General features: G+C 46.2%; 2 protein-coding genes across 2 annotated transcripts; one reads left to right on the forward strand and one right to left on the reverse strand.

The window, feature by feature from the left end:
• On the reverse strand, window positions 20,178-22,314 carry LOC8063405 (protein FAF-like, chloroplastic). The gene is made up of 2 exons (XM_002466553.2): window positions 22,093-22,314; window positions 20,178-21,994 (listed from the first exon to the last, which is right to left on the reverse strand). Exon 2 carries the CDS (start codon window positions 21,942-21,944, stop codon window positions 20,628-20,630), a length of 1,317 nt encoding a protein of 438 aa, XP_002466598.1. The 5' UTR covers window positions 21,945-21,994; window positions 22,093-22,314; the 3' UTR covers window positions 20,178-20,627.
• Window positions 29,667-32,713, forward strand: LOC110431932. Its single transcript, XM_021451763.1, has 2 exons — window positions 29,667-30,022; window positions 32,093-32,713. The coding sequence occupies exons 1-2, from the start codon at window positions 29,754-29,756 to the stop codon at window positions 32,217-32,219; spliced, it is 396 nt and encodes a 131-aa protein (XP_021307438.1). The 5' UTR covers window positions 29,667-29,753; the 3' UTR covers window positions 32,220-32,713.

Here is a 72,089-nt window from a genome sequence, read left to right on the forward strand (position 1 = left end):
AACTTAGTTTGGACGACGTATAAGATGATGGGATGATGGCAGGTATAAGAATTGATGGAGCCGATTGAGTAAAAGCCTTTGGCCTTTGTTTAGTTGTGAAAGTTTTTGGATTTTAACACTATAGCACTTTCGTTTATATTTGGCAATTATTGTCCAACTATAGACTAATTAGGTTCAAAAAATTTGTCTCGTAAATTACAGATAAACTGTGTAATTAGTTTTTGTTTTCGTTTATATTTAGTGCTCCATGCATGTGCCACAAGATTTGATGTGACGGAGAATCTTGAAAAGTTTTTGAATTTTGGGGTAAACTAAACAAGGCCTTTATTGCTTTCTTGCGAAACTACGAGTCTGTTTCCTTGTCTGAAAATTCATGGCTTAAAGTACTATTTATTAATTTATTGTGAGAAAAAATACTGTTGACGACAAAAAAAATGCAGTTTATAAGACACGCGAACGCAATTCTACACTGATTAGGCCCAAACTCAATTCAGTGCTCGTTTGACCATTCTAACCAGCATAAATCTTTTGTATTGACTGCTAATCCACCAAAGTTCCACATATTGACCCATTGTTGGACTGCTAATTACTCATTATTATGGTTACAAACCCACGACACTATATTTTTAGAGTTGTTTTTTCACAATATTTTTACATGCAAACTAACCTAAAAAGCATCGTGACCACACAAAAAGAAGTAGTTCCACCCACTCGCGCCACTCGTAACAATACTCTTTAAAAAAAAGCTAGGTGACGTCAATGGACCAGTGATGAGTTCTATTTCATAACACCAGCTTAATTAGAAGTGTTGCTAAAAACCGTCTGATCCGCGAATAAGGAAACAACCCATAAAGAGCAAATATCATTTCTATTTGTTGATTTGATGCATGAAAAGATGATTTTCCTGATGTCTTGTAGAGCGACTAGAAAACATAGATGATATGCATTTGTTTCGACCCTTTGACGATACTAATGTCTTGTATACTATACCTTGCATCAAAATGCATATTGAGTGCAATCTTGAGTGTTGTATTGATATGCAAAAACTATTCCTTCATACATGACAAAAAATTAATTACTAATGCAATTGTGACTATTTTCATTTAGGCATCGTTTGGTTCTTCAGGAACTATGCACTGGAACAATTCCTACGGCCAAGGAATGCTTGACTAGTTTACATAACCTTTGATGATGAGCTGGAATAATTACTAGGTAGATTCCAGGGAGGAGGGTTCCAAATGAGAGGAGTGCTAGGACTCTCCGCAATATCTATTGAATCTATTATTCTGCAATAACAAACAACCTATCCTCATATGTGCTATGAGTCAAGTTTTTAATAATTGTTTTTCCTATATCATAGTTGAGAACTTCGCACACACGTAGGTGCATTGTAAAAACCGTGTACTCAAAAAAGCTAAAACTAGTTATAATTTAGAACGAATGGAGCAGTATTTAGCACTTTGTTACAGCTACGTGAAAATCAGGAGCCGATTTTGCAATAACCGTGGATCGCTGAAATCAGACCTTTCTTCAGTTGTCTAATAAAAAAGCTGTCGACGATGAACTTAAATGGACACTGGTCTGAAAGCCGGTTCTGTGCTGTTCGTCCTACATTAACGGATCAAGGCCCGGTGGCTGGTGACCGTAGTAGTCCGAGCACCGATTGCTCGGCCCGTGGAGGAAACTTGTTGGGTGATTGTGCCGAGCAACAATTGAGCAGGCTGGATCTTGACTAGGGCCGCATGTTCGTGCAAAACCCTCGCTGCGTCTCGCCGTGCGCGCAGAGGAATTGGCCCGCAGGACGCGGGCTTTGTGTGGCCTTTTCTCGTGGAACACGGGGCCGTTCCTTCCTTCGGTCTGCTGCCCTCGCGTGAGCCAGAGCAGGCCATCGATTTCGGCCTCGCGAAACGCGTGCGCGAGGCCTGCGACGCGAGCTGAACAAAGTGGTGTCCGCGAAAGGCCGGATTTCTTCTTTCAATAATTTAGGCCCCTGGGCCGCGCATGGTCCGGCTCCGGTCCGGTGATCGTGACCGCTTCAGTGAACTTCGCTGTCACTAGGGACTAGGGAGTGAGGCTTATCTATGCCACAGTTTTCTTTCCGGGCTGGCTGGCTCCTAGAATCTGCTTGCTCCAACTCCAAATAAAGATCATTGGCAAATGCCAAGACAGATTCCGTCACACCATCACCACCGGGCTAACGTTAATGTTCCTACTTCCTAGAGATTCTGAATTGCATCTGCAGTTCCAGTTGAAAACTTTCTCTGAAACCGGCCGGTCAGAATCTCCCTAGCTGCTGTTCGGTGCTTGGTTGCTCGGACCGCACGCACGCCCAGCCATCAGTGCCTGTAACAGTTCTTGTTCGCACCACATAACCTTACTGTAACACTACAGCTAGCCGCCCATATGTAATTGGTCCTCGGCACAAAAGGTGGCCAACGTATATGCATATATGCATATATGGTTGGATGGGGCAGGGGAACCGCGCATGCATATTGGCCACGAGCTCCAGTTGCCGCTCGCAGGTAGGTCGCGCTCCTTCATGGCTTCATCACCACATAACCTGTCGATCCTATCTGCCTACGGGGCCGGCACCACAAGGCCGCCGGGGAATAAAAAAGGGAGCTCGAACTCCTGGGTTTCGTTCTGGCCACATAGTAGAATGTTCCTCGCAATGCTGCAACAAGTACTCGATGCCCAATCGGTGATAGTACATATGCGTGGCCTTCTCAAGGTTAACTGCTGATGATGAGATGCGAAGAAACACACACACACACACACACATATTCTGATAAGGAAGTTGTGTGCAGCGACAAGGCTAGTGTCTTCTTCACGCGGTCTACATCACGGGCGCAGCACAAATTCCTTGGCAGACTGGACTAAACGAGGCCGGGCGTCACCATTCACCGATCCATAGGATTCACTCCGGGCAAAATGCATGAGACGCTTTTCCTGCCCTCTCTCTGAGGTCTTGAGCAACATGCATGCAGCTCCTCGCTACTCACTCGCGAGAGCCGGCTTTAGGCGATACCAAGAATCCCCCGGCGCCACTAGCTGTCTCTCTCGCGTCTTACATTCGCAACTGCAGCGTCCATTTCACATACAGCTAGTACAGGCATGCATGTAAGTGGAAGGAGCGAGGGGCTTTTCATATACAGGCGGCGCAGGGCAGTGGAATTTTGGCGACGATGCGATGCGAGGTGTTGGCCAGTATGTCTGCTTCCCCCGGCCGGCCGGTGCTTAACGTGAGCCATGCGATGTCGTGAGGGCGCAATAGTTTTATGTTATGTCCCGCTGAAAGGGTGAAGCCGGCCGGAGAAAGGTGAAAGGGGGAATGTTGGCTGCGGCGGATGGAGATAAGATCGCATCTCGAGAGAAGGGAATTAGAACGAATTGAAGCCCCCGGCGGCCCCGAGTGTGTGCCGATCGAACATCCGCCGCCTGCAAGGACGATGCATTTGTGACTTCAGTCGATCGTATATTCTATATTCGTATATGATTAATGGATGCCAACCTTCTTATTTTTTCAGTCTATATCTTGGGTGAGGGACAGCATTTTCTTTTTCGTCGCAGACAGCAGGTTCGATTTATGAACATTATTCGGACTGAATGGCTGATTTATTTCTTTAGTTTCAACGGGTGCGAATTTTATTTTCAACTTTCAAGGGGAAGCCAAAGAGAGTAGCCAACGCTGCCATTATTAGGTTACACATAGGTGAACTTTTTTCCATATTCTGGTCGGTATTGTTTAATTAGTTTCTTGGTCGACTTGCGATTATAAAGATGCAATGAGACTATACTAATGGTAAAACCTAAAGTGACTTTAGCCAAGAAGAGGGAAAGTATTAGGTTCTTTTTCCACGTCGTGATGCACCACCACGCTCTCATTATTTTCCGTAAACTAACTCTAGCTTTAATTTGTTTGGGTTAATTTGATCTATATATACCCTTATTACATAATTGGCACACAACTAACATCCATCTCTACAATTCAACTATTCGAAACCATGTCATCACATTCTTTCATTATTGTACCTAAAATATGTCACTGTATATACAGTTAGATACATTCTCAAATTGATCAAAATGTCCCTTCTACCCCCCCCCCCCCCCCCCACCACTTACTAACATGTGTGCCCATACATCTCCTTCTTCTACTAGGTTCTTCTCCTTCCTCAACTTAACCCCCTCACATGTTGTCATTGCCGTATTACTACATAAATGATTTCCAGAGGTGTCATATTTTTGGGCCAACAGAACGGTTATTAACACTGACCACCCCTATAAATCTTTTTAGGGCCGGTTGATGTTTTCGACTACCCCTAAAAATATCCTCGATTGTTAATATGACCGACCCTCTAGAAATAGGCGCCAAACAAAAGGCATATAGTTTTGAAACATAATTAGATAAAATAAACTTTATATCAAAGTTGTAGAGTTCGAGGAGATCTAATAATTTGTAGTGGAAACTTATTTATTTAAATCTATTAGGAGCCCAAGGTACATTTTAAGTTCAAAAATCCCCTAGCATTCTTTTTCACAAAAAAAATCAAACAATCTCTGATGGTGAAACGCCTTGTACCAAAGTTGTGCTCAGTAACTGTCGACGAAAGCTGGTCGGCAGTCTACCTTGGGGTATACCCACGGTAGTAGTTTATCGGTAGACGGTGCGCAAACTACGAACTCGATGGTGACGCAAGACACAGGCAAGCTTTTTATCCAGGTTCGGCCGCCGAGTTGGCGTAATACCTACGTCCTGCGTCTGATTGTATTGATTTGTGTTGAGAGAATAATGTGTCCTAGGGGGGTCCCTTGCCCCTCCTTATATAGTCCGGAGGGCAGGGTTACAGATCTGGAAACTAATCCTAGTCGATTACAATTGCCATAGATAGTTCGATATCAATTCCTATTCTAACCGACTAGAATCCCGCTTGATCTCCACATCTTGTTTCCTTGCGCGAAACTCCAAACTGTCGGATCAAGCCTTGAACTTGTCTCGTAATGGGCCAAGCCTCCTGGCCCAAGTCTAGCCGTAAGGGTATAGGGGTTTATACCCCCACAGCTAGTCCCCGAGCACCATGTATTGTGAAGTAACACACCGTCTTGAGCTTCTTCGACCAATGAAACTTTGACATCTTCAATCAGCATGAAAATTGCCCAGGCAATTGCGACGGTATTTTGACCAAATGTAAATATATCTGATCAACATCATCATCGAAGAAGCCAATTGTTCGAAGAATGCATGGTGCTCTTGAGAAAAAATATTTCTTCTCTGGTGAAGTGTGCCCACTTTACTTTTTTGAAAAGTACGGTTCCTCAAAAAAGCAAGCATATTCACCGCAAGGTGAAGTGTGCCCACTTAGTCCCCGAGCCTGGTAGTAGGTGACGTAGGCACGTGGTGCCAGGGTCAAAAGAAAATTCCTCAAAGTATTTTTGAATCTGAAATGCATCGCCAGATGCATCGTACCAATATAGTCCCCGAGCTTGCTGGAAGACGAAGTATGAGCCTTGTAGCAAGGTCTAAAAAATTAAAATTATCCAGTCCTCTGGTGTACAATGCTCGGAGATCGATACAGCCCGCAGATTCCCGAACTAATAGACTAGGCGACCAGTTCCCGAGCATCAAGCGCTCGGTGGTCGGTGCAATCTCAACAGATTTGACGACCAGTCCCCGAGCATCAAGTGCTCGGTTGTCTGTGCATTCCTTGAAATTCCGGATTGATAGACTGGGCGACCAGTCCCCGAGCGTCAAGTGCTCGGTGGTCGGTGCAGTCCTTGAAGTTCCGAATTGATAGACTGGGCGACCAGTCCCCGAGCATCAAGTGCTCAGTGGTCGGTGCAGTTCCATCATATTTGACGACCAGTCCCCGAGCATCAAGCGCTCGGTGGTCGGTGCAGTTCCAATATATTTGACGACCAGTCCCCGAGCATCAAGCGCTCGGTGGTCGGTGTATTCCTTGAAATTTCGGATTGATAGACTGGGCGACCAGTCTCCGAGCATCAAGTGCTCGGTGGTTGGTGCAGTCCCCGGATTGTTGACTCTCTACCATTTTTGTCTGCTTGTTTGGAAAAAATTTTACCACATAAAAGTTGACGTGACGAGACCTCCTGACGGGATGTCAGATGGCTGCATGAAAAGTTCCGCCTAGCAACTGTACAGCCGCCCTTTGCGTGGTTTGAGAAAAGGAAACCATCAATTTGTACGAAAACTCCGCCACATTAATTGTCGATAATCATTGAAAACCGAAGCGCCGCGCCCGCCGTATGGCCCGCCCACTTCCCTAGAATGCGGGAAGTGGGAGGGGTGGAGTTGCGGTTTATAAAATCGTGACATTAACCCCTCATTGCTTACCCTGCCATTGCCTTCAAGCTTGCCGCTCTCGCCTTCTTTCAATAACCTGCGCCCTCCTAGTTCAAAGCCACTCCCGCATCTCCAATGGCGAAGAGCGACTCCAAGAAGAGGGCCGAGCTGATGGCCAAAGAATGGAAGAAATCCCGCAGCACCACAAAATCTCTGGGTGACCTCGTCGATATGGGGCTACTGCACAGCCCGGAGCTCGGCGGCTGGAGGGCGCCGGAGGGGGAGAGCTACCCCGACCCCCGCGCCGGTGAGATCATAGTGTTCGAGGATTTCCTTAAGAGGGGTTTTGGGGTGCCTGTTCATCCTTTTCTTCAGGGTCTTCTTTTGTATTATGAGATCGGGATTTGCAATCTGCACCGGAACTCAATCCTTCTTATTTCCACTTTTATCCATTTGTCCGAGGCCTATGTCGGCATAGAACCGCACTTCGATCTCTTTCGCTATCTTTTTTGTTTAAGAAAGAAGGGAGCGGTTGGAGGCTCCAAGGTTGCAGGTGGAGTATACCTCAACCTTCGCGACGGGATGAAGAACCGTTACCTGCACTGTCCATGGAACACTTCCCTAACCGAATGGTACAGGAAGTGGTCTACATCAGGGAAGAACCGGGCAGCTCCACGTTCTGCGACGTGGGGTACATCCCCGAGAAGAGGGTAAGCTGGACCGATCGCCCAGAGTTCGACGGTCAAGTGGCGGACCTGATGAAGCTGATCGACTGGTCGCGCTTGGACGGGCTAGGCGTGGTCGGCAACTTTGTGTGTCGTCGGGTGATGCCCTGCCAGAAGAGGGTGCACTCGGCGTACGAGTAGGCCGGAAGCGTGGACCCGACTAGGATGCGTCCTGAGGTCTTGGAGAAGTCAGAGGTGCAGCAGCTGTTGAACGAGCTGTTCAACTTTGCGGACGGAGGCTTCGTCTGTGGTACTGATCGGGTGCAAGCCTTCAGGTTAGGGCGACCAGCACCTAAGGTATCTTACTAATTATTTCGCTTTAGCATTCGTTATTGTCTGCTGCTGACTTATCTTTGTTACTTTTGCAGATCGGAGATGTTGACCGGTGCACGGTATATGTGTCTCTGGCACCTGGAATGGAGAATCCTGCGGGGGAAGATCCGCCGGAGGAAGACGCTGCTCGGTGTACTCATTACACCAGTAGTGAGGAGGACCAGGCCCGCCCCGTCCCGACCACCGAGGAGAGAGTGGCGGGGAAAAGGCCAATGGCAGCGGATCCTTCGCCTGCGTCGACGCTGCCAGCAGAGAGCAGCCAAGCGCCAAAGCGCCGTCAGCTCGTCCGGATCACCGACGACGACGAGGAGGAGGAGGAGGCCGCACCGTCGCTGGTCCGAGGGCCTCGAAGCCGTCCGGATAGTGCACCGGCCACTAGTGATCGGGTGGCCAGCGACCCTCCTGCGCCACGCGTTGCCGAGACGGGAGCGCAGGTGCCGACCAGTAGAGCTAGGAGGAGGTTCACCGCGACCCACCGTCGATCAGACCTGTAAGTGTTCAACTTACGTACCTTGGCGATTTTTTTTTTGAAGATGATACTTTGTTCTTTAGCGCGGCGTCGGATGTCAACCCCGACCACGTCGCCGGCCAGGGGGTGGCCGAGCCTGCTTGTGCCGCTGAGGACGCGGCGCCGCAAACCACGGAGCAGCCTGCGGCTGCAGCCGTGCCTGAGAGTGCCGAGGAGCTCCCGGCCTCGGCACAGACTGCGGCGAGCAGCCCGACAAATGGATAAAATCAGCGCAGTTTGTCTATGTGCCAAGAGTTGCTAAGAGCTTCCGTCGCAGAAGACTTTCCGAGCTCTGCGTGTAAACAAAGTATAGCCAAAAAGAAAAACTTTTATTATTGACAGCTATAAGGGATTTACAAGCAAAAGTTACTAGAACTTATGGATAAAATCAGCGCAGTTTGTCTATGTGCCAAGAGTTAGGCACACGTGTTCCGTCTGGATATGCCAATCTGTAGGATGTGGGTCGTGTGACTTCGGCGACCACGAAGGGTCCTTCCCAGGGAGTGGATAGCTTGTGCATGCCCTCCTGGCTTGTTTTCCACCTGAGCACCAGATCGCCGACCATGAAAGAACGGTCCTTGATGTTTCTGTTATGGTATCGCCTGACTGCCGCAAGGTACTTTGCTGTTCGGAGACAAGAATTTAGACGCTTTTCCTCCATGCAATTGATTTCGAGATCCCTGGCGTTGTCGGCTGTTTACTGGTCGAAGTTTTCAACTCTGGGGAACCGAAGGTTATATCAGACGGCAGGACGGCCTCGGTGCCGTAAACCATGAAGTAGGGTGACACTTCCGTGTTCCGACTAGTCTGAGTTCGGAGACCCCAGACCACAGCTGGCAACTTTTTCATCCATCGACCAGGTGCTCTGTCGTTCTCGGTGTACAACCTTTTCTTTAGGGCATCAATGATCATTCCGTTCACGCGCTCGACCTGACCATTTGCCCGTGGGTGAGCTACTGACACGTATTTTATGACTATGCCCCTGTCATCGCAGAAGTCCCAAAATGTGGTGCCAGTGAACTGAGTACCCAGGTCGGTTATTATACTGTGTGGGATCCCGAATCTGTGTATGATTTGATTGAGGAACTCCACAGCCTTCTCGGATGTTGCTTTAACCAATGGCATGTATTCGATCCATTTTGAGAACTTGTCGATTAACACGAAAACGAACTTGAAGTTGTCAGGGGCCGGTTTAAATGGCCCGATCATGTCGAGCCCCCAGCAGGCGAAAGGCCAGGATGACGGGATGGTTTGAATCTCGTGGGCAGGTACGTGGGTCCTTTTAGCAAAGAACTAACATCCCTCACAATGTCGGACCAGTTTTTCTGCATCGTTGACCGCGGTTGGCCAATAAAACCTACTCGGAAAGCTTTCCCGACCAGCGTTCTGGATGCAGCATGATTGCCGCAGGATCCGGCATGTATGTCCTCTAGGAGCTTGATGCCATCATCTTGGGATATGCATTTGAGCAGCACTTCAGAACTTACATTTTTTCGCATAAGTTTGCCGTCCACCACTATGTAATTCTTTGATCGTCGAATGAGGCGCTCGTTCTCTGTTTTGTCCTGAAAGCCTGACCCGTCCGATATATATCTGATGAACGGGGTGCGCCAATCACGACCACTGGTTGCCGGGGTGGCATCGTCTATGAGCATTGTTTCCGTAGGTTGCTTTTCGACCAGACCGGAGCCCACACTTGGCTCATGGATATCTTGGACGAAAACACCCCGTGGGATCTGGGCCCGAGATGACCCTAGCTTTGACAGCGCATCTGCTGCTTGGTTCTTATCCCGGACCACGTGGATGTATTCTATGCCGTAGAAGTTGGTCTCCCACTTGCGAATTTCATTGCAGTAGAGATCCATCTTTTCGTGGGTCGCGTCCCATTCTTTGTTGAGCTGGTTGATAACCAACGCGAAGTCGCCATAGACATACAGGCGTTTGATTCCCAACTCAACGGCTAGTCGGATGCCATGCAGGCATGCTTCATATTCAGCGACATTGTTTGATGCCGGAAAAAGGATCCTAAGGATGTAACGCAGTTTATCCTTGTTAGGCGACACGAAAAGAATCCCCGCGCCGGCGCCGTTGATGTTCAAGGACCCGTCGAAGAACATCGACCAGTGGTCGGAGACATCGGGAACGGGAGGCTCGTTGAGATCCGTCCACTCTGCAATGAAATCGACCAGGGCCTGAGACTTGACTGTGGTGCGGCTCTGGAATTCTAGGTAGAATGGGCATAATTCCATTGCCCATTTTACTATTCTGCCGTTGGCGTCTTTTATTGCACAGAATGTCCCCAAGAGAGAAACTGGTGGTTACCAAGACTCGATGGCCGTCGAAGTAGTGCTTTAGCTTTCTCGACGTTATTAGAATGGCGTATATGAGCTTCTGTATTTGTGGATATCTGGCCTTGGACTCGTTTAGGACTTCGCTTATGAAGTAAACGGGTCGCTGGACCTTGTAGACATGGCCTGGCTCGTCTCGCTCGACCACTATTGCCGTGGAAACAACCCTATCGGTTGCAGCAATGTAAAGGAGTAGGTCTTCATTGGGCTGAGGCGCTTTGAGAACAGGCGGGGAAGTGAGGAAGGTCTTAAGCTGGGTAAACGCAGCGTCGGCTTCCTCTGTCCAAGAGAACTTTTCCGACGCCTTCAAGAGTTTGAAGAAAGGGAGGCATTTTTCTCCTAGTCTTGAGATGAAGCGGCTGAGTGCGGCCATACATTCGGTGAGCTTCTGAATATCCTTGACATTTTTGGGTGGTCGCATGTCGAGTACTACCTTTACTTTTGAAGGATTCGGCCGTATGCCGTCGCGGCTGACGACGTTGCCGAGTAGTAGACCGGAAGGGACGCCAAAGATGCACTTTTTGGGGTTAAGCTTCCACTTGTACCTGTTTAGCGCCTTAAAGGTTCGGTCTAAGTTGTCGATTAGGGTGCTTGCATCCCTTGTTTTGACGACTACGTCGTCTACATAGGCCTCGACGAGGTCATCACGAATCTCGTCGTGGAGGCACTGCTGGATGGCCCGTTGATAGGTGGCTCCGGCATTTTTGAGTCCGAATGACATGGTCGTGTAGCAATATACGCCGAAAGGAGTAATGAAAGATGTTTTTATCTGATCGTCTTCCTTTAGCGAGATCTGGTGATAACCAGAGTAGCAGTCGAGAAAAGAGAGGAGTTCGCATCCGGCCGTTGAGTCGACCACCTCGTCGATGCGAGGGAGACCAAAAGGATCTTTAGGACAGTGTTTATTGAGATCGGTGTAATCAACGCACATTCTCCATTCATTATTCTTTTTGTGTACAAGAACCGGATTGGCAAGCCAATCGGGGTGATACACTTCTTTTATGAATCCGGCTGCTAGAAGTCGTGTTATTTCTGTCCTAATAGCCTCCTTTTTGTCACGAGCGAACCGTCGCAGCTTTTGCTTGATTGGTCTTGCGGTCTTCGAGACGTTTAAGGAGTGCTCGATCAGGTTTCGTGGGACGCCGGGCATGTCTGCGGGTTTCCATGCGAAAACGCTCACGTTGTCCCTTAGAAACCTGACGAGCGCGTCTTCCTATTTGGGGTCCAGATTGGCCCCGATGAGGGCCGTCTTCTCGGGGCTGCCGTCGACCAGTTGTACTTCTTTATGCTCCTTGGATTTTGAATTCTTCCTGGCGGTCTCCTGCTCAGGTAGTTGGAGCTGTTCTGGAGGTAGCTGTGCGGCTTGGGTTGTTGTTTCCGCCATCCGGATTGAGAGATCAATTGCTTCGGTGACCTTGAAGCTCTCTTCCTCGCAAGTATATGCAGTGTAGACATTGCCTCTGACGGTCAAGACGCCCTTCTCCGTAGGCATTTTGAGGACCAGGTATGAGTAATGCGGGACCGCCATAAATTTTGTCAGCGATGGTCGGCCTAGTATGGCGTGGTAGGTCCCATCGAAGTCGGCGACCACGAAGTTGACGAACTCTGTCCAAAAGTGGTCGGGCGTGCCGAATTGGACAGGCAATGTTATCTGTCCGAGGGGCACTGAACTCTGTCCTGGCAAGACTCCCCAGAATTGAGCATCGTAGGGTTTTAGTTGTGTCGGAGATATCTTGAGAGCGGGCAGGCTGTTGCGGAAGAGAATGTCAATGGAGCTTCCTCCATCCATGAGCACGCGCTCGAATCTGATGCTGTTGATGCAAGGGTCCAGGATTAGAGGGAAACGACCTGGCTCTGGGATAGCGGCCCACTGATCCTTCCTGCTGAAGGAGATCTCCCTGTGCGACCACGGGGGAAATTTCGGGTCTGCGATCAGACCGTCCGTGCTGTCTATGTTGAGGCAGGCTCTTTTTAATAGCTTTCTTTCTCGCTTAGATTCGATGGAGACCTTGCCCCCGAAGATGGAGTGGACCACGTCGGTGGGACTGACATATTGGTGTCGTGGGTCCCTATCTTGGTCCTCGTCCTCGTCTTCGTGGTCGTGCCCGTCTCGTTTTCCATTTTTCTTGGCGGAGTCGTCTTGGGCGGCCCGCCGCGTATAGATGTTTTTGAGGACGCGGCACTCTTCCATGGTATGATTGGACTTTGGGTGCGGTTGACACGGTCCCTTCAACGTTTTGTTGTAGTCTTCTTGGTAGTCCCGCCGCCCGTTGGGACGCTTGACCGTATTCACTTCGTGGTCGTGGTCACAGGGGCGCTTTCCTCTGAAATCGTCGCGATTGTCGCGCCGCCTATCCCAGCCTTCTCTTTGATCACGGTTGTCGGGGCGGCGGTGGTTCCTGTTGTCGAAACGACCGCGACTGTCATCTCGCCGAGGAGGCTGGTCGGGACCTCTCGCATCGTCCCGGATTAGTTTTTCTGCGTCGTCGGCATCGGCGTAATTTTTAGCCGTGGCAAGGAGCTCGGCCATTGTTGTTGGACTTTTGCGCAGCAGCTTGTTCCTCAGTGCTTCATGGAAACACAGGCCTTTGATGAAGGCAGAGATGGCCTCGTCGTGGGAAATCTTCGGGATCTTAAGGCGCATATCCGAGAATCGTCGGATGTAATCGCGCAGAGGTTCATTTTTCCTGTCTCTTATCCTTTCAAGGTCGTACTTGTTTCCAGGCTGCTCGCATGTGGCGATGAAGTTGTCGATGAAAGCCTGGCGTAGCTCTTCCCAAGAATCGAAGGAGTCCTAAGGTAGGCCAAGGAGCCACTGATGACCAGCCTGGTCGAGGACTACTGGGAAGTAGTTGGCCATGACGTGCTCGTCTCCTGCTGCTGATCTGACGGCGATTTCGTAGAGAGTGATCCAGTTCTCTGGATTTTCCTTGCCGTCGTATTTTTTGAGTTTCTCGAGCTTGAAATTGCGGGGCCACACGACCTGGCGTAGGTGTGAGGAGAACTGTCTCAGGCCCGGGGGGCCGTGCGTTGCATCATACTCGATACGGCGCACGTTTTCGTGGACTGCTCTCTCCGTGGCGCGCCTGTTGATGCGGTCCCGGGCGTCTTTGGGAGGGATGTTATACCGAAGATCCCTGTGCTGGTTTACTTCTTGACCACGCCCGCGATTCTGCTCGCGGTGACCGCCAGCATCCCGACCGCCGTCGTCACGCCGTGAATCTTTTCGATGGTTGTCGGGGGAACGGCTGCGGTGGTGCCTGCTGGGCTGCGGTGAGGTCCGGCTACGGTGAGTCTGGTCGGAGGTGGCTTCTATATAGGAGACGGCCTGGACTCTTTTGAGCAGAGTGGCTGTCTGTCCCATCGCGGCGATTAGGTGTGCCCGGACACTGGTTCGGACCCCCTGGCACTCTGGAGTATCAGGGAGCCGGTCTAGATTAGCCATAGCGACAGCCACGTTGGCGCTTGGCGTCTTGTAAACTGGCTGGTCCCCGACCATGTCAAAAGCGTCGCTGAGATTATGCGGCGGAATTTGTCGTTCAAAGTCCGCATGTCGTCGGGCGCGATCGGCGTTACGCTGCTCGCGGAGCTGCCTCTGCTCGTCTGTTTCTCCATCAACGACTGGCTCGTCGGTGCTGACATTGAAAACAATGTCTCCTCGCCGGGGGGGAATACCGGGAAACGAGAGAAACCCGGAGGATGTGGAGGCAAATCCAGGTCGTAGTCCTCGTCTTCGGAGTTTATAACTTCGGTGGGGACGGAGCCAGTGCTGGAATTTGTGCTGGAAGCCTGGCCATCCCGTAGTTCTCGGATCGTCACCATGTTGACGTAGTGACGAGCAGGTCGACCGTTCCGCTTTGGCAGCCAACCCACCTTGTTGAAAAGGGATTGGATGTGCCATAAGTAGAGATAGGCCGAGTTGTTCAGACCGCAAGGATAATCTTCCTCCGGGTTAGCCTTGAACTTGACGGATCGTCCTGAGGGAGTTGAGGTTATCGCCAGAGACGTTCCCAGCCGTTCGTGTGTAACGACACGAGTTGGCCAATGGGATTTGAAAAAATCCGTTGGGGCGACTTGATCAGGCTGGCGCAAGATTCCATCTACTAGTTGGGAAGCTTCAAGTAGCTTGGAATCGGCGCGGTCAAGTGTTTGGAGAAGGTCCGAGCAGTCGATCTTCTTTCCCTTCTAGAGCGGGAGCGGTGGTCGGGTGCTCGGTGCCGTCACCCGAGTGGTCGGAGCCGACGTGATCCCAGATTGGATCTGGGTTCCTTCCGAAACCGTGGTCGTGAGACCACCGCCGCGCGTCGTCCACGTGATCTGGCCGACGGTGAACGTGAGGCCTTCTGGCACGGCCGCGGAAGCTGGGATTGTGACCATCTTGTTCGCCGGAGAAGTTGCACGCACACCCCGTACCTGGCGCGCCACTGTCGACGAAAGCTGGTCGGCAGTCTACCTTGGGGTATACCCACGGTAGTAGTTTATCGGTAGACGGTGCGCAAACTACGAATTCGATGGTGACGCAAGACACAGGCAAGATTTTTATCCAGGTTCGGCCGCCGAGTTGGCGTAATACCTACGTCCTGCGTCTGATTGTATTGATTTGTGTTGAGAGAATAATGTGTCCTAGGGGGGTCCCTTGCCCCTCCTTATATAGTCCGGAGGGCAGGGTTACAGATCTGGAAACTAATCCTAGTCAATTACAATTGCCATAGATAGTTCGATATCAATTCCTATTCTAACCGACTAGAATCCCGCTTGATCTCCACATCTTGTTTCCTTGCGCGAAACTCCAAACTGTCGGATCAAGCCTTGAACTTGTCTCGTAATGGGCCAAGCCTCCTGGCCCAAGTCTAGCCGTAAGGGTATAGGGGTTTATACCCCCACAGTAACATCTAAAAACTTTGTATAGAACCTTTTAGTTTGAAATCAGTAACAAGTGAATTTTGTGGTGTGGTGGTAGGGGGCCTCCTCTTGAGGCAAGAGATCACGGCTTTGAATCCTAAGAACCACGCGCGCTAATAAAAATCACATGAATCATAACGTGCAGCCACGATGCTTCACTAGTGAGTTTGTCTTGGGATTAATAAAACATGAATTTTTGTGGCCTGTTTATAATCTAGATGAAAAACTATCTTATCGATGGCCTTAGGAAATTGATTCTAGAGACAATTGGAAACATGGTCTATCACTAGAAGTTGATTCCTAGGGGGTTGCATACTTGACCCTAGATAGAGACCCTTCATAGATGCGGTTGTCAAAAAACACCTCTAAAAATTATTTTTTACTACCTATACAATTGTTTGGTGTAATAGTGTTAGGTCATCGCGAAAGGGCCTATAGCGTAGTGGTTAGAGCACCTAAGTAGCATCCAGCAGGCCTGGGTTCGACTATCCGTGGGAGTGAATTTAAACAGGTCTGCACTAAAAAATTAAAAAAAATAGGCTGGGGTTTCCCCTGCTGACTTCGGTCAAAAAATAGTGTTAGGTCATCTTTTCGCAGTTAGATGAATAAGGGGAGTTCGAGATTGGAGCTATGCTAGAGTCGCTGCCAGTGCCACCATAGATGACTTCGACTTCACATCTGATGCTACCCTTCCCTCAACTAGCATTCAAAAATTTGACAAATATAATGCATTTTAGATGACAAAAAACGGTTTTGTATTAAATACTTTCTATTTGTCAACCAATCATTATTAATCACGTAGATGATAGTGTCTGATTAGGAAATAGAATAAGGTATATATGTTTTTTATGTTTTCTCTTAATTTGTGTTAAAATTCCTGTAATGTACTATATTACAGGACAGGGGAGTAGCAGCTAATGGATCCAAACCCAAACAAGGCTTATCAATAGTAATAGTAGGTAGGTCTTAGAAATCAAATAATTAATGTGTTCAGTGGGCTAACCTTTCCATGCGTTACTAAATTCTGTTAATCTTGCATAGTGCATACCAGTGGGATCGACTTGCATGGTCCCCTTGAAGAAGTATCCATACGTCATTCACCCGTATAATACATTTATACTGCTTTCCAATATGGGTAGGTCAACATGACAACATCATCATGAACCCAGCATATCGTTTATCTTTGTTTTTTACACTGCATTAGGGAAGAAATTCTCTTGCTAAGTGAGCCGATAAGAGGCGTTACCTTAATTCCTACGCAATTGTGCCTATTGGCCATGCACGCATATCCCTTCCGGTCACTTGTTTATGCAGTTGACTTTTGAAAAGAAACCTCTCTCCTCCATGACTTTCGTTATTTTTCTTCTTGTGCTGCTGCTACTTTTTTATTGGCACAATGTTTATGTTGTAGGCTACCCTATATAAAAGAGAAAGGGGAGACAGAGTGGAGTCCCTTGGTCGGGGAGGAGTATCTTGCGAGTTATCCATACATAGACTCTGTCTAGCTAGTGTCTACAGGCATAGGTAAAAGAACCAAACACCTCCACTGAATGGCGTAGATATAAAAAAAAAATCATATATAGTGACATGCATGGAGAATTAAGTTTGACCTCATGATCATGAGAGGGTTCGTCCTTTTGGGCTGTGAGAGAGCTGAGGCTAAATATTGAGCACTACCACGAGGAATTTAGCCTACTATATAACGTTCGGTCAGCTCATGATTGCTATACTTGTCTTTGGACCATCAGCTCCGTTAGTGTGTGGGCGGCAATTGTATATCACTAAACTACAACAGCCCAATGACTGAATTCGCTTTCAACAGATTATCATATCTCGGCATTGTAAAGTTCCGAGTTCCATGTTAAAATCATTTATTTATGAATTGAAACATCTGCATTTTGAAGTTTCTAACTGCAGGTTTTACTACCAACAACCAAAAAAAAAAGGTGTCTATATATACTGTCTAGTGGTACGGTGGTGGTCTGGCAAAATGTATGCCATTGCGACAAGTGCAGTACGTCCGTGTCCTCGTCAACCACGGACAAAATCTTCTCAGCTGGATGAGCATCGGTTCGCGCTGCAATAGCCACCTATGCAAAATCTCCGCAAGCGTACCAAGATCTGTTGCCTGTTGGTACCTCCTATTCGCCTTTATCCCTTTTTCAAGCCGTCCTTTATCCCTGTGCCGATCGATTGAACCTTGGAGGAGAACTTGTATAGAGGAATAATAGTGCACGATCAGGCTTCGTCAGGGATGATTTGGTTCCTGCCATGCATTTCTCCGTTTTTTTTTCAGATCAAAGCCTTGTAGACGAAGACGCAGATGTGATGTGAAGGCAGAGATCACGAGAGAGCCCTGCTTTGCCTTGCTATTTTGATGTGAAAAAAGGAGCGCTAGACTGCTAGTTCAGCATTCAGACCGCGCATACCCTAGGCTACACTACGACTGTTTGAACGTAGAGACTAAAGTTTAGAAGGTATCACATAGAATATCATATGGGTGTCACATAGCGTGTTTGGACGCTAACAAAAAATAAATTATAGATTTCATCAGTAATCCGCGAGATAAATTTATTAAGGATAATTAATCTGTTAATATGTTTACTGTAGCAATCATAGAGAGTTAAGCTAAGCTTAGAAAATTCTTCTCATAAATTAGTCTTATTCTATGTATTTAGTTTTATAATTAATTTATATTTAATACTCCGTCCTAACAACCGATAGAACAGCGAGTAAAAACTTTAGTTAGGGCACTCACAATGCAAGACTCTATCACAGAGTCCAAGACAATTAATTACATATTATTTATGATATTTTGCTGATGTGGCAGCATATTTATTGAAGAAAGAGGTAGAAAAAATAAGACTTCAAGTCTTATTTAGACTCTAAGTCCACATTATTCGAGATAATAAATAACTTTAGACTCTATGATAGAGTCTGCATTGTGAGTGCTCTACCAAACGGAGTGCGTTGCCAACCTAGGAGACCTAGCTACTAGGAGGACTGCAACGGCCACCGATCAGAAGAGGATCAAAGGGGGGAAAAAAGTGCAATTTAAACAGACGTCATCAGATTTTCAGGGACGTCATCAGCTGGTTGCGTTCAGTGCAATTTGCTCGTTGTATTTTGCGTTCCAATACAGGGTACCAAGCCAGCGGCCTATCATTGACGACCCCTCAAAACGGCTGGCGGTCGCGGCGGCGGCGGCGGCGGCCAGCCGGTGCCCAATCATATTTTTGCATGCAGCCGGCCAGCCTTGCAGTACAGTCCCTGCAAGTTGCAGTGACAGCAAGCGGGAGTTCACAAAACATGTGACGTGGAGACGAGATCTTCAGTCATTTGATCAACCGGAGGAGCGAGCTGGTTCCTTGGCCTCCCCCCTCCCCCCACCCCCGCGATCCCCTCGAATAATTCAGTACGTGAGCTCCATTTCCGCTGGTCGACAAGGATTCCTTCTCCTTCTTTTTTTTTAAAACAACCTTGTTTATTCTTCCAACTATCACAAGGACCAGAAACTGAGGCGCCTTTTGATAAACCTGCTGCCTAGTATGGATTGAGGATTCCTATTGTTATGGCGTGCAGGCTACGGTTTTGTTTCCTGGTGCTACGGTGGTTTCGCCGGTAGTGCGTTGTTGTGGTAGTTGTCTAGCCATCGTTTACTTTCTTTCGTGGAGTTTTGTTGTTGGGATTGGGTTGTTCTATATAACCAGCAAAATTTAATCGGTTGCTTTTTGAAAAAAAAAGATATGAGCGTGAAATATAGCATCTGTTTATATGACAGCTAACAATCATCAGATTTCCATCCAACGGTACAAATATATTAGCACAAATCACAATACATAAGTTCTATTTTTTTCTAAGAAAATACAACATAGTTTTATTTAATTCTCCATAAAATATATTTTTACGATACTATATATTTATTGAAACTCTGAAATATCTTTAAGGAAAACCCTACAGACAAAATTTCTAGAATTTTTCCATCTCCTAATGTCGAGGAACACTCATAATCATTATATACATCACATTTTCATATTTTGTTAGAATGCACAGTTAAATTCAGATTCTAACAGATCTACTAACTTAAGAATGTAGAAGTACAAACATTATAGAAGAAAATATATACATGAGCGGGAATGGCATTAATACATGGTGTTTTTAACGAGGTACAACCATCTACCTACGTTCTCGGACCTGATCATGGGCACTCCTCTAATTCTCCCTATAAACAACAACTACATGACCTCTGATTGTCCGACTCATGGTTAGAAGTTATTTCATATTTATGACCTCTAGGATATAGAGTCTAACTCAACTATATCTTAACTCCAAATATAACCAAATATATACATATTCGACATAAATATAATAAACTCCACTTGCCCACGAAACTATACAAAACTCAGCTTGACTCTTTTTTTAACCTATTCCTTAATTTTTTTAGGGCAAATTTTAGGTCGTTTACCGGGCCTATGTAGATTAAATACAACCACTTCCCATATATATAATTGAATGTTGATCCAAAGGAATAGGACGGTTGGTCGTAGAATAAAGTTGTTCTGCATGTTTACGTAATTTAGTTTGGATTTTTTCTTTATGTGTGTGTATGCAAGAGAGAGAAAATATTGCCGCTCGTGTAAGAAATTGGTCGCTTGCTCGCTCCGTCTAGAGTGTTGCTACATGCATGATGGCTTCCATTTATCTCCCCAAAGAAAGCACGGTGCGTACGTGCGTTTTGGTATGATGATTAATATAGCAACGTCACGTATTATCCACTCTCCATGATAGATCTAGGGTTACCCAAAGCAGCAAGACACGGTATACTGTATATATAGTAGTACTGCCTTTTTATCTCCATCTTTTTTCCCATTTCGACAATTGTTCGGTACGCACGTACGTCGTCTCCAAAATCTTCTCCAGGATATAACACACGACACGAGTAGTAGAGTAGGCGTAATGCAGGAACCCATCATCACCAGAAGTCTACAAAGATTCTGTGGAAACCAGTAGAAATTGGCAATCTCTCTGATGGACGCCTCATCCAATCCAAATACAGTAGTCGATTAGATTGTAGATTCACGACAGCAAATCTGTTAATTGATTGAAAAATTACTTACTCAAATCACACTACAAATACAGGGGAGACAAACTACTAGAGCAACAACAACTACAGCACGCACGCACGCACGCACGAGGCCACTGCACTGCAAGGGACCAAACGGCGACTGCTAGCCGATGCACGCGCAGCGCAGTCAAAAAGCGAAACACCAAGCAACACATGGGAAAGATGTGTCGCAAAAAAAAAATGGTAATAATGCCCAGCATGCAGCAGCCACTGTGTGTGACGACGACGGACGACTGACAAGGGTTATTATAATCGGCTAATCAGGACCGTGCGTGCTTGATTTGCTAGTGATTAATTTAAGGCTACCAATGGCGACGCGACCGAACGAACTGTCGCATTCATCGCGAGCTGTGTAGTGTGGCTCTGAATGTGACGGATGGTTTTTTGTTCAGGAGGTGGCAATGCAGTAGGGCTCCAGGATGAAGAGCTTCTTCTGCCGCAGCTGCCGGCACCGCCGCACGCTCTGCAGCAGGTCCTGCTTGTCCCCCCTCCGCGACGTGAACGACAGCAGCAGCTGCTTGGTCTCGGCCGCGGCGCCGGCGGAGGCGCCGGGAAGGTGCAGCCCGCCGCACTCGTCGTCGTCCTCCTCCGGAGCCGGCGGGACGTCGTCGGTCCCCGTCGAGGCCACGGCGACCGCGGCCGCCAGCGTCGTCGTGGACGACGGCACCCGCCGCAGGGTCGGGCGTGGTGACTGTGCCTGTGCCTGTGCCGCCGTCTCGTTGCAGGTGTCCGCCTCGGGCAGTGTCGTGTTCGTGTCGGCGTCGCACCGGGGTTGGTCAACTGACAGCGGCGTACTGCCGACGAACTTGTTGATCACGAGCGTCGAGCGGTGCACCTTGGCCGCGGTGTGCGTCTGCGGCTGCGTGCTCACCTTGACCTCGACGACGGTGCCCCTGTCCACCACCTCCACCTCCTCCTCCTCCATCACCTCGTTGTCGTCCTCCATTTCCACGGCCGCCTCTTCTTCCTGCACGTTCCTGGGCTCCACGGTGCGGAAGTACGGCGCCTCTGCTGCGGCCTCGGTGATCTTGCTCGCCGCGCTCTGGTCGCGAGCAGAGCACTCGACGAAGGAGAGGCGGAGGCGTCCGCCCTGGCGCTTCGCGTGGAGGTACCCGCGCGGCCTCACCGCCACGGCCTCGACCACGAGGCGCCCGTCCTGGCGGCGCGCGCGCATCTGCAGACACGGCCCGTCGGTGCGCGACATGGACGGCAGCGGCGGCGGGAACGCGCGGCGCGGTGACCGCTTCCCGGCCCAGCAGTGGTAGTTCACGGCCGCGAGATCCTTGCTTTCCCACTGCTGCTCCTCGTAGCAGCGAGCCGCGTCGTGCTGCCAGAAGGACTCCTCCACTGGTGTGGCAGCCGCCGCCGACGCCGGCAGCGGCGAGTCGAATAGGCTGGCCATGTCCAGGGACGACGTGAAGTCGCCAGAGCCGGTCTCGTTGCCGAGGCTCTCCGTGCAGACCTCGAGGCTCTTCTGGCTCATCAGGCTCGACGACCGGCGCACGAGCGGGTGCACGTACGGCTTGGACGACGCCTTCGGCGCCACCTTGTCGACGTCGGCCTGGATGGCGTTCCATACGTCCACCTGCGCAGGCCGGTCGTCGACGACGACCTCCGCCGGCTGCTTGTACGGCTCGACAGGGCGCAGCCAGCAGGGCGCCTCGAACGCCGGAACAGCTGGGCCACGGCACACCGCCACCGACATCTTCGCCGCCCTGGAGAAAGATGTGAAGTGGCAGTCGTCGCGTTTGCTCCCTGTGAAGAGGCACGATCGTAAAGAGACGTGAGCAACAGATAGATGACTGGCGCTTGTTGCAAAGAGACGTGAACGGGCGTGTCAGGCTTCTTCTTACCTCAGATCAGAGAAGCGGTCAGAGCATGCACACTGCTGCGCCGCAAGGAGAAGCTCGGAATTTGGAGGCACCTGGTCTTCAGGTCTTGGAAGTTGTGTGGTCTTGGGCTCTTGGCTAGTAGTCCTGGCTCTGGAGCTGGAGCTAGTAGATGGCTGTGCTGCTGTTGGTGCACAACACAAGCTTTGTTGCAGTATGCTGTGGTTGCTCAGCTGGGCCTGGGGTGGTCCGGTATTTGTAGGCTGCTGGGCTGCGGAGAGGGGAGAGAGGAGGAGGGTATTGGCCGTTCAGGGACAAAGGCGAGGGCCCCATGCTCTTCCACTACTTTGCATCCACCATGCTCTGTTTTTCCCTCTGCCTTTTTGCAAGTTAATAAAATAATAAATAATAATGCTTTGGCATTTCTTGCCCGGTCATGGTGTCATGGTTTAGTCAGGAAGCATAACATACTGTGGCTGAGGCCTTGTTTAGTTCCCGATGCGAAATATTTCGCGACACTGTAGCACTTTCGTTTGTTTGTAGTAATTATTGTCCAATTATGGACTAACTAGGCTTAAAAGATTCGTCTTGTCAATTTCGACCAAACTGTGTAATTAGTTTTTATTTTCGTCTATATTTAATACTTCATGTATATGTCTAAAGATTCGATGTGACGAGGAATCTTGAAAAATTTTGGGTTTTTGGGTGGAAGTAAACAAGGCCTGAGGCTATCATGGATATATTGGTTATACTTAGAGCTTGTTTGGCACAGCTCAACTTCACTAGTAAAGCTGTTTTTTTAAAAAAATAGCTTCATGAGTGACTTTTTAGATGAAGCTGAGCTGTTTTGGAGAAAGTGTTTGGCAAAATAGCTTTACCAACTACTTCATGCATAGTTGAGAGAGAAATGAGGGAGAAGGTGCAATAAGCTACTTTTTTCCAGCTTCATCCCAACTTATGTCTTTGTGAGAGGAGTGGAAAAACAGCTTCACCCATGAAGCTGTTTTGGAAATAAGTGTTTGGCAAAAAAAAACAGCTCACCTTAACCTACCATACGGATAAAATGGCCTTTTTTCTGAAGCACGCAAAAAAAATGGTTCTCATGGATTGTGCAAACATTGCTTGTGGTGATTGTGTTTAGTAAGAACAGAGGTGAGCATGAACATCATAGCTGCAAGCATGACAGCAAGCCAACACATCAAACTTTTTACATGCACTTGACTTTGTTTCACTACCACATAAATTGTCTTCACCGTCAGCATTATACAATGATGCAATATAGTAGCAACATTTTTTAAGACTTTTAGAATGGTATATTGGATAGTTTATAATAAAAGGCATTTGGTTTCTTTGGGATAGTTTTTCATAATGGTGGATGTGATAATTTACAAGTGGATCTTTGGGATTTTTTATTGTTTTCCTGAAATAAAATGGGTGGGTCCGCTTTTAGACAGATGCATTTAGCATAATTTATGTTAACCTTTTAGATATAGATAATTTGGAAGCCTGTATAAGGAGTATTTTGGGTTAAATTTTATAATGCAAGAGATGGATAATTTAGAAACATGTACTGATGTACCATCCAACTACTATTGGTGTCAGTGGTGACTCAAGTGCGCCAATATTTAGGACCAAATTTTCTCTTGTTATGAGAATTCTTTGTTTTTCCCCTAGTGGTGATATTGGGGTATATATGTTGTTGGAAATTTCTTTTTATAATGTTTGTACTATGCAAAATCAAATGATACTATATATCGTATTTTGTTTTCTATAATGACACCCGTGCAATGCAAGTAGGGGAAAGGGGTAAGGATGTTACCACGTAAACTAAACAAATTACCCACATGATTGTGTGCCTATGAGTAATTTACTTTGTTATAATTATTAGCAAAAATAGGTTATATGTATCCTTTTTCCTCTATTGAGAATTGGCAATGTTATCATTTTTTCTATGGTAACGTGTGCATTCAAAATTTCAAACTGTTAGGTTAATAAGCAGACGTATTAGCTCAGGGATGCGAGGAGCCTAGGAGAACAAACAGAATAATGCCTATGTGCTTTCAAATTAGTTTTGTCGGATATTCAAACATATTATAGAGGTCCTTTAGACAGAGGAAGGGCCCAGCTCCTGTCAAAAGTATGTTTTAAATTTTTTATTCTAGGTGAAATATCTTAAAATTATAAATGCTCAATATTTATGATCTATCATGAAGCATATCTTTAGAATTTACTTATTTGATGTCATAAATAATTACTTTCTACATAAATTAGGTCTGATTTAGTATTTTGACTTATAGAGAGTCAAATCATTTTTAAGTTTGACAAAAAATATAGAGAGACATATAAAGATTTATATCATAAAATAGGTACACTATGAAAATATAACTAACAAAGAATCTAATGATACTTGGTTGGTACCAAAAATGTTATTATTTTGCTATATAAATTTGGTCAAACTTGAAAAACTTTGACTCTCCAAAATTCTTGAAATGACCGGAGGAAATATATTTTTTGCGACAGAGGAAGTAATTTCTCTCTCAGACATACCGATCTTCCTTTTAGGATTAACTGAACGCGTCTGACCAGAGCATGCATCTTTAACGGTAGATGGCAGATTGATAAACCCTTGCTGTGGGCTTGTGCAGAGGGACATGACCAGTGGGAGTTGAAATGTCGAAGGACAAAAGTATCTTGGTTTACTACCAGTTCACAGCTGGAGCATCATCGGCACACCCATTGTGCTCTCTTTATCACGTTACTTATTTTGCCCTAAATTACATATCAGCTCAGCTAAGGCTTCATAGAAAGATTCTATTTTGGTTGCTTTGAGTTTTGTTTGCGTCTCCATACAAGAACAAGAATTATCTTTCGTCACTGTCCGGTGCTGAAATGACATTTGCCCTATTCACTACACCTTGCACAACAAGTGAGAAAGCATGCATGAAGCAGAACTCCATATGCTTTTTGTTTCTCGTCACACACTTAGAGCAACCGCAGTGTATACACCCAGTTGGGGTAGTAACGTGGGACCACGGTACAGGCGAGAGTAGCGAGGCCACCCGCACGCAATGTGTGTCCAGTTTAAGGTGGGGCCTGCAAAGAAAAAATATCGGCCATCCCAACCTCCTACCACCCATTCCCGCGAGAAGCTTCTCAGATCCCCAATTTTTTAATGCGGGCACTGTATAAATATCATACTTTATTTCCTTGCTACCAGGAGTAGTACTACTCCCTGGCATTTACTACTCCCCGTTTCCACAATGTATCCACCCGGTACTAAGAGGGCATTAAATGCTTCCTACCCCCTTCTACCCTCCCATTGCGGGTGCTCTTACTTTCCATCACCACAAGCAAATATTTATATGCTTATAGGTATAGCCTTTTAATTTCTTACCCTACTCGTTGTCCTCTTTAGGTGGAATAGAAATACCATCTCTAGGCTTTAGCACATTTTTTGTCGGATGGAGAATGTGCTGTCATGTCTTATTATTTAGTAGCTATATAATTATTTTATTTGGGAATCCTGAATCAAGCTCAAGCTTACATTGGTTGTTTTGTTAGTACTCTTTGTGTACTACTCCCTCTGTCCATGAAAGCTGCAATTTTTTAAGTTGTCCTAAGTCAAACTTTTAAAACTTTAACCAAATTTATAGAAAAAACGCTAAGATTTATAGTATCAAATTAATACCATTAGATTTATTATAGAATATATTTTCATAAGATACTCATTTTATATCATAGATATTGATACTATTTTCTATAAAGTTAGTCAAAGTTAAAAAAGTTTGACTGACATGAATTTTAGAAGTTGAAGCTTTCAGGGACGGAGGGAGTATATAGAATTGAAGTACACTTGAGTTAAACAGGAAGTGTGAGTTTTGAGACGGCCTAATAATCTAAACGCATTCATGCAGCAGAGGCCTAAGACAACTTGCTAATTTTAGTAAAACGTCATGAAGCTCGGGCAGTTTTAGTAGCAAAGTAGTCTGTTCGAACAAATTTGCAAAACAAAACCAACACATCTAGTTGAACAAAATTGCAAAACAAAACCAACACATCTAGTTAAACTAAGATGCCAAATGTAAGCAAAATCAGTCACACTTGATGATGTTTAGCATCTACTTAAAAAAATCACATGATTCTTGGAAGTCACTGGATCCTTCTTTTTGGATTGACAAGATCATATCTATAGTTTAAATGTTGTTCCTCTAATATGATTTTAAGAAGAAATCATATTTCCAAAAATAATTTTTCCCATAAAAATCTTAATTTCATTTTACCAAGTATGATTTTACTCAAAATCATCCTATGGTCGAGCAATTTTTTTGAAAGTGTTGTACTGGGAGACAATAATATATAATTGAGAAATTTTGCCGCATTTGGAATTAATGAGAGCCCTTCTATATAATTTGTAAAATTACGCAGAAATGATGTGTGTTTTATGCCCTCAGTACAAAAATGTTATTAAGTAAAGAAAAACACTTCTATATAGTGCGGGGCAGCCCTAAACCAGCCTGGAAAGCTTAAGCGCACTCAAGACTTTTCTACGATCCATACAGACTCAATACTTAGGCATCTAACCGAGTCGAAACCCTTCATTGACCTTTCGTATTGTTTTGAGTTTACCAATATTATTCCAAACCATTTGTTAACACACCACTCTGTACAATGTACATAAACTACTCCCGTTTTTTTTTCAAAAAGGGAAATCGTATATGTGCAGTCGTAAGCTTTCACCAGTTTATTCTAGGAGTACCAGTACAGCGTTTCTCCAACTGGCAAAAGTCGTACATGCGCCATTACTACTCGTATAACCCACTAAGGCCTTGTTTAGTTCCCGAAAAATTTTGCAAAATTTTTCAGATTCTCCGTCATATCAAATCTTTAGATGCATGCATGAAGTATTAAATATAGACGAAAATAAAAACTAATTGTACAGTTTGGTCGGAATTGACGAGACGAATCTTTTGAGTCTATCTAGTACATAATTAGATAATATTTGTCAAATACAAACGAAAGTGGTACTATTTCTATTTTGTAAAATTTTTTGGAACTAAACAAAGCCTAAACCCGGCGGACGGATTCGATTCAGGAGAGGAAACAGAAAAAGGCACACGCTACAAAGGGGAGCAGTGGAGCACCGCCCATTCGCGGAGCCCAGCGGCTGGGCCTCTCCGTGCGTGGATGCAATGGCCTTTCGTGTGAATAGACCCGTCGTCCGCGCGGGACCCCGCGAATTTTCACCGGCGAGACACCTGGGCGAACGAGGTGAAGCCGCGCGGGGCAACCAGAGCGTCCCGCGCGTCCATGCCGGCACAGCCGTCCGATGGGCCGCCGGGGCAGATCTGGCCGCTCTCCGCGGTACGCGCTGTCTGTCCCACGAACCTAAAGGCGTCGCGGAATCAGCACGGGCGAATGCAGCTGGGCCTTGTTTAGTTTCCAAAAAATTTTGCAAAATTTTTTAGATTCTCCGTCACATCAAATCTTTAGACGCATGCATGAAGTATTAAATATAGACGAAAATAAAAACTAATTGCACAGTTTGATCGAAATTGACGAGACGAATCTTTTGAGTCTAGTTAGTACATGATTGGATAATATTTGTCAAATACAAACGAAAGAGATCATATTTATATTTTACCAAATTTTTTTGGAACTAAACAAGGCCCGCGAGCGGAAAAAGAGTGGGGGGAATTTGCGGAAGTCCCCCGTTTCTGCGGTCGGCCGCGCCCGGCGGCGACGCGTTTCGTGAGCGCGGCGGCCGGCAGGGGGCTTTGGCACGCGCACTGGCGTTTGTTCGCGTCCGAAACGGAAATTGTTCGAACCCGCGGAGATGCCCGTGCCGTGCGCGAGCGTAGTTGTTCTCGTTCCGGTTGTTGTTTAAGGCCTTGTTTAGTTCATCCCAAAAAGCAAAAAGTTTTCAAGATTCCTCGTCACATCGAATCTTGCGGCACACGCATGAAGCATTAAATATAGACGAAAGCAAAAACTAATTATACAGTTTAGCTGGAAATCGCGAGACGAATCTTTTAATTCTAGTTAGTCCATAATTAGATAATATTTGTCACAAACAAACGAAAGTGCTACAGTACCGAAATCTGAAATTTTTTCGGAACTAAACAAGGCCTAAGATTGATAAGACGACACCGCACGTAAGTGTGTGAGTAATGTTGTTTATCTTGGGGCTTGGATTTGATGTTGTTTAGATTTCTGTGCTCAAATGAGACAAGGTGTGCTCCCTTTTGTTTTTTTTTCACAAGAATGACGACGGTGGTGTCGATGCTTCTTTTTGTATAATGATAATTGTTGCACGAAAAGGAAATGAAAGGAACAGCCATGCTTTTGCATTTTCTTTTATCATTATTAGATGCCCGCCATTTCTTGGATTGCATCCAAGCATGAGAACCCAGAAATAATGTCGTATCTTAAACGTGGGATTTTTTTCCCCGAATGTTATGTCTCTTTTGATTTAATCAGTTTCTGTAAAATTTATGGGTTCGAAGAGAATAGAGCAGGACTAGCTAAACGTTCTACTCACACATCCTTACTATTTAGCGTTGTTTTCTTGCCCTCACCACAATGTTTGGACATCTGTAGTTATACTCTCTCCATCCATAAAAGAGTTAATTTTTAGAGTTATCTTAAGTTACCCCTTTTTTTAAGATAATTTAACCTCTAAAAGAGAGGTAACGGGGAGTTGAACCTTGATCTCCTAGATTAAGGAGCAAGATCTCCAAGACTGGGCCACGAGTTTGCTTGTGTTTGAACAACATTCCTTATTTTATTTGAACTGAATTCAACTGGCGGTTCAACCGGTTAGACCAATCAAATCATGAACTGACGTCTCAAGCGGTTCGATCTCTGGTCCGATCCTAATAACTATGTTTAGAACAGCTTAATTAAATCTTGCTTATGACCAAAATAAGCTGAAACTAACTAACAGCCAAACAACACACTTCTTTACCACTTTTTTGGCCGCTCTTCTTCCCCACAACCTCCGTTTACATAAAAAACATAGACATTAGGCCATATCCACTCTCATATAACCGTATTTTTCACATTTGTGCAGCTTATCTGAGAGACGCTTCTTTTGGCCGCGGTACCAAATAGTCTCTCGAGGTAGGCGTTCGACCTAGAGGCAACTCGACTGCTACATTATTCACCCCTTGTAGGAAGTGGTGAAGTGCACGCCGGCGCAGGTGCGTGCGATGAACGGCGGGAGTGCCCCCGATGTCCGACGCGGTCTGAGCCACCAGACGAAGGATTCTCCCCATTGACACCCCCCCCAAGAGTCATCGCTTAAAAAATGGTTCAAGGGGTTTTCACATCTCATCCTTCTACGTGAAAACGTCTAGCAAGACACAATCAGTGTAAAAAAACATCGATCAAAATCACAATTCACCACGATACATACTACTATACTAGCATAGTAGCATTGCCCAAAAATAGGCAAACAAGCATGCATAGCATTTCTCTGCGACCAATGGCGTCTCGACAGGTCTGAAAGCCGTCCAAACGGGCAGAGCCTCTCTCCTTTGCCCACCAGACAAGCTCGAAGAGAACGCACCATCGCTACGGCACCAAACAAAAATTTTCACCAAAGGCGCGATGCCACTGGCCACCACCAACCGCGCTGTCCATTCGTGGTCCGGCTCAAGTTAACACACGACCAGTGCAATGTCAGGATGGCCTCCATTCCAGCGAAAATTAGCAAGGGGCGGGCCCCCGGCCGGCCGACCGCACGTCACCGGCCACCGGCGTGTGTCAGGAACGCGATCTCGAGCCCGATCTCGTTGCATACACTGCGTTCGCGCGCCACCGGCGGCCACGGAAGACGCAAGCCACTGACGCGACGCCTCAAGAAGGCCGGCCGGCCGGCTGGCATGGCCCTGGCTAAGGCGCTCGCATCGGGGCGCACCGGCAGCGGCACCGGCCGGCCGGCCGGCGCACGCGGGTAAGATATTCCCGGCGCGAATTATTGCCATGCAGCAGCCTGCGTGCTACGCGATCTGCCTGTCTTTTGCGCCTTTCCCATGTCTACTCGCTCGATCCGCTTTTGGGCCAGGACACAAAATTCCGGTCCGGTGTTGTTGTTGTACGGCACTAGCTAGCTACTAGCCCGCAGGTTGCTGTGGTTGGGTCGTCGGACGCGGATCGGATGGCTCCCGGGCGATGCAGCCAGAGCCATCGCGACTGCAAAAGCCTCTCTGGCGAAAGCGTGGCTTTGCCAACCCTGCAGTGTCTATTGGACGCGATTTGGCCTATGGGGTACGGTGCGTGGCCCAGCGTCGGACGTAATCAAATCCACCGTGATCTATTCTAAAGCTGGTGTGGTCCGTGCATGGTCCCGTTTGCAAAATTCAAGGAAAGGTCCATGCACCGGGACTGAGGTAGCTAACCCCTAACGTCTAAACGATCCCTCTTAGCGAGCACAAGGGATGATGACCTTTCTTTCTCATGATGTAGTCGACATGGGGATCTTGCCAAATGCCGAGGAAGATTCCCTAGCTATCTCCATGGAAACTGCCCATGCATATTTTTGGGCTCAACAGCCAACAGGTTTGCATATGGTTCAGGCGACGTTTGGTTTCACCGGTTAAAGTTTATCACCCGTCATATTGACTTCCTCTATACTCATAAAACAAGTCGTTTTGGATAATGACACGGTCTTTAAAGTCTAACTTTGACTTCTTGTTTTATAAAAATATTTATCAAAAAGTGGTATAGATATATTTTTATGAAAGTATTTTTCAAGATAAATCTATTTATATGGTTTTCATATTTTCAAACTCAACAAATTAAAAGTTATTTATGATTTATATTCTCAATGTTTGACTTAAACCTTGTCTAAAACGACTTGTTTTATGGGTATGGAGGGAGTACATGGAGTATTAAATATAGACTATTTACGAAACTAAAAACACAGTTAGAGAGTAATTTGCAAGACAGATCTTTTGAGCCTAATTATTCCATGATTGGACACTAATTGTCAAATAAAACAAAAATGTTATAGTGTCTGTTAAACTTTAACAACCCCAACCAAACACCTCCAATCCATATGACGTTCCTCAACATTATATTATATATCTCTACTCCTAAAAATAGTCACTTGGACTCGTCTACCACTAGCATGGTGAAGCCGACCACCTCATGCCTCCCTGTAAATTTTTGACACTTAGCTAAAGTTAACTGCAAGTGAATTGCAAGTTGGGTTTACAAGATTTTTGACCTACACCTAAACTCGAATGGAAACCATGATGCACATAAGACATTTTTTATATGATAACTGCAAAGTACTCAATCCATCCCAAATTATAAGATGTTCGACTTTTTTGACACTAAATTTAGCCACTCGTCTTATTTAAAACTTTGTGCAAAATATCACTTCTTTTATCGTGGCTTAGTTTATTAATAAAAGTTCTTCAGAAATGATTTAAATTTGACTATGTTTACATAAATTTTTTGAATAATAGGAGTGGTCAAAGATCAAAAAAGTAAAATATCTTATAATTTTGGACGGAGAAAATATGAAGAATGATTTGGATTTTAACACACATAGCAACGCATGCACATGGTCCTAGTAATAAGAAATCATACATATCAATCGTCAGTCACTGCACTAAGCTATCTACACCTAACAGGCTAGCTAACAGTAGTATCTCAAATCACTAGTTCTTTACCTTTGTTGGTGCACCGTGCACCTATAGTTCTTGTTGGAAGGTGGGCAGTGTCAAGTCTTAGGCCGTGTGAAGGCTTTTTTTTTCACCACTCCAGCTTCTTCCATAAGGGGGTCATGCCAAGATTATAGGAAAAGGATGCCCTACAGGCCGAGTCCACACTCCAGCCCATACTCAGCACCATGCACATAGGCCATAAGGCAGCACCACCCCATCTCTACCTTCATGTCATTTATGCTTTTATTTTTATCCGGTAAAAACATTCTTATTCATTTATCTCCAAGGGATAGCCGATGATATTTTTTATTGCATATGCTGAATTTTTTATACACAACTGTATATATCAGTATGAACGCTTATATGAAGCCGACGAACTATTCCAGTCCAAGTGTGTACTACAAAATGGAGAAATCTTCCGGAACGAAAGAAGTAGTGAACGGCTCGTCATCTCGCGCATCTGTGATGATCTTGTAATTTGGTGCAAACGTCTTAGAAATGTAACTCTTGTAAACAGTCTCAAGGACTGACTTGTTTTTCTTCTTTCGTGTATCTCTGTTTCTAACTCCAGTTGCTGGAGAACTCTCGGTTATATTTATCTCAACGTTTTTTTGTCAAAAAAAAAATCTACCTATGGCGGGTCCGCTTCAATGGTCAGGATTTTGTTCCTCCGCGCGCCACGTGAATTGCAGCAGACCGGGTATATATCTTTTCCGCTGCAGTCAAGATTCCAATGGAAATCTCGAAGATGTGTTGCGTGATCCTTACAGGCCCGAGAATTGGCGAGCAGCCTGGTCTGTAATGTGACTGGGGATGTACTGACGGTCTTCATATAGCGCGACACATGTTTGACATATCAACCACGATGTACTCCAAAGTCAGGATCACCAAGATCAAATCATGGTGTTTTCTTTTTCTAAAGGACCAATGAAACCAGCTTGGACGATCAAACCACTGAATCCGTTCATGGGCATGTCAGCTGTCAGAGTACGGCGAGCAAGCAATTCAAAGCAAAACGGAGGGGGGCTTTTGCCAGAGCCCAGAGATGTTGTAGATATGTAGCGGGCTCCTGTTCTCTGACGAACTCCGGTTGCCACTCGATCTCCCCAAGTCTAGAATCCGAGGATAAACTGGAAATCTGTGGCATCCCGCATCACACTACAAGAAATACCCTTATACATCAATAAATTCAGTGATATTATCCTGCATCAGTAAGTCGAGAATCAGGGGATAAACGGGAAATTTGTGTAATCCTTAGCGACTAAACAAGTCCGGTTACTTTTGAGCATCCGGATAAGTTCAGTGATATCACAGTATTAGGTACCGAATGGAGTGCGCAAAGCTCACACCATTCCTTTTAGTAGCAAAATGTAAAGAACGAGTGCATCATGGGGGTACTTTTGGCCCTCTGACTCCTCTTTGGAACAGCTGAAAGCAAGATCGATTGCATGCATACATATATCCACTAACTGAATCCAGCTTTCGCATGCAAGCGTTTTAAAACTGGCTGTTTATGCATACACAAGCAGAGCCCACGTACTCGATCGACGAACTAATTTCTCACGACTGGATGAACAAAAGCTCATCATATATATAATTAATTAACATAAGTTTCCTTTCTCAGTCTTGGTGCATGTTGATAATCGATCGGCTTTTCACTGTTGCAGTTGAGAGATGATGGAAGCAGAGGCCTGCCTTTTGACAACATGACCTTTTGGAGGAATGGACCTTGAACAAACATATATGTATAGTAATGTAATAATGCAGCTTTTCGTGTGTGCCAATGGCGCCTCGCCGCCTCGAGCTGGACCCGATCGAACTGCATCATTTCTGCTGTTTGTGCGTTGTAGCTAGCAAAGATGCGAACAACGTCCCAGTGAGTGCAGTTAGATTCGGACAGTGACATGCGTTCTCGCGTCACCGGCGCACACTGCACACTGCTGGCCATCTTTTTTCCACAGAAACCGCACGCCGGAGCTAAATTGGACAGAAGAGAGAGGCTATAATAAAGTCATCAGACACTCGTTGATCATCGTTTCTGTGACTCTGTGTGGGGCTATAAATCCCTATACTCTTACGGTTAGACTTGGACCAGAAGGCTTCGCCTGTTACGAGACAAATCCAGGGCTTGATCCGACTGTTTGGAGTTTCGTGCAAGGAAACAAGACGTGAAGATCAAGCAGGATTCTAGTCGGTTAGAATAGGAATTGATATCGAACTATCTATGGCAATTGTAACCGACTAGGATTAGTTTCCAGATTTGTAACCCTGCCCTCCGGACTATATAAGGAGGGGCAAGGGACCCCCCTAGACACATTATTCTCTCAATACAATCAGACGCAGGACGTAGGTATTACGCCCACACGGCGGCGGAACCTGGATAAAAACCTTGTCCGCGTCTTGCGTTACCATCGAGTTCGTAGCTTGCGCACCGTCTACCGATAAACTACTACCGTGGGTATACCCCAAGGTAGACTGCCGACCAGCTTTCGTCGACAGTGGCGCGCCAGGTAGGGGGTGTGCGTACAGCTCTCCCGGCGAACAAGATGATCATCGTTCCAGCTTCCGCGGCCGTGCCCGAAGGCCTCACGTTCACCGTCGGCCAGATCACGTGGACGACTCGTGGCGGCGGCTTCACGACCACGACTTCGGAAGAAATCCAGATCCAATCTGGGACGACAACGGCGTCAGTTCCGATCACGCCGACACCGACCACTCGACCACTGCTCCCTCGTTACAGGGGAAAGAAGGTCGACGACTCGGATCTCTTCCGAGCCCTTAATCGCGCCGATCTCAGGATTCTCGAAGCTTCCCAACTGATAGATGAGATCTCGCGCCGATCTGACCAAATCGCGTCAACAGATTCTTTCGACTCCTGCAGGCCAACTCGTGTCATCACACACGAACAGCTGGGGACGTCTCTGACGATAACATCCACCCGCACGGGGCGGTCCGTCAAGCTCAAGGCAGACCCAAATCAGAGTCCTCTCTACGGGCTAAACAACTCAGCCGTTTGCTACTCACGGCATATCCAATCCCTTTTCAACAAAGCGGGTTGGTTGCCAAAACGGAGCAGTCTACCAGCTCGTCACTACGTCAACATGGTGACGATCCGAGAACTACCAATCGACCAGGCTTCCAGCACAAACTCCAGCACTGGATCTGTCCCCACCGAGGTTATAAACTCCGAGGACGAGGATTATGACCTGGATTTATCGCCGTACCCTCTGGGTTTCTCCCGCTTCCCGATCTTTCCGCCCCGACGAGGAGATCTCGTCTTCAATGTCAGCAACGACGAACCGGTCATCGATGGAGAGACGGACGAGCAGAGGCAGCTCCGCGAACAACGCAATTCCGACCGTGCTCGGCGACGCACGGACGAGGAACGGCAACTCCCGCCGCATAACCTCGGTGACGCTTTCGACATGGTCGGAGACCAACAAGTCTACAAAACGCCAAGTGCTAACGTGGCTGTTGCTATGGCAAACTTGGACCGACTCCCTGATACTCCCGAGTGCCAGGGCGTCCGATCTAGTGTGCGCGCATATCTGATTGCCGCAATGGGACAGACAGCCTCTTTACTCAAAAGGGTCCAAGCTACCTCCTTCACAGAAGCTCCTTCCGACCAGACTCATCGCAGCCGGACTTCACCACAACTCAGCGAACAGCACCGCAGCGGCTCCCCCAATGATCGTAGGAAGGATGCGGGGCGTCGCAACGGTGGTCGGGACGCTGGCGGCTACCGCGAGCATAGGCGAGGTCGCGGTCAGGAAGTAAACCAGGACAGGGATCTACGCTACAACATCCCTCCCAAGGACGCCTGGGACCGCATCAACAGGCGCGCCACGGAAAGAGCGGCACACGAAAACTTGCGGCGCATTGAGTACGATGCCGCGCACGGCCCCCCGGCCTGAGACAGTTTTCCTCGCACCTTCGCCAGGTCGTATGGCCCCGCAACTTTAAACTTGAGAAGCTTAAAAAATACGACGGTAAGGAAAACCCGGAAAACTGGATCACTCTCTACGAGATTGCAGTCCGTTCAGCAGCAGGAGATGAGCACGTCATGGCTAACTACTTCCCAGTTGTCCTCGACCAGGCTGGTCATCAGTGCTCCTCGGCCTGCCCGAAGACTCTTTCGACTCCTGGGAAGAACTGCGCCGGGCGTTTATCGATAATTTCATCGCTACCTGCGAACAGCCTGGGAACAAGTACGACCTCGAGAGGATACGGGATAGGAAAAACGAGCCTCTGCACGATTACATGCGATGATTCTCGGATATGCGTCTCAAAATCCCAAAAATTTCTCACGACGAGGCCATATCCGCCTTCATAAAAGGGCTACGCTTCCACGAAGCACTAAGGAACAAGCTACTGCGCAAAAGGCCGACCACGATGGCCGAGCTCCTTGCCACGGCAAAAAACTACGCCGACGCCGATGACACAGAAAAGCTCATCCGAGAGGATGCCACAGGTCCCGACCAGCCTCCCCGACGGGACGACAGTCGTGGTCGTTTTGACAACAGGAACCATCGTCGCCCTGACAACCGCAACCACAGAGAAGGTTGGGATAGGCGGCGTGACAATCGTGATGACTTCAGGGGCAAGCGCTCTCGCGACCACGACCATGAGGTGAATACGGTCAAGCGCCCCAATGGACGGCGGGACTACCAGGAGGACTACAACAAGACGTTGAAGGGACCGTGCCAACTACACCCCAAGTCCAACCACAGGATGGAAGAATGCCGTGTTCTCAAAAAAAATCTACACGCGACGGGCTGCTCAAGACAATTCTGCCAAGAATAACGGGAAGCAGGACGGGCGCGGTCACGAAGATGAAGACGACGACTAGGATAGGGACCCACGACACCAGTATGTCAATCCTACTGACGTGGTCCACTCCATCTTCGGAGGCAGAGTTTCCATCGAATTTAAGCGAGAAATAAAGCTCATGAAGAGAGCCTGCCTCAACGTGGACAGCTCAGACGGTTTGATCGCCGATCCGAAATTCCCTCCCTCGTCGCACAGGGAGATCTCCTTCAGCAGGAAGGACCAGTGGGCTGCCATTCCGGAGCCAGGACGTTTCCCTCTAATCCTGGATCCTTGCATCAACAGCATCAGATTCGAGCGCGTGCTCGTCGACGGGGGAAGCTCCGTTGACATCCTCTTTCGCAACAGCTTGCCCGCCTCAAGATAACTCCGGCACAGCTAAAGCCGTATGACGCTCAGTTCTAGGGAGTTCTCTCGGGTCAAAGCTGAAAGGTCCTAATATGGCTAGAGGGGGGGTGAATAGCCTATTTAAAAATTCTACAAACTCACTAGAGCAAGAGGTTAGTAAATAACAAAGCGAAGCTTTTTGCTCTAGCTCTAAAGGAGGGTTTGCAAGCCACCTATCCAACAAATCTAGTTGATATAATTACTAGGCACACAAGAGCTATGTCACTACTTACACTAGAAAGCTATCTAAAGTTTCTATACAAGTAAGTAAGCTACTCTAGTTTGCGGGAATGTAAAAGAGATGGTTTGAACTTTATACCGCCGCGTAGAGGGGATGAACCAATCAATAATATGAAGTCCAATCACCGGGAGAAATCCAATGAACAATCACAATGGAGACACACAATTTTTCTCCCGAGGTTCACGTGCTTGCCGGCACGCTACGTCCCCGTTGTGTCGACCAACACTTGGTGGTTCGGTGGCTAAGAGGTGTAGCACGAACCTCGTCCTCACTAGGACACCACAAGAACCTACCCACAAGTGAGGTAGCTCAATGACACGAGCAATCCACTAATGTTGCCTTTGGCTCTCCGCCGAGGTAGGCACAAACCTCTCACAATCACCGGGAGATGGCCACGAACAATCACCAACTCGTGCCAATCCTCCTCCGCTGCTCCAAGCCGTCTAGGTGGCGGCAACCACCAAGAGTAACAAGAAAACCGCAGCTAGAACGATCCCCAAGTGCCACTAGATGCAATCACTCAAGCAAATACACTTGGAATCACTCCCAATCTCACAAAGATGTTTAATCTATGAAGGAGATGAGTGGGAGGTGTTTGCTTAGGCTCACAAGGATGTCAAGTATGCTAGAATGCCAAGAGAGTAAGCCCCAAGCCGGCCAAACACGTATTTATAGCCCCTCAAAACAAATAGAGCCGTTGGCTCTTTCACTGGGCGAAATACGGGGTCACCGGACGCTCTTAAAGGGGCACCGGACGCTCAGCACCAGCGTCCGGTGCTCCAACGTCAGCCGCGTGTCAGAGTCTAACGGTCACCTGCAGTGCACCGGACGCTGAGCAAGTTAGCACCGGACGCGTCCGGTGCACACCGGACTCATGCGCAGAGAGTTCCGCAAACCTGCGGGACACCGGACGCTAGCCACCGGACGCACCCTGAGCGTCCGGTGCTCACCGGACTCGTGCGCAGAGAGGGTCGCCAAGACGCCCGCACACCGGACTCACACCACCGGACGCTCAAGCCAGCGTCCGGTGCCTATCGTCCGGTGCCTTACCCTAGCTGGGCTAGGCACTGTCTGCACCGGACGCTCAGACTTAGCGTCCAGTGCCTCAGTGGCCAGCGTCCGGTGAGTGTTTTCTCAGCGAGAAACACTCCCGCGACTTCTCCAAATTTCCCACCGGCGCAATAGAAAATATGCACTTCATTTTCTCGAAAAGCGCCGAATTGAAACTCCACCTCCTTCTCAAAGTGTGCCAACACCACAACGTGTGTACCAACGAGCGTGCACGTGTGTTAGCATTTTCACAATCATTTTCTTTGAAGGAGTTAAGTTAGCTCACTAGGTTCTAAATGCATGCACGTGAACAATGACACCTAGTGGCACTTGATAACCGCTTAGCCAAAGAATTCCCCTCTTTATAGTACGGCTATCTATCCTAAATGTGATCACACCCTCTATGGTGTCTTGATCACCAAAACCAAAACCCTAAGCAATACCTTTGCCTTGATCTCCATAGGGTTTTGTTTTTCTCTTTCTTCTTTTCCAAGTTGAGCAATTGATCATCTTGTGGTTATCACCATCATCACCATGATCATTACTTGCTCCATCACTTGGCATGTACCAACCTCATTAAGTCTACACACACTTAGTATAGAGGTTAGTACTAGGGTTTCATCAATTATCCAAAACCAAACTAGGGCTTTCAAAAGCTCAGTACCTCTCGGGTAGATAACATTGCCCGTCCAATTTGGAACGCCCGACCACTTTCGAACAGAGTTCGTCAACTTCGTGGTCGCCGATTTCGACGGAACCTAGCACACAATCCTGGGCCGACCGTCATTGACAAAGTTCGTGGCAGTTCCACACTACTCATATCTGGTCCTCAAAATGCCAACAGAGAAGGGCGTCCTAACTATCAGAGGCAATGTCTATACCGCATACACATCCGAGGAGGAAAGCTTTAAGATCACCGAGGCGATTGACCTCTCGATCCGCATGGCAGAAACCGTAGCTCAAGCCACGCAGATTCCACCCGACCAGCTCCGACTACCCGAGCAAGAGACCCCAAGGAAAAATTCAAAGTTCAAAGAGCACAAGGAAGTACAGCTGGTCGACGACAGGCTCGAGAAGAAGGCCCTCATCGGGGCCAATTTGGACCCTAAATAGGAAGACACACTCGTCAGGTTTCTCAGGGACAACGTGAGCGTTTTCGCATGGAAACCCGCAGACATACCCGGCGTCCCACGAAACCTGATCGAGCACTCCTTAAATGTCTCGAAGACCGCAAGACCTATCAAGCAAAAGCTACGACGGTTCGCTCGCGACAAAAAGGAGGCTATTAGGACAGAAATAACACGGCTTCTAGCAGCCGGATTCATTAAAGAAGTGTATCATCCCGATTGGCTTGCCAATCCGGTTCTTGTAAGGAAAAAGAATAATGAATGGAGAATGTGCGTTGATTACACCGATCTCAATAAGCACTGTCCTAAGGATCCTTTTGGTCTCCCTCGCATCGATGAGGTGGTCGACTCAACGGCTGGATGCGAACTCCTCTCCTTTCTAGATTGCTACTCTGGTTATCACCAGATCTCGCTAAAAGAAGATGACCAAGTCAAAACATCTTGTATCACTCCTTTCGGCGCGTATTGCTACACGACCATGTCCTTCGGACTCAAAAACGCCGGAGCCACTTACCAACGGGCTATCCAGCAATGCCTCTACGACGAGATTCGTGATGACCTCGTCGAGGCCTATGTAGACGACGTCGTCGTCAAGACAAGAGACGCGGGCACTCTAATCGACAATCTAGACCCAACTTTCAAGGCACTAAATAAATACAAGTGGAAGCTTAACCCCAAAAAATGTATCTTTGGGGCCCCCTCCGGTCTACTGCTCGGCAACGTCGTCAGCCGCGACGGCATACGGCCGAACACCTCAAAAGTAAAGGCAGTGCTCGATATGCGACCACCCAGAAACGTCAAGGATATTCAAAAGCTCACCGGATGTATGGCTGCTCTCAGCCGTTTTATTTCTAGACTAGGAGAAAAAGGCCTCCCCTTTTTCAAGCTCCTAAAGGCGTCAGAAAAATTCTCCTGGACGGAGGAAGCCGACGCTGCGTTCACCCAGCTCAAAACCTTTCTCACTTCGCCGCCTGTTCTCGCAGCGCCTCAACCCAACGAGGACCTGCTCCTTTACATAGCAGCAACAGACAGGGTTGTCTCCACGGCAATGGTGGTCGAGCGGGACGAGCCAGGCCATGTGTACAAAGTTCGGAGACCAGTTTACTTCATAAGTGAAGTCTTAAATGATTCTAAGACCAGGTGCCCTCAGATACAGAAGCTCGACTACGCTATCTTAATAACTTCAAGGAAGCTAAAGCATTACTTCGACGGTCATCGGGTCCTGGTAACCACCAGTTTCCCTCTGGGGGACATTCTGCGCAACAAGGATGCCAACGGTAGAATTGTAAAATGGGCAATGGAATTATGCCCATTCTCCCTGGATTTCCAGAGCCGCACCACCGTCAAGTCTCAGGCCCTGGTCGATTTCATTGCAAAGTGGACGGACCTCAACGAGCCCTCTGTTTCGAATACTCCCGACCACTGGTCGATGTTCTTCGACGGATCCCTAAACATCAATGGCGCCGGAGCCGGGATACTCTTCGTATCACCTAACAAGGACAAACTACGCTACGTCCTTAGGATCCTCTTTCCGGCGTCGAACAACGTCGCCGAATATGAGGCATGCCTACATGGCATACGACTGGCCGTCGAACTAGGAGTCAAACGCCTCTACGTCCACGGCGACTCTGCCCTAGTCATCAACCAGCTGAACAAGGAATGGGACACAACCCACGAGAAGATGGACCTCTACTGCAAAGAAATCCGCAAATGGAAATCCAATTTCTACGGCATAGAATACATCCACGTGGTCCGAGATAAGAATCAAGCAGCGGATGCGTTGTCAAAGCTAGGATCATCTCGGGCCTAGATTCGGCAAGGCGTTTTTGTTCAAGATATCCACGCACCAAGTGTGGGCACAGACCTGGTCGAAAAGCAACCCAACGAGGCAATGCTCATAGACGACACTACTCCGGCGACCAGCAACCGTGATTGGCGCATCCCCTTCATTAGGTATATATCCGATGGGTCGGGATTTCAAGACAAAATAGAGAACGAGCGCCTCATTCGACGGTCCAAAACTTACATACTGGTGGATGGCAAACTTATGCGAAAAAACGCAAGTTCTGAAGTATTGCTCAAATGCATATCCCAAGATGATTGCATCAAGCTCTTAGACGAAATACACGCTGGGTCCTGCGACAACCACGCGACTGTTGATATTTGGGAACGCAATAAGGAATTGATCCACAAGAGCACGGATATCGGTGAGCACTTCACCCGGGAGGTTATCCAGAGTATCGTATTTATTTTTTTTACCACTAGGAGAAAGAGTGCATCATCTGACTAACCGGTCTATTACTACTAACCTTTTAGGCACAAAGAATGTCTTTCGATGTGAGTGATAAATAGAGAAGACTGCAACCGTAGTCTTCTTCTAACCTTGGTAAGGATGATCTACTGTTCTAATGGGGAGGCTAACGGAATCTAGACACCACAAAGGATGTTCAACCCGCACCTATAAACCCTATCCTTCCTGCTATCGAGATGTGATCTGCAAAGGTAACTCGGAATTGTCACGTTCCTCACTACTACCACGGTCCAGCTAGTCAGGGAATATCTATGAGTACCCCAGTCTAAACACCACGTTTACGCCAGCAATGATTACTCTAAACTCTACGCGAAGAGATTAAAGTAAACTCATAAACCAGAAGAACAATAAACAAGAACTTACTAGAATTTAGAAGTCGAAATACTGAAGAATCCTAGGAGCAAGCTTCGGGTTAGGAGAACTTGATCCCGCAGGTACAAGCTTGGAGTAGACACCGACAGGCCGGGCTTCCTCCAATCAACACCTCCACTCTATCTCTCTCAATCTAGTAGAAACTAGAAGATCTATTTCTACCTTACATTGGTTGCTAAGCCTAAAAAGAAATATTAATTAGAGAAGAGGTTTTCCTTCGAGGGCACCCCTCAGTCTCTATGATAATTTCTTCATGTCTTCTCCAGGGGCCAGGGGGGTCTCCTTATATAGTCCTCCCCTTCTATGCATTTTTGGGTCGATAGGCGAGGTGGTACTATGTTTTCCTTGATCCAATAGGTCGGTGGAATATCCCGAGCGAAGAGAGTCCTGAACTGCATCCAACAGGGGGCGGGCGCCCAGGTCACCAGGGCGGGCGCCCTGGGCCTGGCCCCTTTCAGCCTCCGTCTTCTTCCCGTGGCTTCTGGAGTCTTCTAGATGGTAGAAAATCGCGCGGTGCGTTGATATCTCTATGTAATACCGACATGTGGGTCTTTCTTCCTTATTTCCTGATAACCCCCTGCAGAAATAGATAAACAACAAAACTCATGGAATTCTGTCAGATCAAACCCTAATTCTAGGTGTTGTTTGCATATTGGTCCTTTCTCTTGTTTATTTGATAATTAAAATTGATACTTAAGAACCGTCAACAAATACCCCCATACTTAGGCTTTTACTTGTCCTCGAGAAAAGGATGGTTAAGAACAATATCTGGGGTAAACATTTAAAACATTCTCTTTATAATTGCAGGGTGTTAAAATTCCACTGTGTACCATAGTCAGGGATGTTTATGGTCAAGAGTAAAGATCCTTTCTTCTCAATCCTGTCACTTGGAGTTTTTGTATATTTTTGAAAGAAAGTTAGCATACCTTTTGATCCTCATAGGTTCTCTGAGATCACTCATTATCTTTTATATATATCTCACTGAGATTGTTTTATTTTGCAAAAATTCTCAAGCATACTCACTTTGCATTTATTGCCTGATCAAAACGAGATCCGAGGAGGGGAATGTCATACTCTTAGATCAAAGACTTTGAAAATTAAAATCTTTGTCAACTCTTGCGGCATATTGCTTATTAGAGGGACCATGGGCTATCATTTTTTTCTTCTTTTTTTTTAAGTGGATACCAAGGTACCCCTAATTCTACTGCCGGACACTTGTCCATTTTTTCTGCGAGGTTGTCGAGCACTTGCTCCTTTTTATTTCCTCGAAATATCTCTATTTTTGCATAGCCCATGCCTCTAATGCAATAATACTTCGGAAGAGTGAATCTTTCTGAATAAATGTCTTGATCTTAGGAGCATGATAAATCTCTCAACAAGGGTCTAACTCATTTTGAACAAACTCAATACAGAGTAGATAGCTTTTATAATTAATATTCAATATTTTCAGCTCTATCAGGCATATAAAACACTGAGTAGCTAATGAATATTTTGAAATAAATTCTCCAAGCAACAATGATATCAAGAATAAGAAACTCATACTCTACCATCACATATTCCATATTGACTTAAGTAACACAGGGTCTTAAAATGATTTTGCAAGTTTTCAGGAAATATCACAGATTGAAATTAATCATGATTAGAAATATTTTAATCTTTTTATTTTATCATGTCGGAAACAATAATCTGCATAATCCAAAATATATGTATGTGTAAAGTAAAGTGTGCAGAGTGTGTACCTGAATCGTGGAGTGGTGTAGTCGGAGTGTGTTTAGCATGTCGAGGGATCTCCCCCATACTTGTTTTCTGCTTTCTTGCACAAAAATAAAGTAGAGACACACAAGACATAATAACAATACTCTTTATTAATCTTGAGGCATTTATTACAAAAGACTAGTAGCAAACTGATAGCAAACTAATGATAATAGTAAACTGATGATAATAGCGAACCTAAACCGAATTTAAAGATAGATAACTAAGATGCATTGCCTCAAGGTCTAATCTAGATAACTTAGCGGCGCTCTAATTTCTTGATCTTCTTGTTGGCATTGGCAAGATCCTGCCTAAGGCCTAGTATAATGGTGTTGTGGTTAGAGAGCTGCCTAGTGAGGGAATGAATCGAGGACTGGAGGTCTATGATAACTCTGTCTAGTCTGCGAACGTCCTCATCAATATCCATTATAGTCTTGCGATGCTTGGGAGGTGTCTCAAAAGCATTGAGAGCGTGCTTCGGTGCTTCCTTTGGAGGGATGAAACGGACTTTGGCTGCTCTAATCCCTTCAAAGTAAGGCCTTTCCTCCTCCGTAGTGTAGCGAATACTGCTGATCTCGCCGCTCCAGTTGGTCTTGACTCCAACGACCCTCTCATTGGGTCTAGGTGGAAGGATCCTTGTGTCGGTTGGCACCTTGATGGTGGTCTTCGTCTTGGATGATGATCCCTTGAGGAGTAGGGGTTGTGGCGGTGCGGTGAGAACTGGTTGAGCATGGTAGGATTGGGCGGAGCTGCGTTGGCGTAATGGCATGGGTTCTAGCTGTCGCTCTGTGTTGGCCGGGACGAGAGCACGGGCATCGGGGTCTTCTACAGGCTCCATATTGAGGTTGAAGGGGACGACTTCCCAATCATCGTGGTACTTCTCGGCCATTGGAGCAGCAAGGAATTAATCAAACTCTAATTGAAGGAGAGAAGGCTTGGTGGCTTGGTGTTTGAAAACTGAGGTCAGGGGTCTGTTTATATAGGGGTCAAAAGGTGCCTCTATGGGTTGTTCGGGTTGTTCCCGTCGACGTACGTGGGAAACTTTCCATCCGAGGGATTATTCAAATTACCATAAGTGCATTTTCCATAACAGAGAAAGTCGGGACTGAGGGGGAACAGGAGCTGGGCGCCCGCCCACCTGAGCTGGGCGCCCGCCCTCTTTCTGGCCCCTCTGTGGGCCCACTTTCTCGAGCGCGTTTCTTGATACGAAATTATTTAGAAAATATATATATGACCCAAAAACATCAGATTAAAAAGGTCGGGCTCTAATTCTCCATGGGAAGGTAAAAATGGACTACGTCTATTTCTTAAAATTCTTCATTGGGCTCTAAAAATAATTTAAGACGTTGACCATTTACCTTGAATAACGTACCTTCGCTATTTTGAAGTGTGATAGCTCCGTGGGATGATGAATTGATTACTTTGAATGGTCCTTCCCATTTGCTCCGGAGTTTTCCATACCCGAAAAGCTTCACCCTGGAATTAAAAAGTAATACCTTATCTCCGGGTGTGAACTCCTTCTTCTTGATTCTCTTGTCATGCCACCTCTTGACTCTTTCTTTGTAGATCTTTGAATTGTGATATGTTTTTTCTCGCCATTCTTCCAATTCTGATAGTTGCATTCTTCTATAATCTCCAGCAACATCTAGGTCCATATTCCATCTCTTTATGGCCCAGTGTGCTTTGAACTCTAGTTCAACAGGTAGATGGCAAGTCTTCCCGTACACCAACTCGTATGGAGACATTCCAATTGGGGTCTTGTATGCTGTCCGGTATGCCCAGAGTGCATCCGGTAACTTGTCTTTCCACACCGTTCCCATTTCATTTACTGTCTTCTGAAGAATATTCTTGATTTGTTTGTTGGAAGTCTCTGCTTGGCCACTTGTCTGAGGATGATAGGGGGTAGCGACGTTGTGACGGATTCCATGTCTTGATAGGTATTGCTTGAAGCGTTTGTCGATGAAGTGTGCTCCTCCATCACTTATCACTACTCTGGGGACTCCAAATCTTGGGAATATAATTTCTTCAAACATCCTCTTTGAACTGACGTTGTCGGCATGCTTGCAAGGTAATGCTTCTACCCACTTGGAGACATAGTCAACCGCCACCAAGATGTACTCGCACTTCTTTGATGGAGGAAATGGACCCATGTAGTCTATTCTCTAGATATCAAAGAGCTCAATCTGAAGGTTGTTGGTGAGTGGCATTGCATCCCTTGTATTTATGTTTCCGTGCCTTTGACATGGCCCACATCTTCGATATATTGCTTCGTGTCTTCATACATTGTAGGCCAGTAGAATCCACACTGCCAGATCTTTGAATGTGTACGGAATGCTCCATAGTGACCTCCATATGGTGATGAATGACATCTGTCGATGATCTTCCATCCTTCCTCAGTGGTCACACATCTCCTGAGTAAGCCATCAGAACATACTCGGAAGAGGTATGGCTCATCCCATATATGTGAACGACTTTCTTGAATAAGCTTCTTCTTGTTTGCTCCTGGTGGTACATACCCTGAAACCATAAAATTAACAATATCTGCATACCAGGGGTCAGACCTGTTAATCCTGTAGAGCATGTCGTCCCGGAGTGAATCATTGATGGGGGTTTCCTGTGGACTCTTAAAATACATTCTAGACAAGTGATCAGCAACAGAATTTTCTACTCCTTTTTTATCTTTTATTTCTAAGTCAAATTCTTGGAGTAATAAGATCCATCTAATCAGGCGAGGTTTAGCATCTTTTTTAGTGAGCAAATATTTTAGTACAGCATGATCAGTGTAAACAATTATTTTAGCTCCAACTAAATAAGATCTAAATTTATCAATGGCAAAGACAACAGCCAGAAGCTCTTTTTCAGTGGTTGCATAATTAAGTTGAGCTCCTGTCAAAGTTTTACTGGCATAAGCAATTGCATGATGCTTCTTATTTTTAGTTTGTCCTAATACTGCCCCCACAGCATAATCACTAGCATCACACATAATTTCAAAAGGCAACGACCAATCAGGGGGTTGAATGATTGGTGCAGAGATGAGTGCTTTCTTTAATAAATTGAAAGATGTTAGACATGCATCATCAAATTCGAAAGGAGAATCCTTGGCTAATAAAAGAGTAAGTGGTCTAGCAATAAATGAAAAATCTTTTATGAATCTACGATAAAAACCAGCATGGCCAAGAAAGCTTCGAATTCCTTTTATATTCACAGGTGGAGGTAGTTGTTCAATTACTTCAATTTTAGCTTTGTCTACCTCAATACCTCTTTCAGACACTTGGTGTCCCAGCACTATTCCTTCCCTAACCATAAAATGACATTTTTCCCAATTAAGGATTAAGTGCTTTTCTTCACATCTTTGCAAAACCTTGTCTAAGTTTTCAAGACAACTATCAAAAGTTTTTCCATAAACAGAGAAATCATCCATGAAAACTTCCATAATCTCTTCAATCATATCAGAAAATATAGACATCATGCATCTTTGAAAAGAAGCTGGTGCATTACATAACCCAAAAGACATTCTACAGTAAGCATAAGTTCCATATGGGCATGTAAAAGTGGTTTTGCTTTGATCATCAGGATGGATCGGGATTTGGTGATATCCTGAATATCCATCTAAGAAACAAAAGAACGAATGGTTTGCTAACCGCTCTAGCATCTCATCTATAAAAGGTAAAGGAAAGTGATCTTTTCTCGTGGCTTTATTTAGTTTTCTATAGTCTATGCACATCCGCCATCCTGTGACGGTGCGTTGCGAAATTAGCTCGTTCTTTTCATTCATAATAACAGTCATGCCTCCCTTTTTAGGCACAACTTGTACTGGGCTTACCCACTCACTGTGCGGCACAGGATATATAATCCTTGCATGCAGTAACTTTATAACTTCCTTTTTAACTACCTCTCTCATAGTGTTATTAAGTCTACGTTGGGGTTCTCGAGAGGGTGAAACAAAAGGATCTGTTGGAATAAGATGGGTACAAATCATAGGACTGATTCCTGTAAGATCTTGAAGTGAGTAGCCGAAAACTGAGTGATGTTTTTCAAGAATGGTCATTAATCGCAGAGTTTGATCCTGAGTGAGTTTATCGCTAATGATCACAGGGAACTCTGGATTATTGTTTAGGAAAGCATAGGTAAGACCGGGTGGTAAAGTTTTAAGCTCTGTGAGAGGTCTAGGTGTTTCTGCAAACTCATCTAAGGGTTCAGGCTCGGAAGGTTCGTCTTCTTCTTCTGTGAAGAAAGGAGTTTCATCTTCTAAGTCTGGTTCATCTAAAAGCTCTAGAGATGCAGCCTTTACTTCCTCCATAGGATCAGGCAAAAGATATGATTCGGCCTTATTGTTTAAGGAGTGTGAAATTGTTATTGGGAATTTAAAGGTTTTTCCAAAAGAAATGTGTAGCTTTCCAGTATGACCTTCATAAAGGAGTCTTCTAAAAGGTTGTCCAATTAACAGGTCGAAGTCCCATGTATCAAAGATATAGAAGTTCAAATGAACCATGGAGCCTTCTACCGTAAGAGGTAGGACATTAATAATTCCAAGACTGGGGACTAATCGTCCCGAAGATTCCTTTATGACCTTTGTTGTGGGGGTTAAGACAAGATTTTTAAATAGTTTAAGTGCAAAAGATTCGGACATGATATTTATCCCCACAACAGGATTATATAGAGCATTAAATCGATCAGAATTGTAAGCACAGCGTATAGTTATAGTGGGTGTGTCCAGACGGATCACATCAGAGGAAAGCTCTGATTCCTCCAACCATTCGCTACTCATGACTGAGATAAGCTCTCTCAATTGATATTCACTTGGCAAATAAATGCTAAACTGGCTGTTTTGGGGTTTGTCAATAGAATGGTAGTTTGAAATATTTCCAAAATCGGCAAAAAGATCGGATTCTATATCCTGCATGAAGTCCGGTGGTGGAATTTCTTGTGGCTCAGAACTTGGGATAGCTAAAGTAGATGAGGAATTTGGCAGAGTGTCTACTTCGGCTTCGTAGGTTTCATCATGAAGGGTATTATCCATCTCAGCTTCTAGGATTCTATCTAGGATCACTCTAGCTTCATCAGCAGGGATACGAAAGAAAGAACCTCTAGACATTGTGTGCAACATTTGTTTGTGATTTTTCTGAAGACCTCGAAAAAAGTGAAATAAAAGAACAGGGTCTTCAAGATTAAGGTTTGGACCAGATTCTAAAAGATCAGAAAAACGTTTCCAGGATTTTCCCAAAGTTTCATTATCTTTTTATTTAAAAGATAGGACTTCGAGTCTAAGGTCGGCTATACGGTCAAGGGAATAGAAATCTAGACAAAAGTTGGTTCGTAAAACTCCCAATTCACCTTGTTGTTGACTTACCTTCTGACTGTACCATTGTCTAGCTTCTCCCCTTAAAGAAAAAGGAAAAAGCTTCCAACGTAAAGTTTTATCAGAAATGCCTTCAATGCGAAGACAATCACATGTTTGCTCAAAATCTCTAATATGAAGGTAAGGGTTTTCGTCTTCCTTTCCCGAAAAAGATAGGTTTTGAATCATGGCAATCAACCTAGAACTTAACTTATACTGGGATGTTTGGATAGGCTGTGATGATTCCCATGGTAAAAGGTCAGTTGCTAAAGGGATTGCAGACTCATGGATCGATTTAGAATTTTGGTTTTCCATAGGGTAAGAGTAAAGAAAATAAATAAAGAATATAAAAGATAAGAAAAGATAAAAGTATAGATACAAGCTAGTAGTAAGACTCAGGTTATCTCAGCAACCGTCTTTCTCCCCGGCAACGGCACCAGAAATGCTTGTTGATATTTGGGAACGCAATAAGGAATTGATCCGCAAGCGCACGGATATCGGTGAGCACTTCACCCGGGAGGTTATCCAGAGTATCGTATTTATTTTTTTTTACCACTAGGAGAAAGAGTGCATCTGACTAACCGGTCTATTACTACTAACCTTTTAGGCACAAAGAATGTCTTTCGATGTGAGTGATAAATAGAGAAGACTGCAACCGTAGTCTTCTTCTAACCTTGGTAAGGATGATCTACTGTTCTAATGGGGAGGCTAACGGAATCTAGACACCACAAAGGATGTTCAACCCGCACCTATAAACCCTATCCTTCCTGCTATCGAGATGTGATCTGCAAAGGTAACTCGGAATTGTCACATTCCTCACTACTACCACGGTCCAGCTAGTCAGGGAATATCTATGAGTATCCCAGCCTAAACACCACGTTTACGCCAGCAATGATTACTCTAAACTCTACGCGAAGAGATTAAAGTAAACTCATAAACCAGAAGAACAATAAACAAGAACTTACTAGAATTTAGAAGTCAAAATACTGAAGAATCCTAGGAGCAAGCTTCGGGTTAGGAGAACTTGATCCCGCAGGTACAAGCTTGGAGTAGACACCGACAGGCCGGGCTTCCTCCAATCAACACCTCCACTCTATCTCTCTCAATCTAGTAGAAACTAGAAGATCTATTTCTACCTTACATTGGTTGCTAAGCCTAAAAAGAAATATTAATTAGAGAAGAGGTTTTCCTTCGAGGGCACCCCTCAGTCTCTATGATAATTTCTTCATGTCTTCTCCAGGGGCCAGGGGGGTCTCCTTATATAGTCCTCCCCTTCTATGCGTTTTTGGGTCGACAGGCGAGGTGGTACTATGTTTTCCTTGATCCAATAGGTCGGTGGAATATCCCGAGCGAAGAGAGTCCTGAACTGCATCCAACAGGGGGCGGGCGCCCAGGTCACCAGGGCGGGCGCCCTGGGCCTGGCCCCTTTCGGCCTCCGTCTTCTTCCCGTGGCTTCTGGAGTCTTCTAGATGGTAGAAAATCGCGAGGTGCGTTGATATCTCTATGTAATCCCGACATGTGGGCCTTTCTTCCTTATTTCCTGATAACCCCCTGCAGAAATAGATAAACAACAAAACTCGTGGAATTCTGTCACATCAAACCCTAATTCTAGGTGTTGTTTGCATATTGGTCCTTTCTCTTGTTTATTTGATAATTAAAATTGATACTTAAGAACCGTCAACAGCGGCCTCCAGGACACTGGTCGGGAAGGCCTTCCGAGAAGATTTTTACTGGCCAACTGCGGTCACTGACGCCGAAAAACTGGTCCGACATTGTGAAGGATGCCAGTTCTTCGCCAAGAGGACCCACGTGCCTGCTCATAAAATTCAAAGTTTTCCGTCGTCCTGGCCTTTTGCCTACTGGGGTCTCGACATGATTGGGCCATTCAAGCCAGCTCCCGGCAACTTCAAGTTTGTCTTCGTACTAATTGACAAATTCTCGAAGTGGATTGAATACATGCCACTGGTCAAAGCAACCTCCGAGAAGGCTGTGGAATTCCTTAATCAAGTTATACACAGATTCGGAATCCCCAACAGTATAATCACTGACCTGGGCACTCAGTTTACTGGCACTACATTCTGGGACTTCTGCGATGACAGGGCATAGTCATAAAGTATGTGTCAGTAGCTCACCCGCAGGCCAACGGCCAAGTAGAGCGCGTGAACGGAATGATTATCGACGCTTTAAAGAAAAGGTTATACACCGAGAACGACAGAGCACCTGGACGATGGATGAAAGAGTTACCGGCTGTGGTCTAGGGTCTCCGAACACAGGCTAGTCGCAACATGGGCATATCACCCTACTTCATGGTTTACGGCACCGAGGCGGTGCTCCCGTCCGACGTAACCTTTGGATCTCTAAGAATCGAAAACTTCGACCAGTCTTCGGCTGATATCGCCAGGGAGCTTGAAATCAACTGCATGGAGGAAAGGCGCCTAATCTCATGCTTTCGAACAGCAAAGTATCTCGAGGCCATCAGGCGGTATCACAACAGGAACGTCAAAGACCGTTCCTTCGTGGTCGCGATCTGGTACTCAAGTGGAAAACAAGCCAGGAAGGAACGCACAAGTTATCTACGCCTTGGGAAGGACCCTTTGTGGTCGCCGAAGTCACACGCCCTACATCTTACAGACTGGCGTACCCAGACGGAACACGCCTGCCTAATTCTTGGCACATAGACAAACTGCGTCGTTTCTATCCATAAGTTCCAGTACTTTTCGCTTGTAAATTTCTTATGATTAGCAATAATAAAGTTTTCTTTTTCGCTATATATTTTTTACACGCAGAGCTTTCGACAAGTACAACAATCTCCCTCTGGGACCAAGATCCTTAAGGATTATCAACCCAACTCAGTGATAAATCACTCAGACAATATTACAGCGCTCACAACCATGGTTATGACAAATCAATCTTTATTACAAACTTTATATACAAAGTTTACAATAAACACCCCTTTGGGCGGTCCCTAGTCTATTCCTACAGACTACTCTACAGGCCTACTGCTCGGGCTGATCACCCGTCCGGCCTTGCTGCCCAGTCGAAGGGGTCGGGGCCACCGGCGCCTAGCTGGTCGAGACCGCAGGCGTCGACCGCCCATCTCCGGCAATGGACGCTCCCGATAACTCCCTGGCCGACCTATCCGACCCCGGCTGGTCGGGGGGAGTGGCCGTCCCGCAGAGGTTGATGTCGCCGATCACCGTCGACGACAGGTCAAGCAGACCAACACGAAGGTTGTCTGCCTCCTGCGGACCAACCTCCTTGGGGTACCCCCTCTCCAGTCTGGACAGGTCGACCAGAGGATAGTGGGCGCGCATCATGCTGAGGACGTGCGCACCGGCGAATTCCCCGGCATTCTTGACAAATTGCTGAAGCCAGTCCCACGCCCGTTGCGCCTTCTCGACTGGAGTCAACTTCGGTGCGCGGGGCTGGTCTTCAGGGAGCTCGGGGCTGATCAAATCAAGAACTGGGGCCACTCCTTTCTAAAGCTTGATGCAGTTGGCCTTCCAGGAGTCCCGGTCCTTGATCAGTTCGTCGAGGTGCTTCTTGGTGTTTACTTTGAGCACTAAAAACCAAGCAGGAAATTAGTGCGTGCACAAGACAAGGAATGTCGAACAAACAAAGAAGAAGAGCATACGGTTCTTACCAGTCAACTCCCGATTCTTGTTGCTTAGCTCCTCGCCAGCTCGGCGCCCGATCTCCAGCGCCCTGGCAAGCTCCTGGTCGAGCTTCTCCTTCTCTTGTCGGAGGCGTGTAGCCTCCTCCTCCAAGTCTGCAAGAGCAATTTCTGGTCAGCGAAAATGACTACGTAGCTACTTACAGCTACTCGGAATACATGACTGACCTCTCCTTTCCCGATCTTTGTCGGCCAACCACCGATTGAGATCGAGCAGGCGCTCTTCCTGAGCACCCATCTCGGTCGTCTTCCCCTCGGCCTACGACCGAAGGCGGTCCACCTCCGCGGACAGGGCCTTGTTCTCGGCCACGATGCCCTCAATCTGGTCGAAGCACCTTTTCCGGTACTTCGCCGTTTTCATTGCGCCCTACAAGAAGAATACATACTAAATCCAGAGACAATGCATATAAACTTTGAGCAGCGCAAAAGACCACTTACATTAACCTCGTCCACAAGCCGCTTCGCTGCGCGCTCCACCCTCGCGGCCTCCTCCGTCTCCGCGAGTTCTTCATGACCAATGAAGTGGTCCCCGCGTTGGCGCCACACGTAGACGTGCTGGCGTCCATCTTGGGGACGACCTTGGATCTCCTCTACTTCATCGTCGGAGGCCGTCCGGGTCTCCTCGCCCTCCGCACTATCCCTGGCCGTGGTCGCAGGCATCATTGGACCCTGGTCCGGGCCAGGGGAGCTTACTGGTGAAGAGGCCCCTGCTCGGGGCGGGGTTGGGACTCTCCCTTCTTCAGGTGGCGGGGGAGTCGGAGCTCTGCCTTCTTCCTCTGCAACACTGCTCGGGGGAGGCATCCTAGCAGATTCGTCGCCCCACACAGGGGTTCTCGCTTGGACCCTCACCGGAGCCGGATGCTCCTCGGCACTCTCAGCCGCGTTTGTCATCGCGGGCTGCTCCTCGGTATGCTCCTGGGCGGTTTGCGGCCCGGCGTCTCCGGTGACAGCCACGGGCTCGGCCGTCTTCTGGCCAGTAATGTGGTCAGGGTCGACGTTCGATGCCGCGCTAACAAAAACGCGACATTTAACCAATGTCAAAAGCAGCAGCAACACCAAAAATAGGATGAAGCGTAAAAGTGAGATTGAGCAACTTACAGATCGGAGCGCCTGTGCGTCGCTGTGAAGAACCTTCTCCTGGTCCTACCAGTCGTCGTCGCTGCCCCCATCTCTCCAACGCGCGTTGGCTCGGCGTGGGGGGCAGGCGGGTCGCTGGTCATCTGATCAGCGGTGGCCGGTGCAACATCCGGACGGCTGCGCGGCCTTCGAACCAAAGAGGGTGCCGCCTCCTCCTCGTCGTCGTCGTCGGCGATCCGGACGAGCCGACGACGCTTCGGCGCTTGGCTGCTCTCTGCCGGCAGCGCCTCCGCAGAGGACGGATCCATTGCCAACGGCCTTTTCCCGCTGCCCTGTCCTCGGTGGTCGGGGCGGGACGGCTCTGATCTTCCTCGCTGCTGGTGTATTGAGCACACCGAGCAGCGTCGTCCTCTGGCAGGTCCACCCCCGCAGGATTCTCCATGCTAGGTGCCAGTGACACGTACACTGCGCACCGATCAACGTCTCCAATCTGCAGTAGAACCGAAGACATGTCAAGAACTGGGAGGACAAGTACTCAAAAAGCAATACTAGTCAATAACACCATTTATTTACCTTAGGAGCTGGTCGCCCCAGTTTGAAGGCATGTATGCGATCACTGCTTCGAACGAAGTTGCCGTGTGAAAAGTTGAACAACTCGTTCATCAGCTGCTGCACCTCCGTCTTCTCCAGCCCATCAGGGCTCATCCTGGTCGGATCCTGGTTTCCCGCGTACTCATATGCCGAGTGTACCCTCCTCTGGCAGGGCATCACTCGGCGTACAGTAAAGTTCCCGACCACTCCTGGCCCGTCTAAGCGGGACCAGTCGATCAGCTTCATCAGGACTGCCACTTGACCAGAGAAGTTCGGGCGGTCTGTCCAGCTGACCCTCTTCTCGGGGATGTAGCCCACGTCGCAGAACGTGGAGCTACCCGGCTCTTTCCTGATATAGAACCACTTCTTGTACCATTCGGTGAGGGAAGTGCTCCACGGGCAGTTGAGGTACCGGTTCTTCATTCCATCATGCAGATTGAGGTATGCTGCACCTACAATCCTGGAGCCTCCAACTGCTCCTTTCTTCCTCAGACAAAAAAGGTAGCAAAAAAGGTCGAAGTGCGGCTCTATTCCAACATAGGCCTCGCACAGATGAATAAAGGTGGAGATAAGAAGAATCGAGTTCGGGTGCAGATTGCAGATCCCGATCTCGTAGTAAAGAAGAAGACCCTGGAGGAAAGGGTGGACAGGAATCCCAAAACCCCTTTTGAAAAAATCTTCAAAAACCACGATCTCACCGGCACGGGGGTCGGGGTAGCTTTCCCCTTCCGGCGCCCTCCATCCGCCGAGCTCCTGGTTGTGCAGCAGTCCCATCCCGACGAGGTCGTTGAGGGACCTCGTGCTGCTCCGGGACTTTTTCCACTCTTTCGCCATCAGCTCAGCTCTTTTCTTCGAGTCACTCTTTGCCATTGGTGATGCGGAAGCGAATGCAAGCTGAACGAACAAGGATGGAAGTTGCAGAGGGTAGGAATGGCAAGAACAGAAGGCTTGAAGGCAAAGGCAGGGTAAAAATTACGGGCGTGGTGTGGGGTCTTTATAGGCAACGGTTCCACCTCTTCCACTTCCGCATTTTTGGGAAGTGGGCGGGCCCTGCGGCGGATGCGGCGTTTCGGTTTTCAATAATTACCGGCAGTTAATATGGTGGTTTTTCTGTACAATTGATGGTTTCCTTTTCTTGAACCACGCAAAGAGCGGCTGCACAGTTACCCGACGCACCTTTTCACGCGGCCGTCTGACAATAAGTCAGGATGCCTCGTCACATCACGCATTAATGTGTCAAGATGCTCTTTCCAAAAGAACAAGCAGAATTGGTGGAGGACTGAAATGACATTCCTGGGAACTGGTCGACCAGTCTACCAGTTTGGAGACCTGGGGACTGCACCGACCACCGAGCACTATAGGCTCGGGGACTGGTCGACCAGTCTACCAGTTTGGAGACCTAGGGACTGCACCGACCACCGAGCACTATAGGCTCGGGGACTGGTCGACCAGTCTACCAGTTTGGAGACCTGGAGACTGCACCGACCACCGCGCACTATAGGCTCGGGGACTGGTCGACCAGTCTACCAGTTCGGAGACCTGGGGACTGCACCGACCACCGAGCACTATAGGCTCGTGGACTGGTCGACCTGTCTACCAGTTTGGGGACCTGGGGACTGCACCGACCACCGAGCACTATAGGCTCGGGGACTGGTCGACCAGTCTAACAGTTTGGAGACCTGGGGACTGCACCGACCGATCTGAGCACTATATGCTCGGGGACTGGTCGACCAGTTTACTAGTTTGAGAGTTTGAGGATTATACTGACCACATAGCGTTATATGCTCGGGGACTGGTAAATTCAATTTTTCAGACCTTGCTACAAGGCTCATACTTCGCCTTCCAGCAAGCTCGGGGACTACATCGGTACGATGCATCTGGCGACGCATCTCAGTTTTAGAATTTCTATGAAGACTTTTTTGACCCTGGCACCACGTGCCTACGTCACCTACTACCTGGCTCGGGGACTAAGTGGGCACACTTCACCTTGCGGTGAATATGTTTGCTTTTTGAAAGATTGTACTTTTTTAAAAAAGTAAAGTGGGCACACTTCATCGAGAAAAGAAATATTTTTTCTCAAGAACACCATGCATTCTTCGAACAACCTGCTTCTTCGATGTCAATGTTGATCAACTATCTTTTAAGTTGGACAAAATACCGTTGCAACTGTTTGGGCGACTTCCATGCTAATCGAAGATGTCAAGCCTTGCTGATCGAAGAAGCTCAAGACGGCGTGTTACATCACAATACACGGTGCTCGGGGACTAGCTGTGGGGGTATAAATCCCTATACCCTTACGGCTAGACATGGGCCAGGAAGCTTGGCCCATTACGAGACAAGTCCGGGGCTTGATCCGACTGTTTGGAGTTTCGTGCAAGAAAACAAGATGTGGAGATCAAGCAGGATTCTAGTCGGTTAGAATAGGAATTGATATCGAACTATCTATGGCAATTGTAACCGACTAGGATTAGTTTTCAGATCTGTAACCCTGCCCTCCGGACTATATAAGGAGGGGCAAGGGACCCCCTAGGACACATTATTCTCTCAATACAAGCAGACGCAGGACGTAGGTATTACGCCCACACGGCGGCGGAACCTGGATAAAAACCGTGTCCGTGTCTTGCGTCACCATCGAGTTCGTAGCTTGCACACCGTCTACCGATAAACTACTACCGTGGATATATACCGTGGATATACCCAAGGTAGACTGTCGACCAGCTTTCGTCGACACTCTGTCTAATAGATCTGATCCAACTGCATGCTTTCATAATCTTCGCCTCTGGTGCGTCGGTGATGTTCGGAGGGAGATTAAAGAAGAAGCGCAGACTTTTACTATTTCGAAAAGTGGGTTTTCTGTCCTTTTTTGACCCTACTCGGACAACGTATTACGACACAAAGCCTACAACACCGAACAGCACGTGCTGTTGGTTGACACTGCCTGCCTGCCTGCCTAACCTTATAGTACCAGCGACCAGCACCAAACAATGCAATACAGATCATCCAGACAAAATATACCTGGATTTCCGTGCTATTTTTGTGTTTCACTTTGATGACCTGAAAAGACTCATCAGATGCACTCACGCACAACATACATGAGGCCCGATAAGAACTTGCTCGATCTCCAACAGAGAAACAGGCACAGGGCGTTCCACTTCCACTCCATCTTCTCACCGATCACCCTCGTCCGCCACTCACCGTCGTTTCGTCCCCGCGTGAACAATCGTTTTCGGGCGTTGAGTGGCGATGCTGGCCGCTGTCCCTAGCTAGCTGCATGCGATCGTACGACGGAGGATCGGCCGGCGCGATCTACCGACAGGCTCGTGACAAGCCATCTCACTTGTGATCCCCCGCGAATTGACAGCTCGGGGGGGTGCAATTATATACTCCATATCCGTCACACGTGGTCGTGGACGTCCCCTAGTACGAGCGCGAATCTCCAGGGGGTCCAGCCGCACAGGTAAAGCTAAAGCCCGATCCGGCGGAGGAGGCGCGGATCCGACCAAGAGAGACCCCACGCACAGGTTTAGGTGTCACCTCACCACCGAGAGAGATCACTGGGTACCTCGGCGTCTGTTTGGTTGTTGGATATCATTTGTATCAGATATCTTGGTTGAGAGGACCGAGGCTGAGGCCTTGTTTAGTTCGTAAATTTTTTTATTTTTGGTACTGTAGCATTTTGTTTTTATTTGACAAACATTGTTCAATCACAGATTAACTAGGCTCAAAAGATTCATCTTACAAATTACAGATAAACTGTGCAGTTAGTTTTGTTTTCATCTATATTTAATGTTCCATGCATGCGACCAAAGATTCGATGTGACGAGAAATCTTGAAAAAATTTACGAACTAAACAAGGCCTGAGTAGGTTTTTCAAAAAAAGAAGACATTTGACAAGGTTGTAGTATGAGCGAATGAAAACAAAAACTGAAATGCTATTTCGGTTACGTGCGGATACATGTCTAGCCTACGAGACTAACGTGTGAGTCCGCCATCTTCATTGTGTATCCACGAACTAGGTCGTGAAGTGAAGCTCAATTTAGACATATCTCGCAGTCTGCATTCACTGATGCAATTGTATCCACCTGTGCAATCCCTGCAACAAATATATAGCCAGCTGAATACATTGCTCAGACATTTTTATATGGATTCACTCATGCAGGCTGAGCAGAGCATGATAACCAACATAGGCACCGACTCGCAGTGGTGAGCTAGCTCTATATGGTCCTAAAATAACTGCACGTTGATTCTTCTAGATTCAGTTTTTTAAAACTAGTTCGTTACCATTACCATGATGAGTGATTGGAATGTCAGTGTGTGGTCTCTGATGGCCTAACACTCAAGATATAAAAGGGTTTATCCTAGTTTGAGCTCGTACCCCACGTCCATCTAAGATTTTCATGTTCAAGTGTTTGGTTGGCACTACTACAATATTTTTTTACTAACGCAGTAAAAAATGCTTAACCAAGGCGGGCATCGCAATCGCTCGGATCAAAGGTCACGGTAAATGAGACCTTTTCCGAGGCGGTTTGTTGCCCGCATCGGTTAATCAAATAAATAAAGAAAAACCCACAACCCAACCGAGTCTCGACCTAGGACGCTACCTCTCCTAATACCTAAAATTAATCTTATTGCAGCGGCGGATCTAGGATTCCAATCATGGAGGTACGAACAAAAGCGATATAATTTATCAACATAGACAATGACATAATTAGATCAGTGAACGATGATAAAATAGTTGTGAATTAATGTAGAGTGTTGGACTATTGTATGAGCTAAGCTGACTAATGACTATATATAACAATGTACTGTATTATACATGTACAATGTTATTAAAGGATATATATACCCCAGGTGTTTTTTAAGATTTTTTTGGGGGAGAGAGAGTTATATCCTCGTGCACCAGGCTATAAGTATTACGTTAAAAGCCTATTTTAAATTTGAGCCTCGCATGCCACGGGCGAATAATATGGGGTACAACTGTCTCCCTAAAATTTCTTGAAAAACATCTAGTATATATATACTCTTTATAATATGTACATATATAATATATTATTATATATAATTGTTAGTCTATTCAGCTTATATATTTATATTTACAACTATTTTATCACTGTTTAGTGATCTAATTATGTTATATTTATTTTGATAAACTATATCGTTTTCGTCCGTACCCCACAATTAAAATCTTAAATCCGGCACGGCTTCATGCATGCGCTCATGAGCACCTCCGCCCCCAACACCACCACTGTACAGAGCAGCCCACTGATGGAGACGCTCTGGCCGCACCCGCCGGCCGCCACGCGCGAGTACGCGACGACGCTGACATTCGCCTGTAACTGAGAGCGAGCTAGCTAGCTTTGACCCCATCCATGATCCATGAGATGGAGAGCTCGCTCGCCTCAAGTCCATCGTGCGTTGCTTTGCAAAGGTTGCGACTACGACAAAAGCAGCCCCGCTTCAGCCAAAAGCACGATCCCGCCGCGATTCACATGCCGTCGTCGTGCTCGTGCCCGCCCGCTTTACCCAGTCACCTCCTCCGCTCACAGCGGATATTGCCTTGCGTCGCTCGCCAGTCGCCTGCTCGCCCGCCCGGAACCGGACCGCACGGTCGATGACTCGATGGAGCGGAGCGGTGCCAGTGAGCCACCACGCCCACGGAGGTTTGGTTGGTCGATGCGAATGCGATGGTGGCGACGAGACGACGGAGACCAACCCCTTGGCTTCGCGCGGGGTGGATGATCTATCGGCGCCTTTGGGCCGGCCAGGAACGCGGGTCGCGGACTCGCGCGCGGGCGGCCTTTTTCCCGTGTAATAATGCGGCGCTTTTTGCGCGCGGGGAATTCCTTTGCGCGGTGACGCGTGCATGCACTAGATTCTAAGCCCACCACCACCACCACCACCACCACCCCGCGCGCGCGCGGCCCGGGCCGGGCAAGTTGCGACTTTGTTAAATCGCACCGCACACCACGGACAAAAAAACCCCCGCCCGCCTCTCCCTGTCGGGGCCGTGCGCGTGCTCGCGGCGCGCTGGCACTGGTGGCGCTCGGCTCGACCTCGCGCTCGCGGCTATCCCCCAGTCGTCAGTCCCAGGCTCTCCCAGCGCGGTGCGGGAGGTGGGCCTTCCTCCCTTTGTGTGCTTCTGTGTGCGTGTGCACGAACGCGCAATGCTTAGCTTAGCCCCTAAGCAAGGACGGCAGAGGCCGACCGCGGCCGGCCGGGGTAATGTCACGTACTACGTGGCGCCATCCGCTGCCTGCGGGTGCGGACCAGGCCGGGCGCCGTAAGGCCAGCCCCATCGCTACACGCTGGCTAGGTGCCCCAGCTTCCACGTTGGCGTATAAGGTCCAAATCACCCCGGCTGGTGGCTTCGCAGAACGTCAGAAGTGCTTGCAGAAGAACCAGCGCCTCGTCTGTCAAAAGACCAAAGATTCTATCAGAGAATGCGTTGTGTTGAGAGCTGTTGATGCCTTGTCAGAGAAAATAGCTAAAACCTCTGACCAAAGGGTAAATTGGTTCTGACAAAAAGTACTGGACCTATGCTGCCTGCGTTGCCGGATGCACACCCTCATGTATTGCTTGTATGCGTGGCCTGTCACTTTTATCTGTGGCATACAAGCTTGTTAGCCTGCGTTGGGCAAGCCCTAACGTACGTGCAACACATGCGAGATCGATGATGAAGTCATGCGTTCTTCTTTTTCAGGGGGGGAGCGACGACCAGCAGCCTCGCCCTCGGTGCGTGGTGAGGAGGGGGGCCTGTGTGCTGTACGTGTTCTTTGGCGTTCATTGGATGGGACGGGACATTGGCTGCCTCTGCTCCAGTGGAACGGCACAACTTGCATCGAGTTCTCTTTCGTGTGAGTAATTGTATTGTTAGCGCACATCAAATAATGCACGCCTTTTTTGGGGGCAAATAATGCACGTCTTTTTGAACTAGTAGTACTGAATCTCTGTAGCATCTGATGACGTGATCCGGATTCGCGTCCGGTTGGAAGGCTGTCTATATAGTTGGCTACTTGCAGTAGGTTTAGACGTGTGTGGCTTGGAATTAGGTGGCCCAAGATGGTTGGTCTGTTGCTCAGGGACCAGCAAAGCGCTTCCATTAGCCATATGCGCCACGTTCGGTTGGACTAACGCGAAGGCACGTACTGTAATGACTACCTCTGCAAACTCCAGACTGTTTTGTACGATTTGACACAAATACAAATACAAATACAAATACACAATGGCGCGTCTGCACGAGGTAACAGTTATGCACTTTCATATAGTTTTTTTTTTAGGAAATTATGCACTTTCATAGGGCCTTGTGTACACGAATGGTCTTGGCCCATTTGTCTGCTACGGACCAATATGGAATCCAGGCACCTAGCCCACGTCATGGAGTTCGCCATTCTTCGGGGCCTGGCCCTCCACATATCAACGTATGGGCCACCGTGGTCAATTACTCGTCCACGATCCGAGCATATTAGGCCCAATGGTATGGCAAATCCAGCCAGGCCGAAACGACGAGTTCTCATAAAGCCAGAATTTTCGGTAAAGAGAAATGGAGCATAGCCTCTTGGACCTAGGAGTAAGAGCTAAGACTTGGGCACCTTGCAAATAAATTTAGGCCCTGCTTGGATCTTAGAATTGAATTTATTTTAATAATCATAATTTAGAGACATATTAATTAAGCTAATTTGATTGTATATGAATTATATTTGTATATTCATTGTTCGCTATATGAGAGATATATTTATGTGTGTACATTTTTAGTGTAGGGGGTTGAGTTAAAGAACGTGTTATAATTTACAAAGTAGAAACATAGAATGATGATATATAGAATCAATTTCCATCTTCCATCCTATGAATTTGAAATAGGCTTATATGTGAACTTTGGAAGTGGTAGAATGTTAAATTTCAAACCAAATAGACTAATTTATTAAGTAGATTTCAATTCCTCCAAATGAAACCGACCCTAGGAAAAAATAAGGTTTCTGGTTTGGACAACAAAGGAAGAATCATCTAAGTATCTGGTCGATGTTGGCTTGAACTAGCCCCACTAGGTAGATACCACTGTATCGCAATGAAATATCCTTTTTTTATTGTACCTGGTGTTTTCTTTTTCTTCCTTACAAGATTTAGTGACGTCTGGACTCTTAGCATTAAATTAATACATATAATGATATGGAAACGAGTTAACAAATATATATTGTGAATTGATTTGTTTCTTCGTGGTTGAACCTACTCACTTAGGGTTTGAGTCCCAGACTCAAGACTCATGATTGCATTTCCCCGGATCTAGTTATGAATATATGATGCAATTTCTCAGCGCTCAGCGGTAGATGATGTGTGCATCAACATCGTGACTTTATATGGTGACTTTGTCAATCTTAAGGTCTAAGGTCAATTGCTCGTAGAAATGTGTGTGCATGGGTGCGTTCATAGATATGAGTTTCCATATGTGTACAAGTAGAACATGTAATGGTTCTAAAGTGGATCAAGTATGAGGTGGCTATATAGCACCTTTGTTATTATCATCAAAGTGACTGAACTCCTACGCAGTCTATGTCATCAAAGTGTACTAGAATTGATAACTAGAGTATCTACTACTGCCTCCGTTCCAAACTATAAGTCATTCCAAGAATCATAGAGAGTCAAAATATCTTAAGTTAGACCAAATTTATACGATAACATAATAAAATTTATGATTCCAACTAAGTATTATTAGATTCTTCATCAGTTATATTTTTATAGCATACCTATTTGATGTCAAAAAATATAATTTTCTCTATAATTTTGGTCAAGCTTGAGATGTTTTGACTCTCCATAATTCCTAGAATGACTTGTAATTTGGATTGGAGGAAGTAACAAATAAACACCAAACATGCATCATATAAGATTTAGATAACTCTAGATGAGGCACCATAAGATACAACATGATTTTAGAGGAAAAAACTGAAGTTGGTTCCATTTTTTCTTTGTGAGATCGATAAACTAAGTTTTATATGAATATTCTAAGAACAATTCAGATTTGTGATTTTTAATTGCATGAACTGTCTTGATTCTTTTTGGATCTTTTTATAAAGTCTATTTGGCCACCTCGAACTATCGATTTACATCCTTCATGACTGAAGTGGCTCTACGTTAGCTAAAACCGCCAAGGGAAAAAAATCAAACGGTTTCAAAAGACAGAGCAACCAAAAAAACAATTTTTCTAATTGTGAGCAGCGAAATGGATTTTGACTGAAAATTGGGAGATAAAGTGGATTTTTCTTTAAATCTAGGGCTTCACTACCCAGGTCCAGGTACACGGGCCCTAAAGTAGTTAGCAAAGCCTAAACATTTGTGTTGCCGACTTGCCGTGGTCGTTTATGTTGTTGGGCCCAGCATGCATGATGGGCCGGCCGGACGCCAGTTGACATCCAAACAGCTTTCCCTTCATTAGGTTTTGTTTAGGCCTTGTTTAACTCTTTTTTTTATTTGGACATTGTAGTCTTTGGCGAAGCTAGAGCAAATTAGAAGAGGATGTACTTAGCTTGTGGGTGCATAGACATCTTCCATGGGTGTGCATATATGGTGAAATTTTAGATCTAATCATTGTTTTTACAATTTTTTGGGTGCAAAATGCACCCCCTAATTAACATATGGCTTTGCCATTGATTGTAGTACTTTCATTTATATTTGACAAATATTATCTAACCATGGACTGATTAGGCTTAAAAGATTCGTCTCGTAAATTATAAATAAACTATATAATTAGTTGCTTTTTTCTATATTTAGTGCTCAATGCATGTGCTGTAAGATTCGATATGATGGAAAAACTTGAAAAGTTTTTAGATTTTGGGTGAAACTAAACAAAGCCTCAGTTTCCCGGCCAAAACTTTTCATTCGTCACATCGAATTTTTAGACATATACGTGGGGCATTAAATATAGACAAAAAAATTAATTACATAGTTTGTCTGTAAATCGCGATACGAATCTCTTAAGCTTACCTACTCCTGAACACTAATTGTTAAATAAAACAAAAATACTACAATAGTTGAATCAAAAAAATCTCATAACTAAACAAGGCCTTTGTTGTTTCGAGAAGAGGTATCCAGAAGCCAGGGAGCGAGCGTACGAATTCATCATGGTCATGGCGCCATTTCATGTCGACATGCACCTGGCCTGATAATTCCACCTCCCTTGCGACTCATGTCGCTGGTACAGACGAAGATCCACGGGCACAATCCCACGATCACGTGTTCAGATCATGCTCACGCCGCAGCAACAGGACGGCCGCTCTCACACACGCGCCGCCCGTGCCCGCCCTGTACCGTAGCGTGCTGCGTGCCATTCGGCGTGAACCCGTATCTACTATACGCGAAGTGAAGTGACACACACTCGGGGTACTCGCCGAAGGACTAAGCTCGTGGTCGTACGTGGAGGCGAAATAGGGGTGGCCATCAGGTGGGAGCGACGCTCGAGAATAGATCGGGTCCTTATTCGCCGTGAATCCATGCATGATCTGAAATTATTCTGAATATCTGACAATGATAATCACACAGATGAACACCACAACAGTAGTACTTGCTGGGCACGCGCGGTGTAGTACTTGCGTATCTGCATGCTTTCAGATGGTGTGTACATTTCCGAGGCAAATCTTTGGCTGGGAAGAACGGTCTCGATAGGGCATTGATTCAGGATTCGTGAAAGCAGGCCATCATGTTACTAACCCCTGTCGCTTTTAACAACAAATCTGATCTTGCTCTCATTAGCAAGACCTGTAAGCACAGGGATCCATAAAGAACCGGAGTGTACTTGTTGTGCGTGTAGTAGAGAGTAGGAGTACTTGGGCATTCGACTTTGCGATCGATAGCCCAAGCCCAGAGTAGTTGGGAAGCCTACGGTGTATCTTTGGGAATGATTGGTGCCACGGACGGCCGCCTCGGAAGCTGCGAACGACTTCGCTACGCTACTACTCCTGCCCGGTGGGTTGCCCCGTTCGAATCAGCGAATAGTACTAGTATCAATAATAGCTGTTCAGCCAAGCGAACAAGCCGGGCATTGGAAGCTGTGGGTATCATGTGTCATCTATCGACGCAATTTCTCACCTAGACTAGCAATGGCCGCCACTTGTTACTGTGCCGCTGCGCAATGCGCCAACGCGTCCGGCCTCGCCGTGCTCGCACAGCTCGCGCGCACTGTTGCAGTGTTGCCACGAACAGACGGTGTCGTGGTAAGAACCGAGGGACGCCGGTACAGGTACTGGATGTAAAGATCGGGCAAGGACAAGTCACACCTCACACACGGTGCAATCATCTTCTGATCTCGCTGCCGAGCACACGCACGAGCCTCTTCCCTGCCTTTCTTTTTTTCTCGCACTGTGTAGGTACATGATTCTCTGTTTGGTCACAAGCTCACAGCAAGTCGCCAACAGTCACAATCGCAGTTCTCTACGAAAGCAGATTTGGCTGTTGAGAAACCAAGCGAAGATTATTGCTGCTGACTGCGACCATGTTAACCTGTGGATCGGAACCTTAAAAATTGGTTGGAGGCTTCAAACGGGCATGGAGCGTATGTGTAACGTGTTACTCTCCGAGATTGACATTCATTCCATTGATTTCTCTCTTTAAAAAACAAAACAAAACAAAACTTGTCAATCATCGGGTGAATCGGATCGATGGTTAGTATTTTTGAGTGCGATTTGGCACCCTGATTGTAGTCGCTAACTGACAACAAGTCAACAATGACCAGTTTTTGTAACGAAGTCGCGCGCGCCGGGCCACCGAAAACAGTTTTGTGGATGCGGCTTGATTGCGCGCGCGAACTGTGAAAGCAATTTACGAGACGAAATGGTGAATTGTTCAGGAACTTCCAATGCATTTTTCACGTCAGATGTTTTAAATTTTCCATAGTGTACAAGTGCCGCCGCCTCGATGAGCTTCTATTGGTACTCTCGCCTGATAGACTCACCTCACCGTGTCTCTTTTCGTGCCGCTGCTGCACGCCGCGGCGCGTTGCTGCTGGACTGGATTTGTATTGTCTGTATTGATACTGATTGATGTACACACATGCATGGTGATAATTTAATCGCCGTAACAGCACACCTTTGTAATAATCAAACGTGACCGGATCGTCTAGGACATGCATGGATGTCACAGAAAGGTTTAATTAGGTCACGTCTCGGTCTCTCCAAGGCAGAGAGTGAGAGAGGCAGGATGATCGAGATGCATTCTTGTGGGGGTTGTAGTATACTAGGTGTCTATAGCAACCCAGGGACGTCGATTGATTTGATCCGCATATGTGCGTTTTTTTATGGAGTACTTAGATGGAAACCCACAACTTTTTTTTTGAAAGACAAAAGAAAGAATATTATGGCCATGAAGCCACAACTTAAACCACGTGACCCATTAGGTCAAGAATCAAATTGCTACTGCTGAATTTTGGCGAATCCTTTGTGAGATCTCTAAAATCAGTATGCTCTACTAACCTCTATCCTAAAAGAAATGTAATTATTTTTTTTTGAATTTAAAGAAATGTAATTATTGATTTGGTCTAAATCAAATAATCTTAAATTTAACCAAAATTATAAAAAATAATATCAATATTTATGACTCAAGATAGGTATACTAAGAAAAAAATATTTCATGAATAATTTAGTGCTACTTAGAAGCATTAGATATCACTATCTTTTTTTATGAATAAAATTAGTCAAAGATATAGCCAGGATATCTTTTGTAAAGATGGAAGGAATACCACAGGACTTGAGTGGCATCATGGGACCACGACATCTATAGCTCCTTATGAAGTTTTTATTATATTTTGGTAAAAAATGAAAATAAAACAATAAAAATTATGGAGGTGGAACAAAAACAATTATATACCTTTTTAATGTTGTATAGGGTAATCGTTTGATCTTCTACTACAATAGTCTTGAAGTTGTAGCAGATGTCAATATTACTGAAGGGACAATGGTGCAAAACTATATATTTGAAGATTTTCTTAAAATACACCTTACATTGATAAATGGAGTCGGCATTAAGGGCCTGTTTGGATCACGGCCACAACTCGCTATGAGTAAAGTTTGACAGCCACACTAATCTTGGCAGTTGTTTGGTTCTATTTTAACCTTAGGCAGCCACAAAATTCTGCCATGTCGTTTTTCTCCCATCGCATGTCGCTTAGTGCATGTAGACTGTGGCAAACTTGTGGCGAGCGTGGCCAATTTCTCCGCCGCAACCTGTGGCGAGCCGCACTTTGCTGATGCATGGCGTGGCTTTGTATGGCCATGATCCAAACAGGCCCTAAATACTTAAATTATGTAGTATCATATTGACAGGTAATTCCTATGTACAGTGTCGCAGCAAGGTGTCATGCCACGGTTTGGTGCCTCCATTAAACATATAATCATATACTCTTATAAAGCTAAACCTCACTATATGAATTTTCTCTTCATGCAAGGTGTCTACATCATTCCCCGCTAAGTAATTCACTAAATGTTATATCTCTTCATGCAAGGTGTCCACATCTTCCCCACTAAATCCATGTCATCCCATATTAATTACAAAAAATAATCATTTCATCTATATAATGTAAAATGCTTTAAATCTTTAATCTATTAACTTACAAGTCATGTACATACACTATTTGTTTCATCACCGATTCCTCTACAATGTAACTAAATATTAGTTTTTCTTCTATTAACTTAGCAAATTTTTATCTGATCTAATACAATAAAATACATGCAAGTCAAATTCATACACATGTATACATATATAATATACTGAGTAATGCTATGTATATAATAATTTATTTTTAAGAAAATCTTACAGCAACTCGCGGGGAATTCACCTAGTATTTTTATAATAAAGTGTATCTTGATATGACACGGTCTTTTAAATGATAGTTTCATGATTTATTTATTTTACATTAAATTATCTATATTTATAATTTTTTGATTTGATAGTATATTTAATTATAAATCTACCAAATCATCCAAAGTATGAACTATTGATTATTAAACTTTGATATGCGTATGCGTCTTATAAAGGGAGAGTGTCGTGTCTTTGATCCTCTAGGTTCATTTTCAATTTTCACATAATACCAATGTCATAATAAATTTTGTATTATCCTTTTTTTTAGAAAAGGTTCAAACAGAAATAATTTAGACATTTCATCTCAACCCATATACATTTGTTGAATGATTTGTGACTTTATGTGTATCTCCTATAGTAGAGACTGTTTACCGAGATTGATATGGGTGCTTGTATTTTTTTTCTGAATTTATTATAAATTCAACGACGCTATTTTTTTAATGGCACGCGATGCACTGGTCAATAGCGAACTGGCTGTGTTCATATAATATTAACATATAGGATCCGACTATAGGAGTAGGGTCTTCGTGTGTGCAAAAAATCATCGCAAGCAGAGACACAAGCACAGAAGCAAAACTGATTACAAGTCACAAGTACAGATCCTAGCATATCTCCGATCCATCTGTTTACATCTCCTCTCCAGGCTATATCCCTCCGTGCCTGTTGGCCGATGCCGAAAGGGGGTAGACACTCAGGAACACATCACCGCCTCAAGCTATCTGCAACTGTAGCTTATAGCTCATCCTGATCAGATCAAGCATATTACTGCCAATAAATCCGCCTTTTTTTCAGTAATTTCCAACGCACGCACCTCTCGTTTTCCTAGCTACACGTCAGTCGTCACTGTTACCCGGTTTGGAAATGTCACCGTCCCCAGGCAAACCAAAGCCCGGGTTCCGACAGCAACGAGCCAGTGAAACCAAGGGAATCACCGCAACATATCCCACGAATGGCTTAGATTCCGATGCGTGTCGCCGGTGTTTCCGTTAAAACAAGAAAAAACCCAGCAAGGTTTCCAGCCAGCGACGCCAGGTGAATTGGCAGGGAAACAAAAACAACCACGTACTACGCGAAAGCAGACTGCTTCGGTTCCACCCACACGTCATTTTCCCCGAGCGTCGTCAAGCCAAGCTCGCACGCTGTAAGCGCACAGCGCAGGGACCGTGGTGGCTGACTGGCTCCGGCTGTCCAGACAGAATCGAGCCAGGACGCCAGCGTGACCCCCCGTTTTGTCCTGGTCCTGGCCCCTCCTCCTGGGCTACGAGGAGAGCGCGCGGGTGACGCGTCGCGATCGATGATGGCATCGCGCGGAGCACACGGGCGCGGCGGACGCAACACAACAGAGAGAGGAAACCGGGCTCGTCAGGAATCTGGTGGCGTTCCTGCCGTTTCGTAATACTTTCGGCAAGCGGCGGGTGGCGGCATGCTGCGCTTGAGGAGGTCTGCTAGCTGTTATGGGCAAAGATCTCCCCCAGGTCTCAAGTCTGAACTCAAGTCAACTGCCGGCTGTCTGATCTGAATCTCGTCTGGTCGGTGCTCGCACTGCATCCCGCGTTAACTGCTTTGTTTGGTAGGAATTCGGGCACTGCAATTTTATGAATGATAAGAAAACAAATGGTCAATGGCTCCTTCAGTTTCAACTCTCCTGAACCACGGCCAAAGTTGATGTCACGGTCTATCCGGATGCATCTTCAGGCTAGATCAACAGCTAAAGAAGGCTCCAAGCGGACCAAGCGGCACCTGGTCAACGTCCTAGCATCAGCAGACACTGGTTGGAAGGCGCGATCTGAACACCAACAGCGACGTCTGCATGGGGGAGAAAAATGATAAAAAGGAAAGTTGCCACCAGGAAAATCATCTCATCTGCGGAACACGAAGCATCGTCCACAACAGAATCCTAATCATTGGTCACTACCAGTTCAGGGGGGCGCATAATCCACCAACTCGCTGTATGATCCGTCCCCCACGCGTTAAACAAATCCACCAAACTAATTCCGTGACTTGGGCAGTTCACATCTTTGCAGCTTGCTTTAGTTAGGTTAGATCCTATAACTCGCGCAATAATACATTGTGTGAGTAGTACCGATCATGCGCAGCTTACAATATGTAGAAACCGTACAATGAGATTGGCATGGAGCACCATCCAAAGCTGATGCCTGACAATGACTAAGAGCCACAAGGATCTTGGTTGTAGATGGATCGAGGATACAATAATCACTTGCATATTGCTACGATGCATGAGTGTTGGCCCCAAAAAAATATCCAAACAACTTCTTGAAATATGCATATTTAAGAAGAATTTAGCAATTTGTTATCAGCATGAAAGACTTCCGCGTTGATTTGTTTACATCGCAGATGTTTGAAAATACCTAACATGCTTATACCAAAGCCACAGAAAATTGGCCACGTTTGGAACACAGGATTCTCAAAAACACAAGTATTCCCTCCGTCATGGTATTTTCAGACAAATAAGAGAGGGGGTAATAGACGTATGTACCTCTCACTTAACTTCCTAATTTATTGAAATCTGATTTTATTTCTCATGATTAAAGGTTGCAATCTAAGTTTCTTTATAAAAAATATGGTAAGCACTCGATCTCTTCCATTTTTATTTAAGTAAACATTGTCTTCTTATTCCACCAGTGCACTATATTTAAGAAATTTGTTGTTTTTTCTTTGTTCCAAAGGGCGCCTAAGCAATGATATGTATTCTCAGTTACTTATGTATTTTGTATTCCTTTGTTTTTATCTGAAGAGGCTCACCATTTGCTATTTTGCCCGTTATAACGCACCAAACAGAATGTTCCATGCCCATTCATTTTTCTTTGACACCCTATGCTCATCTTTTGGAGAAACCATGCTGTTATGTTTCATGTTTATATATAGATACCCTATTGCTTATGTTCACGTCGAGTAGACAAGTACCATAGAAATGACAAACTTCATCTGATCTGAACTTAGTTTGTCTCAATCACTTTGTCTACATCTATTTATCTCTTTATTATATACCACAAATAGGTTCATGATTCCTTATCCTTGCGCTACCAAAAAAGTATTTTTGTGAGTTGTGACCGATATAACCTAACAAATACAGTACTGGAGTAGTATGTTTTTTAAGTCACATATTGTATCCTATGATGTTGTTGAATAGGAGTTATGTGCTCTTCCAACATCACATTCATGCATAAGAAAACAGTTACCCAATAGTGGCCACTTTTCGGGAAACTTTATCTTTATGATTGGTACCTAGCCTGTTGCATTGCATAAGTTTGTGAATATCATGGAAGACATCTCAAAACCAACAAATATCTAACTCGACGAGTATGTTCTTCTATCCATTTGCACCTTTATTTCTTTGTACTATTATCTAAAGATTACATGCTTCATTGTTTAGCCTCTTAGGCATATTATTTGATGGTACATTTGTTGTAGTAAATCCTAATAAAAACACCTTAGCCAATATACATTTTAAAGCACACTTATTCAGTATGGAAGACATTTTGTATTCCTACGACTAGAAGAAATCATCATTATATCAAGTTGTGTCATCACATATAGGAGTTAACAAGCAACATTGGTTCATCCAATGTTTCTACTTTACTATATTTATTTATGCCACGGTGGTCTCCTTTGAAGAACCCTTGTCGTTACGCTAAACACTTCTCTTGTCGCATTACGTATGTTTGTGAATTTCGCTAAACACCCTCCTTTATGTTCGCATCATTTGTTTCATCTATGTTATCCAAAATGCCCATGCTTATGTCC

This window comes from Sorghum bicolor, chromosome 1 (genome assembly GCF_000003195.3).
Source record: "Sorghum bicolor cultivar BTx623 chromosome 1, Sorghum_bicolor_NCBIv3, whole genome shotgun sequence".
Classification (NCBI taxonomy): domain Eukaryota; kingdom Viridiplantae; phylum Streptophyta; class Magnoliopsida; order Poales; family Poaceae; genus Sorghum; species Sorghum bicolor.

Bases quoted from the DNA above. Each gene is read 5' to 3' on its own strand.
- LOC8063405 (XM_002466553.2), bottom strand. From the start codon at position 21,944: ATGTCGGTGGCGGTGTGCCGTGGCCCAGCTGTTCCGGCGTTCGAGGCG.
- LOC110431932 (XM_021451763.1), top strand. From the start codon at position 29,754: ATGGCCTCCATTCCAGCGAAAATTAGCAAGGGGCGGGCCCCCGGCCGG. The intron at 30,023-32,092 runs GTAAGATATTCC...TGTATATATCAG, and splicing joins CGGCCGGCCGGCGCACGCGG to TATGAACGCTTATATGAAGC.